The sequence below is a fragment of the Eretmochelys imbricata genome, chromosome 1, assembly GCF_965152235.1.
Source record: "Eretmochelys imbricata isolate rEreImb1 chromosome 1, rEreImb1.hap1, whole genome shotgun sequence".
Taxonomy (NCBI): Eukaryota; Metazoa; Chordata; order Testudines; family Cheloniidae; genus Eretmochelys; species Eretmochelys imbricata.
The window spans coordinates 268,989,458-269,060,502 of record NC_135572.1 but is presented as its reverse complement, the minus strand read 5'-3'; the positions used below and the strand labels follow the sequence as shown (position 1 = coordinate 269,060,502).

Here is a 71,045-nt window from a genome sequence, read left to right as displayed (position 1 = left end):
GATCGCAATATTAGAACAAAAAGACTTCAGAAACAGACTCCAACGAGAGACTGCTGAATTGGAATTAATTTACAAACTGGATACAATTAACTTAGGCTTGAATAGAGACTGGGAGTGGATGTGTCATTACACAAAGTAAATCTATTTCCCCATGTTTATTTCCCCCACCCCCCACAGCTCCTTGGACGTTCCTGTTACTGCTGGAAATGGCCCACCTTGATTATCACTACAAAAGATTTTCTCCCCCCCCCGCCCCCCCTAGTGCTCTCCTGCTGGTAATAACTCATCTTAAGTGATCACTCTCCTTACAACGTGTATGTCACACCCATTTTTTCATGTTCTGTGTGTATATAAATCTCCTCACTGTATTTTCCACTGAATGCATCCGATGAAGTGAGCTGTAGCTCACGAAAGCTTATGTTCAAATAAATTGGTTAGTCTCTAAGGTGCCACTAGTACTCCTTTTCGTTTTGCTAAAACAGACTAACACGGCTGCTACTCTGAAACCTGTAAGAATCATTGGGGCTGCAGAACAAAGGATTCCCCACCCGGAGCCCTTCACTGCCCCCGGCGGGCTCTTGCTCTCCTACAACACGGCAGGGGCAGCCAGTGTCACCCCATGTGCCATAGACACCTCTACCTGGTGTGCCACAGAGCTGGGGGCTCATCACACTCACTGGTTATGCTTCCTGGGAATCATATTTCCTCTGCAAAGAGGGTTTTTTTTTTTTCAAAATCCTCAGGAAGTCAAGGGTTCAATCAGGATAATCTCTGGCCCCATGCAGCTCCTCTGTCTTCTGCCTCTGGTCCTTCTCCCCCATCGTGACTGGCATTGCGCAGCCCCTAGTTGGCACTGCCAGCAGAGAGGCCAAACACTGACTGGTCCATGGAGACTAAACACACCTCTCATCCCGGGCCCCTATTAGAACATCTACACCTTCCTCATCACCGCACGGAGGAGAGACGAGGCCGTACTGACCCCCAAACCGTTCCTAGCCCCTCCTACCATTCTGGAGTGAGCGCAACCCCTCCCTGCGCTGTCAGCTGCCTTCTAACCTCTTTCACCCTTCAACAGGGCCTGGGAAATGTCACACTGGAGCAGACCAATGGTCCCCTAACCTAGTATCCAAAGTCTCCCAGTAACTAAGGACAGACCAGTGAAAAGAGTGCAGGAACCCCATGCTGTGCTCCAGTTTATCAGATTTTGTTGTACAGTACCCTAGCGGTGAGATTTCTTTTTGAGCCCACCAGGGGATCAGCTTCTCTCCTGTAGTGGGAGGACTGCCCATCCTTTCCATTGTTCTCCTAAAAGCAGATGCTGTTTGTATTCCTAGAAGCGCATGGTTCTTTTTAGACTCTCCAGCAGCAGTGAGTTCCATGGCTTGATTATCTGCTGAGTACAACAGGATTTCCTGGTATCTGTGTTGTGGTGGGTTTTGTTTCCCTCCTGGGCGCTCGGTCCCCATGCTCTGCCATGTGAAAGAGGAAAAGGGAGGGGCCGACTGGCCTTTTCTTCAAAATTCATGATTTTAGGAACCTCTGTTGTTTTACCTCTAATTCCTTCCCCTTCCAAACTCAGCAATTATCCCAGTTTTTAATCGCTCACTGCTCTGAGGGCCTTCAATTGCTTAGCTATTCACAGAGAGCAGCCTTTGTCTGCTTCACCCTTCTAAACTTCACCAGGAGAGGGAAACAGGCAGAGAGATGAGTGGGGGGGAAGGCTGGGTGCCTGTGGGGGAAGGCAGTGAACAGAAAATGGTGGGGGGGGGGCCAGCATCCCCGTATGCCTGCTGGGACAGCCAGACTCCTGGAATGAATAGCCTGTGAGAAGAGATGCCGCCACCTCATTGTCATGGCCCAGCTGAGTCACAGCCTTAAGAACCGGGGGAAAGGGAGGTTTGGGTTTGTCAGTCACAGACCAGGCCCCCATGAGTCACGGTCCCTGCCCCAAAGAGCTTACAATCTACATGTAAGACAAGAGACAACAGCTGGATACAGACAGACTGGGGAGCACAAGCAAACAATGCGCCAACACTGGTCAGCGTGACAGGCTGTGGTCTCAGCAAACACGCAGATCTTTCTATTTATCCCACACTCATTGCGGATACCCGAGTGCCTTATTGAGCTCCTAAGCACACATGGTTGCAAACATACTCACGCTCTGGCTCCAAATGAGCTTGGCACAGCCTCTCTTCCTGAAGAGAGGCTCTGCCTCCTGCTGCCGGTCTGCCACAGCGAAGGCACGCCACACACTGTTCCGGCCCATATGCTCTCATCCGAGCGACTCTGCCCCAGCCAGACACAAGCACTCAGAAAATCATCACCCAGCAAATGCAAAATGTCTCTCCACTGCAGCTGTTTCCCCAGTCCCCAAGCCTGGCAAATCTCAGCATGGGGACCAGTCGTTTCTGTACCAGCGGGAACGCTGCTGGTTAACTGTCGTGACTCTAATGCACGTGAACAGGGTGTGATGTAGAGTCAGAAAAGAGTGCTCTTCTTGTGGCAGTTCACCCCCCTCTGCCCGGGGGCTACTTGTCAGGATCAGGTGAGCATAGCCCACATTGGCAATTCCCAGTGAGTGCAGGGGACATCAGACATTTGTGGGGCTCCGACCTTCCTGTCTTTGTATCTAATGACTTTCCTGACTGGTTTTATACTTATTTTTTATAGTCCCACTACTGCTGAGTGCCCTAAGATCAGGGCCCTGTTGTGTGAAGCACTGTAGAAACCTAGAGTAAGAGTTTCTGCCCCAAGAAAGCTTGCAGTCTAAATAGACAAGACAAAGGATGGGAGGGAAATCAAAGACCTTGCCTATAGCCGCAGCCAGGATCAGAACCCAGTGTCTGAAGTGCCTGGCCGGCACCCGCTCTGGGAACAAAGCCCTGCTATGCACTCTGGGGCAAATTCCTCTCTGTGCAAGCTGTTTCCTTCACTGGGTCTGTGTGCACTCAGTCAGGACGAAACGCAGAGTTAGCTTTTGCCTTCTGGGTGTCCTTCAGCAGCCCCAGCTCACCTTGTTTTCATCCCACCAGCATCAGCTGTAGACTCTGGGGGAGAATGAGGCAGTCGGTTGTCACGAGGATTGCTATGCGCCCCCCTCCCCCCCTTGGTCTGAGGCCCCTGTACTAGAACACTTCAATCAGATCCAGCAGCTGTCTCTATGCTGGGCCCCTTGTGTCACTGCCAGCTCCCTCTCCATTACATCCAGCTATGTAGCTGCAGCATCTTGCAGTACCACATGGCAGCCTTGGAGGTGGCCTGGCATCGGGTCCAGCACAGAGGCAGCTGCTGGGCCAGAGGGCAGCTCAAAAGAGGATGAGTAGAGGGGATATCCATCAGCTGGTTCTAGAGAAACTGGAGCAAATCCCTGTCTTCATGAGAACCAGCCAGACCATGGAGACTGTCCTGTTCTAAAAACAAAAACATACAGGCCGGTTCCACTAACCTGGTTCAACTCGTCTGGATATCCTGACACCACAGTGCTGTACTGAGGGGGTATACAAAGCACAGCCACCCCCATTCTGCACCACCAGCCCCACACAGTTCTCTGAGGGAAGGAGAGTGAAGAGTAACTTCTCCAAGTGAAAAGGCCTGGGGAATTGCATGTCTGCAGAACGTAGTGAAACGAGTGCTATTAATCCTCCCGCTTCAGGGCATAAACTAATCACCAGCTGGAGGCAGGAGGAAATGTCCCCCTGTGGTACCGTAGTGCACAATGAGGTGCAGAAGGAAGGGTTTTTGCCTCCCATCAAAGCTTCAGGAACGGACCGCTGAGAGATACAGAATACCAGAATAAATGGACCATTGGTCTCTTCTGCTGTTGCAGTCTCTGTTTCAATTACCTAACTGGAATTGGCCAGGACTCAAGGCACAGCAGTTGCATCCCTACACTGGCAGAACACACCCCGGGGTCTTTAATGGCCACAAGTGGTCAAGACCTTGGTTATAGGGCTCCTCTGAAAGATGTCCCTTCCAGCAGCACAGCGCTGGGGGACTGACTCACTATTGATGCAGAGAGGAGAACATCCCTACCAGATCATCCTGCACTGCCCCGGAGGTCCTTGGGCCTAGCGTGGCCTGCTTCACCTGAGAGACACACTGAGTGGCCACAGAGCCAGGGTCGGAAGGCAGGGAAATGGAAGGACTGCAGGAAACACAGGAGGCCTCCTTGGCTCTGTCTGGGAGTTTTCCCACCTGGGCAAGTACCAGATTCCACCATCCTGACTAGGCGTTGCACAGGTGCCCTGAGGGAGAGGCGAGGCTGGCCTGGCCTCTGCCTGACCCTCTCCAGTGTACCTGCAGCAGCCTTCCCCCAGTCCCCTGAGACTCGAGGTGGAGCACTGTTGTTCTCTTCCTCCTTGTGCTCTCTCCTTTTGGAGGTCTCTTGCCCTGAATTATTCAGCATTTCTTAACTGCTCCAGCTGCCGACATTCACAGGAGTGTTTTAGCACTTTGGTCTTTTTCAGGAGCTCCGGTGCTTGGAGCTAGGATTTTTGTGTTGGGAGGGGAATGGGGAACAGACTCCTCCCCCCCACCCCATCCCCAGCAAAGGTATCTTATTGGCAGAGCTCCAGCAACTGGCTTCCCACTGCTCAACAGCTCACGTGCCGCTGACAGATGAGGCCCGCAGTGGTGGGGGGACAGCAGCCCCTTGCACACCCAAATGCACGTGAGTCTTGCAGTGTCATTCTTGGGGCCCCAGGCTGTGGGTCAGGTGGGCAGCTGAGCAATGTCAACTCCTCTGCAGAAATGAGGGGGCCAACGGTTTGACCGCCTGAGGTGTTCCGCCTGCACTAGGAATGAGGACGCAATCCTATGAGGGGCTGAGTGGTCTCAGGTCCCATTGAAGGCCACAGTTCTGCTCCCATTGACTTCAGTCCAGCCCTTCACCCCTGATGCTCAGCACCTCACCGGCTCAGTAAGAACCTCAGCATTTGGCCCTTTTACACTCCTGGGGGATGTGAGAACATTGCACCACTCAGGAATGGGCCCAAAGTCTGTGGTGCATTGCTGTACAGGGCATCAGATGATGCAGGGACTAGCTGGGGACCTGGGTTCAGTGCCCTTCTCTGACACAGGCTTCCTGTGTGACCTCACCTTGGGCAAGTCATGCTGTACAGTGAGGTTTCTAGCACCCCATACCTCACAGGGGTGTTGTGAGGGGCTCGTATACCCCAATCAGTGCCTTCGATTAAGGCGGGTTGGATATTTGTGCAGGCAGTGTTGGGACATTACAGCAGCTGGAGGTGAGGTGATGGTCAGTCTAAGCCCCCTCCTGTCTCCACATTTTCTGAAAGCTAGTTCCATTGCATGGGGACTGCAAAACCACTTGGCAATGTGCCCAGTGTGACATTTCCAGACCCTTTGACGTTAGGTGCTATCTCCTGACCAAAGGAATCACGTAAACGGGGCTAAACCCTGCTGTCAGCTACGCTGCTGTCTACTCCAGTCACTCCCCTGGCTTCTGTCAGGTCACTTGGGATCTACCTGTGTGACTGAGAGCACAGTTAGCCCAGCAGTGCCTGGGTGAGCTTCACAGGCGTGGCTTTGTGCTGCTATTGCACCATGGAGCCCACAATGGTGCTGCGGAAATAACTCCATATATTCCTGCCACACAAGTAGCCACACACACTCCCACCTCTCCCTGCTAGGTGCTCATATAGCACAGAACAAAAGGGGGCTTTTGTTGCTGTTTGTCGTTATAATTTGATCCAGAGTCTTCTTGGACTCTTCAACATAAGGGGATAAGTTTGGGACGCTGTTTCCTCCAGAAAAAGAATGATACCATCAAGACCTTCCCAGGACCTCTGCGGGGCACGGACTCCCTCAGCCAGGAGCACTCATAAGGAATGCATGAGACCAGGAACCTGTCTGCTTGTGTCTGAGCACTGGGATACTTGCATGGTAAATGTGGGGGAGCAGCATAACTTAGCCATGCTGCGAGTCACCCCGAGGCGCTGTTATGCCACCGTCTGAGCATAAAGGTCAGTACCCAAGATCATGCACCTATTTGCATTTATCTCACTCCCATGTTCCAACTAGGCCACCCCTGCTTTCCCTCTAGTGACCAGAGGTGCGTCTGCCACACTTGCATTACCAGTGGCTTGTGACTGCATGCGAGGTATGCTCTCCCGGCACTCTCACCTGGCACGCTTAACATATGCTAGTGTAATCCTGGACACCACCAATGAAAATGGACCCTTTGGAATATTTGGGATTATAAATAATACTGTGAAATGTAAACTTAATATGCCACAAGCCCAATTGTGCCTCTGGTGATCTCACACAGCTCCGAATGACTTCAGCAGGAGCTGCACAGATGTATCTGCGGGCAAGACTGGGTTCCTGCATTTGCAGTGTGGATTTAAGGTTACTGGGCTAGATTCTGATCTCAGATCCAGCAGTGTAAACCAGAATAACTCCACTGGTTTGAGGGGATTTCTGTGGCTGTAACTAAGAGATCAGAATCTGGCCTCCTCTGGGAACCTTAAATCTTGCATTTCCTGACTTTGGGGTATTTAAAATTGTAATCTGACTGTTAAATGAACCTCAGTTTCTGTATTTCATCTCATTAATGTCTGGGTTTATAAATCCTACATCAGGGCACCTCGACAGCCAGAACACCAAACCCGGCCAGAGGAATAATGGCCTTGCAGGTAAGGCAATGGAGTGAGCCTTGGGAGACCTAGGCTTGATTCCTGCTTCTGCTGCAGACTTCCTGTGCGACCTTGGACAAGTCATCTAACTTCTCTGGGCTGCAGCTGTCCAGTGGGACTGCTAATACTTCCTTCCTTTGTCTTGTTGACCTAGTTCATAAGTTCTTTACGACAAGGGCTCTCTCTTACTGCATGTTTGTACAGCACCTAGCACAGGGTGGCCAACCTGTGGCTCTGGAGCCACATGCGGCTCTTCAGAAGTTAATATGCGGCTCCTTATATAGGCACTGACTCCAGGGCTGTAGCGCCAACTTTCCAATGTGCTGGGGGGAGAAGGGGAGGGTGTACTCACTGCTCAACCCTTGGCTCTGCCACAGACCTTGCCCCTGGGCACTCCACCCCTTCCCAGCCCCTCCCCTCAGCCTGCAGTGCCCTTGCTCCCCCGCCCGAGCCTCCTGCATGCTACAAAACAGCTGATCGGGAGGTGCTGATCGGTGGGGCTACTGGTAGGTGGGAGACGCTGGGAGCAGGGTGGGAGAGCTGATGGGGGGGCTGCTGACGTATTACTGTGGCTCTTTGGCAATGTACATTGGTAAATTCTGGCTCCTTCTCATGCTCAGTTTGGCCACCCCTGACCTAGCATACCGGGGCCCCTGATCTTGGCCTCAATGCACCACTGTGATACAAATAACAAGAATGGATCCTGGGTAACTAGGAAAAAGCTACATTTTTAAGTCTGACTTGGAAAATCATCACTAGTACAAAAGTCATTCCTCTGGTATGGAGCCAAAAGAGGAAACACCTCTCCTTCTTTACACCAGTCTTACTCTGGTGCAACTCTGACTTGCACTTACATCACTGTAAGGAACATCAGGCATTCTGTGTGTATACAGAAACAGCACATGGCACAGATGTTCTCTTTGGCATGACCAGGAACGTAGACGTGGAGCACAAATTGGAGAGGAAAAAAAATCCCAGTGCATCAGTTTCTAAAAAGAAGAGAGGGATGGGGGCAGCCTGCTTTTATGGACACCCAGCCATCCAGTTAGCTATAAATTCCTCTCAGTAGCTGTTCTCTACTTGCTTTACCTGTAAAGGGTTAAAAAGTATCACACTGATGCATAGGTAAAAGGAAGTGAGTGGGCACCTGGCCAAAAGAGCCAATGGGAAGGCTAGAACTCTTTAAAACTGAAACAAGACTCCCCTTTTGTCTGTCTGTATTGCTCTCCCAGAGAGCAGAGACAGGGCTGGAACTATGCTGTAAGAGCTAGCACCAGGTATGAAAAATCATCAAATCATACCTAGAAACTACTCATTTGAAACCCCAGATACGTAAGTAGATCAGGAAATGTCTAGGAAGACGCATTTAGGTTTATCCCTTTTATTTCTTTATGGCTTGTGGACTCCTCTGTGCCAACCCCAGGTGCTTTTGTTTTGCTTGTAACCTTTAAGCTGGACCTCGAGAGTGATCTTGATGCTTAATCCTTGTAATTGTTTGGGGGTTTTTTATATAGAAAAAAGCCTAAGTTCCAGATGTATTTTTTCTTTTTGTTTTTAATAAAATTTACCTTTTTTTAAGAACCGAATTGGATTTTTGTGTCCTAAGAGGCTTGTGCATATGTTGTTTAATTAGCTGGTGGCAACAGCTGATTTCCTTTGTTTTCTTTCTCAGCTCTTCCCCGGGGGGGGGGGCGGGGTGAGTGAAAGGGCTTGAGGGTATCCCACAGGAAGGAATTCCCAACTGCGCCTTCCTGGGTTCTCAAAGGGTTTTTGCACTTGCGTGGTGGCAGCATCTACCCATCCAAGGTCAGAGAGAAGCTGTAACTTTGGAAGTTTAATAAAAGCCTGGAGTGATCAGTATTAATTTTTAGAATCCTTGCGGGTCCCCACCTTCTGCGCTCAAAGTGCCAGAGTGGGGAATCAGCCTTGACACTGTGCCATCATTAAATTGATCTTGTAAGACTGTAATAGTACCGTCTGATCACTCCTAATGCTACACACCCTTTTGAGAGAAGAAAAAGAAAATTTATCAAGTTTGCTATTATCATAGACTTCACCTTTGCTGAACATCACTTTTTAATATTTAAAAAAACATTGTACCCAAGTATAACTTCAGAACACTATTTGACTTCAAATTGTAATATTCAGAGGTTAACTCTGTTCCAAATGTTGATAGAGTTGGATGCTATACGACCATCACAGGTAAAATGATTGTCCAAACCTCAGGCACGGTCAGAGGTAGTGTGAAGTCGTCCTGGCGAACAAATCTGCCTTGTGGGCTGGACAGAGACCTTCTGGAATAAAAATTAGAGCCAACTGGGTTAAAGTTTAAATTCCTCCATTGTCTGTTGTTACCAGATGGGCTTGCTATTTGTATAACTTGGCTTTGACAGTGCCAGCTGCCACTGACTATCAGGGTTCTGCACGTCCACCCTCTCTCTCCTTCCTGGAGAAGAGGTTTGGCTCTGAAGTTCCTAGTGTCATATCTGTCCAGCAGGCTTCTCTAGCCTTCAACATTTCCTGAGCTTTACCTGGGCTGATGACTTCTTGTTGTCACTGACAAAGCAGATTAGGAATTTGGCAGAGGATCCCATGCCATGAGCCGGTGTGCTCCGCGACTCCAGCAGAGCAAAGCATTGGGCTCCTCGGCTCTGTTTTATCTGTCCCAGTAAGCAGTTTGCAGTCTGTGCTGTTTCTGTTTGCCCATTGGATTGTGACTAATGGGACCTTGCTATGATACTTATGTGATACTAATGGGGTAAGAGGGAAGATCCTTTCACTGATTGAGAACTGGTCAAAAGACAGGGAACAAAGGGTAGGAATAAATGGTAAATTTTCAGAATGGAGAGGGGTAACTAGTGGTGTTCTCCAAGGGTCAGTCCTAGGACCAATCCTATTCAACTTATTCATAAATGATCTGGAGAAAGGGGTAAACAGTGAGATGGCAAAGTCTGCAGATGATACTAAAATGCTCAAAATAGTTAAGACCAAAGCAGACTGTGAAGAACTTCAAAAAGATCTCACAAAACTAAGTGATTGGGCAACAAAATGGCAAATAAAATTTAATGCGGATAAATGTAAAGTAATGCACATTGGAAAAAATAACCCCAACTATACATACAATATGATGGGGGCTAATTTAGCTACAACTAATCAGGAGAAAGATCTTGGAGTCATCGTGGATAGTTCTCTGAAGACGTCCATGCAGTGTGCAGTCAAAAAAGCAAACAGGATGTTAGGAATCATTAAAAAAGGATAGAGGCTAAGACGGAGAATATCTTATTGCCCTTATATAAATCCATGGTACATCCACATCTTGAATACAGAGTACAGATGTGGTCCCCTCATCTCAAAAAAGATATACTGGCATTAGAAAAGGTTCAGAGAAGGGCAACTAAAATGATTAGGGATTTGGAACGGATCGCATATGAGGAGAGATTAAAGAGGCTAGGACTTTTCAGCTTGGAAAAGAGGAGACTCAGGGGGGATATGATAGAGGTACATAAAATCATGAGAAAGTGAATACGGAAAAGTGATTCACTTGTTCCCATAATATAAGAACTAGGGGCCACCAAATGAAATTAATGGGCAGCAGGTTTAAAACAAATAAAAAGAAGTAGTTCTTCATGCAGCGCACAGTCAACCTGTGGAACTCCTTGCCTGAGGAGGTTGTGAAGGCTAGGAATATAACAAGGTTTAAAAGAGAACTGGATAAATTCATGGAGGTTAAGTCCATTAATGGCTATTAGCCAGGATGGGTAAGGAATGGTGTCCCTAGCCTCTGTTTGTCAGAGGGTGGAGATGGATGGCAGGAGACAGATCACTTCATCATTACCTGTTAGGTTCACTCCCTCTGGGGCACCTGGCTTTGGCCACCATTGGTAGACAGGATACTGGGCTGGATGGACCTTTGGTCAGACCCAGTATGGCCTTTCTTATGTTGTTATGCTCTTATATTCTTTGACAAAAATCACAACTATGGGCAAGCTGTTGGAATTCTCATGAGTGGGGCAAGGCAGGGCTCATCTGATAGCAACTCCTCAGATATTCCTTGTCACACAAAGGGGCTTCTGTGCTTGGCAATCATTGGGGAGGGTTTTGTTTCTCGGTCGCTCTAGTTCAAAGTTAGAACTTCAATAGTTCATTACCACTACCTAGTTTTCACTATCCAGTGGGGAAAGGGATGCTGCCCCCTTTTGTCATGGTCAGGATGGTATGTCCTGGATTAGGAGCTCCTTCAATTTTGAAGTGTGATGCAGGAGGCAAACTGGCCAGCTTGAAAGCACTGTCTGATTTGTGCATTCATGCCACAATACATGTGGCTATGCACTTCTCCGCTCTCACGTGTCCCTATTGGATGGCCCAACTCCTGACACCACAAGTCTTTCACCTTTAGAGAGCCACTCATCCTCAACCATTAGCTTCCCATGCAATGTTTTAAATGCATTACCATTATTTGTAGTATCTTGCGGCCCCAACTGAGATCAGGGCCCCATTGTGCTAGGCGCTGTACAAAGACAGTCCACAGCCTGAAGAACTTCCAGTCGCAAAAGACAAGATAAACAGAAACAGACGAAAGGTGGTAGAAAGACAAACAGAAGGCAACAGACAAACAACAAATCAGTGAACTTGGCGGAAGAAGTTCAGAGCGAGTTAGGTGCAATTTCTCCTTGCTTTACTCGCTCCCTCCCCCTCCGCTGTAACGATGTCCCCACTTTCCCGTTTGCCCCGATGCCACAGCCGGTCTGACATGGCTCCCCACAGCACCGGCCTTTCTTCCAACCCAGCCCACAGGAACTGATGCAGCTTCAGTTGGGAAGAGCAGGGGAAGAAAGAAATGGAAATAAAAACCTCACAACCTGGCCCACAGTATCTGAAGGCTGCCTCCTACCAGTGTCTCCCTGCCAGGGGAGTGAGGAGGCGACACTGTGCTTATTCCTTGGAGAAGGGGGCGGATGGCCCCTGTGGCAGGTCCCTGCCCTCTCATGTGTCTGTTGACAGTGGTGGTTCCCAGCTGCTTTGCTTCATAATCTTATGCTGGTGCTGGCAACACACAGTTCTCTTTTGGCTGGTCAATGACAATTGTTTCCAGCAACGCAGATCACGGAGGCTCTTGCTTAGCTGCAGCCCTCAGTTCAGTTGATTTTTCTCGTCTGAGTCAGTTTAACCAGCTGTGACTAAAAGGACTAAGGCCTCGAATGATTCCTCCATATTGTCATGCCTGCCACAAAGGATCTGCTTACAATGTCAGCGATTGGTATATCTTCCTCTAGTCTGCATTTAACCACAGCATCGTATTTCCGCAGGTACAACATCACTCTTTTGTGGCCCTGGTGGTGCAGCCACATATTGAATACGTTGTTTAGCAAGTTAGTTGACTATACTTGTGGTTTGTTATGAAAAATATTCAAGACCAAATAACTAACGTTAGTCAACTTCTTGTCTAAGACAAACTAGCGCAATATAAAAAGGAGACCTATATACCCCTCCTTTTGGGCAGCAATTCTCATCTCCCAGCATGTTCACCTTACACAGTAGGTGTGCTTCGGAGATACGCCCCCAAAACCACGTGTATTTATAAGGCGATTGCTTATAGATGATGATGTATAAAGTGCTTTCTAAGATCCAACCCCTTAGTTTGGACCAGTTCCTTAACTTGTTCTGTACCATTCTTATTGTTTTCGATACTAGTGTTCTAGGTACTGGTCTCTGAAGGTACCTCCCCAGCTTGTACTGGGGCAGAATATTAATTTGATCTTTGACCGTTTTCCTATCCACTTATGCCAAATGCTGAGTTGTCCTGTTCCAAGGCATTGTGGGATATACTAGTGAACAAGAGTGAACATCATTGTGGGAAAAACAACACAATTCAGTTGGCAGAACTGCCCAATACCTACAATATTCACATCATATGCTTCACTTGTGATGCAAGTTATATGTATAATATATGCACTGGCTAACACACATGAGGAATTATTAGCATGCTGGCCTCTAAGGCTTATGGCCAGAGTCCACTGTAATGCCTCTCCTGTGCACCTATTCATGAAAGGACTCAAACAAGACAACTGCACACACTGCTTTTTCAGTCTGTGCACACTTTATTTCCATGCATGTGAGAGTCTTGAATGCATGAACCACAGGCTTTCCTTCATGCGGTAGCACAGCACCTCCAAGTTGGATGTATCAGCTAGAATGGACGCGTTTTGACTTATATCACAGTATGCCTGAACTGACAATTAGTTGCCTCATTCTGGTAAACACAGAACCTTGCTGGGCATCTCATTAGGGCACAGGCCAGATTCTGGTTGTGGTTCCCTGACTTTGGAGCTGGTTCTGTGCCGACATCAGCCTCAACCTACTTTAGAGTAGGGTTTCTAAACAGCGGCAATTCGGGAGCTTGTTGCAAGTGGGATGCCAAAAAAGTAAACATCTTTCAATCTCAAACAAGAAATTGTCGCATGCACTGTGGCAGGGCAGAAAATGCCCCAGAATCAAAATGCATTTTCCTGGTTGCTTTCAGCCATAACAGTGGCTAACACTCACCAACTCTACTGGCATAAAGTGGTGGGCCGTGCACTGTGGCTGTGCAGATGAGCACTGTACTCTTCTCCAGCTTTCTGCTAGGTCTACCTTCAGCTTGCCCCAAGCCGTGCAGTTTGGGCGACTGAGGCGAACATGTACAATTCTGTGTAATGCTCCCAGAGCCCCCCTCACCTGAAAAAAACACACTGGTGCACTGATAAAAACCTGCAGTGTTTAAAAAGGACGTTATAATCCAATGTTTTAGGGTTCCTCGGGCACTTACGTTGCTATAGAGTCCAGAAATACTTAAAATAAATGTACACAAGTAGAAGGTATTTTCATGTGGTATTTCAAACATCCATTTTTTTTTAAGAAGGTGGAATGTGAAGCAATAAGATTTAGCAACCACTGCTTCAGAGCATCCGTGTCAGTGACTGCACAGTCTCCAGATAGCAACATTCATTCTGTGACACGCTCTTCTATGTGTCTACTTGGACCTTGTATTTGTATAACGTGCCAACAATTGGGTTAGCTTAGGCGAGACATATGAATTAAATATAGTGTGCTGTGCTCACAGGTAATTTTTCTCCTCTTCAGACTTCAGAGGGCTCTTGAAGACAAGTGCTTCCTGCTGCGTGAACTTCATCCAGCCCTCAGGAAGGTCCTTTCTTTCCCAGTTCCTCATGGGCAACGAGACTCCAGTAAGCTCCCTAACTTTGGTCAATTCCTTTCTTAGGCTGCTTCTGCACTCACAGGCCTTCTGAGCCCTGGATGGTTTTCTCTGCATGCATGACAGTGAGCAGCATCTCTGCACCTAAGAGATTATTCCAGTTGGCACTCAGGTAGGGAACAAACTTTACTGGTGACTAACTTCTAGAAAGTATTGTATCACAACTGCCCACAAGCTTGTCTCCACGGTCTAACTGCCTCTACATTCAGTTAAACAGAACTTGTAAGGCTATACACAATAGCGCCATCTGGTAACTGCTAATAATATTACATGTTTCAGAGTAGCAGCCGTGTTAGTCTGAATTCGCAAAAAGAAAAGGAGGACTTGTGGCACCTTAGAGACTAACAAATTTATTTGAGCATAAGCTTTTGAAGTGAGCTGTAGCTCATGAAAGCTTAGGCTCAAATAAATTTGTTAGGCTCTAAGGTGCCACAAGTACTCCTGTTCTTTTTGATAATATTACATGTAATTTTTTTGTCATTTTGTGACGGCGGAGGGAGTAGAGTTAATTTGCAAAACAGATCTCAGGCAGGGCTTCAGAGTGAACTGGGTGATCTGACTGGTTAAAAGGTTTGACTGCTGCTGAGATTTGTAGTAACTTGGGCTGTAATCCTCTCAGTTCTAATAAGCAACGTTGGCCCTTGTCAGTACTTGGATGGGAGAACTAAGGGTGCTGCAGGAAGTGATGTGGGTGACTCAGTAAGGGGCACAATTCCTGCAGGGTCAGTCAGCCATGAACCAGTGCTCCTGTATAGCACTTGCAGGGGCTGCTAGAGGTGCCATCTTTTTCAGGAGTAAACAAAATTAGCCCCTGACCTCTTGTGATCTGGTTTCCCCCTCTCGCTAGACATTGCAGTGTCTTTCTCTAAAGCCCAATTGGACAGTAGGTAATCAGTTACAGGTGTGCTGGATCCTGCTCCCCCTTAAAGGGGCCACTCATCCTGTAACAAGGAGCCACCTTTAGGAGGGAGTTGAATCTCTATGACCCATTTAATCATTTGTTTCTCTGTTGTTGTTGGTTGTTGTTGTTGATATTATTATGTATATTACAGTAGTGCCTGGGGGCTCCATTGTGCTGGGCACCCTACAAACTTAGTAAGGACAATCCCTGCCCTGAGTAACTAATGCCATGTCTATACTACAAACTCTTGCCAATGCAAATTATGTCAGCATAAAGCCACCACAGTTAGTATTTCGCTTGTGAGCATGCATATTTGGCTCCTGGCATCAGTGCTGCGGGTACTCACCAGGAGTGCTTGTGTCAATGCATGGTGCACTGCATCATGGGTAGGGAGCCCAGTGTGCAACCCGCTACCGTCCAGCGCAGTGTCTTTTGGGAAGTTTTGGCAACGCATGGTGGGGCAGAAATGAGTTGTGCATGGGTGCCTGGGAGCAAGGGGTCAACTTTTCCAGGGTGCAACTGTCTCCATCCCATCGTGTCAGCTATATCCCATCATTTTTTCACCTTTTTAAAAAAAAAAATCCCATGAACCCATGTGGCCTTCCTCACTGCCCGCCATCTCTAACAGAAACATGGAGCCTTCGCAGCTCTGCACTATTTTAAGTGCTGCAGTCACAGGAGGCGCAATCCTCCAGTATCTGCAGAGCTGTGGGAAGACCAAGTCAGCAGGGAACGTGGTGGTTTCAGGGAGAACAGGTGGCTGTGGGACATAGTGAGAACCAGTTCACGGTTGTTGGTGGTGTTCACAGAGCAGCTGCAGAGGGTGGAGCGCCGCTTCTGGGCCTGAGAAATGAGCACTGACTGGTGGGATCACAGCATAATGCTGGCTTGGGATGATGAGCAGTGGTTACAGAACTTCTGAATGTGCAAGGCCACATTCCTGGATCTATGTTCTGAGCTCGCCCGAGCCCTCCAGTGCAGGGACACCAAGCTGAGAGCTGCACTGACAGTAGAGAAGCGAGTGTCGACTGCACTGTGGAAACTTGGGAAATCATTTTAGCGTGGGGAAAATCCACTGTGGGGATCATTGTCATGCAAGTGTCTAGGGCTATTAATTGTCTCCTGCTATGCAGGACTGCGACTCTCATCAATATGCAGGACACAGTGGCTGGATCTGAGGCAATGGAATTGCCAAACTGCGGTGGTACAACAGGCAGCATGCATATCCCTATTTTGGCACGAGACCACCTTGCCATAGGGTACGTCAACAGAAAGGTCTGCTTTTCTATGGTTATGCAAGCGTTGGTGGATCACCAGGGATGCTTCACTGACATCAGTGTTGGCTCATCAAGAAAGGTGCATAACACTCACATCTTTAAGAATGCAGGACTGTTCAGAATGCTACAAGCAGGGATCTTTCTCAACCAATGGATTACCATTGGCGATGTTGAAATGCCAGTAATGATCCTGAGGGACCCAGCCTACCCCTTGCTCCTTGGCTCATGAAGCCACCTCAACAGCACCAAACAAAGGTTCACCTATGAGCTCATCAGGTGTAGAATGACAGTTGAATGTGCTTTTGGTAGTCTAAAGGGATGCTGGCACTGTTTACTCACAAGATTGTATCTCAGTGGAAAAAAACATCCCAATGGCTATAGCTGCCTGCTGTGTCCTGCATCATATCTGTGAAGCAAAGTTGCCACCGGGGTGCAGATGGAGCGGCTGTCTGTTGTATTTGAACACAGGGCTATTAGAAGAGCTCAATGGCTCAAGGAGGCCTTGAAAGAGCACTTTAACAGTGGGCCACAGTGATGCATTGTGATGTACTGTGCTCTACTTGGCCCTGCTGTTTCAGGGCCTGTTAGAAATTGTGCAGTGCTTGGTGTACATTTCTGAATATAACACTGTCAATGCACCTACTAACTGTGCGGTGCTTGCTGTACGTTTATGATTATTACCCTGTTCGTCACTGATCCTACAAGTCATCGCACTATACAATAACAAGTAAGCGGGTGCTTTCAGAACCACTAGGCACTCTGCAGCATATGTTGTGAACTAATAAAGAGGAATTTATTTTCCAAATAATAGAATTTTATTGAGCAACAAAAACAGTGCAAATTAAAATCTGTGCAATTTAAAAGCAAATACACTAAAAACTTAGTGAAGGAAGGGAAAAGAACTTAACTAGGGGAAAGAACGTGCCTGTCCATTTTAGCTACACAGACAGCAACCGTGGCTTTCACAGGTCAGTGCACGTAAAGCTGTGGTTGTCCTTTAATGTCCCCCCCAGGGTGGAGTGGGAGGGCTAGGGATGCAGCCCCTGATGCCATGTGGAATGCTGAGGGGGGCTCAGGAGGTGCTGTAATTAGGGTTGCCAAAATTGTATTTCAAAAATACACAGAACTGTTTTCTTACCACCCCTACGGGGGAGGAGTACCCTGTACCCAGTGGGGCTCCCGATATCACAAGGGTGGGGAGCACTAATCATGGGGCTGTTGAGGAAACTTTCCATTCCCTGCAGCAGTCTTGGCTGCCGGGACCCAGCTCTGGACGTGAACAGGGCAGCACTGCAGGGCCAGGGTCGGGAGTGACTGGAAAGATGCACCCCTGAGTACTGGCCTCCTGCTGGACAGGGCCCCCTGCTGACTCCAGCTCTTGAGCAAGGCTCCATCTGCTTTCCCTGCACAGGCGCCATCTAGCAGGGCAAGTGGACGGGGCCGTGTGCCCTGGAACTGCACTGAAGGGCCAGGGCCAGGAAGGGGCTCTGTCTGGCATGGGGGTCAGCACTCCTGAGATATAGCCTTCCATTCCCTGCTCACAGAGTCTCTGCCAACATCCCTAGCAGAGGAGCATAACTGTTGGTTTAGTGGCTGCTGCAGCAGTGGGGAAGTGAGGTGGGAAGGGAGCCAGGTGCTGGCAGCCGAGCCTACCTGCACAGAGCCCTGTGCACTTTCCCTGCCCGCTTTCCCTGCTGGACAGAGTCCCCCCTCCTGACTCCAGCCTTTCAGCGTGGCCTCATCAGGTCTTCCTGCCCCCCTGATAACTGTATTGCGCCTCCCCCCTCGTGGGGCCGTGCCCCACAGTTTGGGAACCTTTTGCACTAGAGGTACATTGGTTCAGCAAATCATGGGACCAATTCTAAATTGTCTAATTTTACAAACTTTATTTAATTGGAAAGTGAGGTAATACTAAAACTGGCTTTGAATAATGAGAATATGTTTAACACGTTGAAATACGGGCTAAAAGGCATCCCATATAACGCAATTTTCTATTTAAATAAGCGTAAGCAGGGTTTGAGTGAGCTCTCCCGATATCTAGTGGAAGACTTCAGGAGCCAACCTTGTTTGCATGGACACGCCCACCCTGCCTAGGTGCTAAGCATGATGGGGCGGTTGGATCACAAGTCACTTTCTTATTGGGTGCAGGGGTAATAAAGGGTCATTATCCTTGTTGTGTGAATCAAGGGGTGGGCAGAACTGTGCTCAGCATGCCCTGACTGAGGGTTTCACCCTCAACTGAACTGCTCTCGCTAGTTAGGGGACAGGGGTACCACACGCCAGTGGAGTTGAGGAAGGGTGGGGATGAGTATGTGGATGATGGAGCAAGTAACCCTCACCCCTACCAGGGTGGGAGGTGTACTTGCACAGATGCACCTCTGAACTCTGGGTCTTCACTGACCAAGGACAACCACTTTAAGTGGGGCATGTGAAAGGAATTTTTGTTTGTTGGACTTAAGAACCTGAGGCAAAAGGACACTGTCCAACATGCTCTCCGGTGCAGGTTTTGTTCATGGTTTTATGCTTATGAATCCTGCAAGCAGCGTTTTCCCAAGTTAATATTGGGTTACTCTCCCCCTTTTTATTATGTGTCTTTTCTAAACTCAGACTCTGTGCTTGTGAGAGGGGAAGTGTTGCCTCTAGAGGCGCCCAAGGGGTGATGTGTGATTGTCCCAGGTTACGAGGTGGGGCTTCCAGACAGTTCTGTGTTGCACTGTTGAAAATGAATTCCTAGATATTGAGCCCAGTCCTTGTTGCTGCTGACTTCAACTGGTGGAAGGGTTACATAAGGGACACTCCTTGTAATATAGGACCGTTGGCAACCCTAGCTGTAATGGAGTTTTCCATCGACTGCAAAGGGAGGTGAGCCTATGCTGTTGAACCTGGAGGTCTACAAGAGTCTGCAGCATCTGCTGCTGAAGAAGCTCCATTACGTCCCGGTACATCTCCCTCTCCTCTTCCTGCTGGGACTCCTGGGCCTTTCTCCAGTGTGCTCTTTCTTTCTCCAAGCTGTCTTCAGTGTTCGCCCTCCAGGCCCTTTGCTCATGGCCTGACACAGCACTAGCTTGCAGGATCTCAGTGAACACGTCATCCTGAGTCCTCTTCTTTCTCCGCCTCTTCTTTCTCCGCCTCAGGCGTTCCATGGAGGGAGAACCCCTCAAGGCCGCAACAGTAGCAGTTGCAGATCCCACACCCAGAGGTACCGTTGTCAGGACTCACAATGGAAAGTGAAAGTTAAGATTGAGAACTCCCTTTCCTCAGCCCCCTGATGTTTTAAAGAAGACGTGCTTATTGTTGTTCTGCTTCTGAGTGCTTGTGCATGGTGCCACTCACAACACCAGCCGTGGTGAGTATGGCCTGTCAGGGGTGAGGAAAATGAGGGAACTGCTCCATTGCATGAAACTATATGAATATAGGGCCCTGGCACTGAATACGGGCACCATTTCCCGCAGGTGGTCATGGTTTTCGCTGATATCTCACTCCTGAGGGTGACAAAGGCACAGAGAGCACAGCTGCTGCAGGCGTCCCAAAGCCTCCCGGGCCTGTATGCTGCTAGTCTGTGCTCTGCAATGGTGCCTGCCGAAGTGATCACTGACTGGCGTGGGAACATGTCCCACCGCAGAGGAAGAAATAAGGCTGCCATCCCTAGAAACCTTCGGGAAGGACTGCAGAGTAGCTCCATGGAAGTTTCATCGAGATCTCTCAGGAGGGTTCAAGGGACACACCTGTGTGCATAAACAGCTCCGCATAGCCCCACCTCACTGTATAGGGGAATGAGCAGCAGCTAATGCCACCTCTCTCAGTTGTTCCGCTTCCTCTCCTAGTACGAGTAAAGGCCTGAAAAGGCGATAGCTGTGTCCTACTAAGTCGGGGGCACCATCAGAACATCACTGCAATGGAAAATACATTTACACACTTACACGGGGCTCCTTCTCCTGCATCGGGCTCATCTATGCTCAACTACCGGGACTGACTGGCCCGCAGTGCAGTCTTAAAGAGGGCCTGGCAAGCGACGTAGCTGGATCACCACCCGCCGGTTGCATGGCCCCCATTGTCCTCTTCCACCTCCTCCTCGTCTTTGCTGTTCATGCTGGGGTGTGTGACTTGGGCTCTTTGGAGGTATCCACGGTGGTGTGTGGGGTGGTTGTGGGGTGTCCACCAAGTCTGGCATGCAGCTCTTTGTAAAAGCAGCAGCTCTGCTGATACGCTTCCCTAGCCGTCTGGTGTGTCTGCCGCAGTTCCTTCACTCTCACGTGGCGCTGCTGCTGGTCCCTGTCAGACCCCTTCTCCCGCATGCCCCATGCAAGCTGCTCGGAGATGTCCCTGTTTCTACAGCTGCTCCAGCCTCTTCTCCCCAGTATCCAATATCCAATATCTCCTGCCTACTCCAAGCCGGAGCATGTCTGTGATGTGTTGCCAGCATGGTCACCTGGGCAGGGACACCCAGCAGTGGAGAGCGGCTAGCTGTGCACACCAAGCTGGACAATCAGGACAAGGCGTTTCAAAAATTCACAGGGCTTCAAAGCAGGTGGGAGGGAGGGGCTTCCAGTCTCTGTGAGCCCAGGCAGTGGAGTTCACAGTTGTGACCAGAGCGGTCACTGTCGGGCATTGTGGGACAGCTGCTGGAGGACTGTTAGGTTCAGCATAGGTAACGCAGCGTCTACACCAGGGGTGGGCAAACTTTTTGGTCCTAGGGCCACATCGGGTACGGAAATTGTATGAAGGGCCAGGTAGGGAAGGCTGGGGGAGGCTATGCCTCCCCAAACAGCGAGGCGAGGCGTGGCCTGGCCCCGGCCCCTATCCAGCCCCCCGGAACCTCCACCCCCATCCAACCCCCCCTGCTCCCCACCCCTGACTGCCCCCAAGACTCCCACATCCTATCCAAACACCCCTCCTCTCTGCTCCCTGACCATCCCCCCGGGACTCCCGCCCCCTATCCAACCCTCCCTGCTCTCCCCACCCCACGTTACCTGTGGGTTGGGGGAAAGGGGGCTCAGTCCTTTCCCTGTGCATTTCCCCTGCTCGTTTGTCAGCTCTCCCGGCAGTCGGGCAGGGCTCGTTCCCTGGCTGGGCTTGACTGCTGGGGACAGGGACCAAGCATACTGGGGTGGAGAGGGGCCCTGGCTTGCTCTGCCCCTGTCCCCGGCAGCAGGGCCCAGGCCCCTTGACTGCACCCCTGCAATCTTCCCTGCTCCTCGCCCCCCCCAGAACTCCCCCTACTACTTGACCGTGCAGCCATGGAGCACCAGGTCTGGCGGCGCTATAGCCGTGCCCCCCAGCCAGATCTGCAGCCACACTGCCCAGGCGCTGGGGGAACTGTGACTGCAAGGGAGGGAGGGGAGCAGAATGGGAGCGAGCCTCCGCCCCGCTCACCGTGCTGCCCCGCGGGGAGCTGGGCTGGCTCTTCAGCAAGCCTGTCCTGTCCCCGCTCCCCGGCAGGAGCTCGGCGGCCAGAGGGAAGGGTTCTGCGGGCCGGATGTGGCCATACTTTGCCCCCCCTCTGGTCTACACTCACGCTGCATTAACCTCAGTACATCAACCATGGCTCAACGCTGCTCAGGGAGGTGGTGTCATAGCATCGCTGTAATGGGGCGTTTACATCGGTGGGAGGCAAATCTAAGTGTAGACACATACACAGCTAGCTCGACGCAAGGGGGCCTATGTCACCCTAACCTTATAGCACAGACTGGGTCTCACTATGTAAACAGACAACACCCACGGGGGGAAAAGGAAGAGAGTGCTCACCTCACTTTGCAGATGGGGGATTTAGGCACAGAGAAGTGAAGTGATTTGCCATGGGAGGGCTGTCACAGAGCGAGGAGTCAAATCCAGCTTTCCTGAGATGCAGTCCAGGGTGCTAAGACAACCACTACAAAAAGGATTGGATGGGGATGGATTGGATGGGGATGCCCATGGATTGGATGGGGCACGTCTCCCAGGGCAATAATAAACAAAGGAGCAAAACTGCCCAGTCAGAAGAGAGAGAGGCGATGGCTACCCAGCTGACTCTCCATAATACATCACCATCGCCATGCTGATTTATTTGTGCATTTCACTGTGGCCCATGGGTGCTCTGGTCACGTGGATGCTGAGTCCCGCGCATTCTTGGGTATGCATGAAGCTATGCCGCTGCATTCTCAGCACTCTGTGGGGAGGAGAGGGGCACAAAGGCCTTTATTTTCTGGCTGGGAGAGGCTGCTCTGGGCTGAGACCTTTGCCATGTGTGGTGCAGATACCATGACTTGCCCATTGAGAACAGCACTCAGAGGCCTGGCCTTACCTTGGCGCACCCAGGGAACGGCACTGGGGGGAAGCCCATTTGTGCAGGACATTTCGCACTGGACCACACATCTCGCTCCCGCAGAAACCAAGAGCTGCCCCTTCCTTCTGCCGGAGGAGGTACACGTCCAGCCCTGGCCTTCGCTAGGAAAAGATTTGTCTGAGAAAACTGAGCCCCACCCATCATCTGTCCTTCTGGGGAGAGGCCTGTGGAGAATCCACATTGCGCCAGAGGCTAATATCTTTGCTTTATGTGTTGCTGGAAGGCATTGGGCCCAGAGCGGTGGGCACCGTATAAGAGCTGGCAGAGTGCCCAATAAAGGGCATTTGGTCACCAGCCTCCTGAGTCTGGACTGGACCCACTTAGAGGTGGATGGCTCCATGTCATGTGCTTAACTTCTGGAGCCAGCGCAGCCCCCTTGGCCCATTAACTAGAGCCAAGATTTTCAGAAACAAGGGCCTCTACTCCAGTGACTCAGTGCGGACATAGATTCCGAAAGAAGGGACCTGGCTTTTGAAAGTGTTAAATGCCCAGCAACTCCTGCTGAACTCAGCACTTCACTGGGTGCGCAGAACTCCTGGCAAGCAGCCCATTTATCTGGGTGCCTACATCTGGACTTGGGAGTCTAATGTCACACACCCCTGTTTGATGGCTGGGTGTATGGGCAAGGCTGGGGGGATGTGTTGATCCTGCAATCCTCCCTCTGGCAAAACTCCACACTGAAGTCAATAGGGAGCTTTGCCTGAATTGGAGCTGCAAAAGCTTGCGCCAGAGGGTTATGCTTATAAACGGTGACATGTATTAGCCTTCAAAGCTCCTCAGAGGAGTGCCCTCCCCCCACACCCGCCCGTCTGGGTGGAAGGTTTAACTTCAGGTGGGTGGGGATAAGGGTGATGGTGACAACACTGTATGGGCGCTTTCTGACCCTTAGGAAATGCACTCCAGTAATGGTCCCAGACATGATGGCCTGAAACCGGGGTACTGCCCGGCTGGGGCTCTAACTGCAGTGGGCCCTTAAGGGGTGGTAGAGCTTTGCCAGAGGAGGGAGTGTCTGTGTGTGTGTGTGTCTGTGTGTGTGTGTAGTGGGGGTAGCCCTGCAGTGTGTGTGGGGGGGGGGTAAGGGGAGTAGCCCTGCGGGGGGGGGGGGGGTGTGTGTGAATGTGTGTGTAGGGGGGGTAGCCCTGCAGAGGTCCAGGCTTTTTCAATCCCTCCCTTGACCGGTGTGTGTTTGTGGATGTCTCTCTCATTCAAGCCACTTGTGCACCAGTGCCTGTGGCTACAGTCAATAAGGAGCCGCTGGTGTCCTCTTGTGTCCCCTCTGGCCTGGTGACAGCCTGGCTCTGGCTGCCATCCAAGGCTCTGCACGGAGGACAGTGGATGTGCTAGAGGACTTGGCTAAGGTTCTTCCCTGGTTTCCTTTGGTAACTGTCAGACAATTGTGGCGCAGGAGCCCGCTCGGTTTAGGAAGGAATAAGGACTATTTCTCCCTCTTTCCCTTTCCTTGGTCTCCCTCCCGCTCTCTCAGTTGCTCCCTCCCTCGCTCCCTCCCTCTCTGGTGTGAAGGTTGTGTGTGTGTGTTGTTTTTTTTTTTTCAGAAAGCTCAGTGTCTCCGAGGAAGGGGGAGAGAGACAGAGCCGCGCTGGCTGCCTCCAGGATCCTCTCCCAGCCTTGAGCAGCCGAAATGGGAACAGCCCTCGCTGTTTCCAGGGCAGCCTTTCGACTGACACTACAAAGATCCAAAATTCACTCCTAAAGGACGAGGAGCAGAGGGCGATCTGCATCTCCTGCCTCCTTGCACTTGGGCTCTTGCTAGGAATTTCAGGGGTTGCCCTGATGCAAGGCTGACACCCCCCATATTGTTGTTTTTATCTTTAGGATTTTCCTCGTCTCCTTTTTTCCTTCCCCTGCCCCACAACCCACCCTGAGCCCTTGGCTGAGCGGGTGGCTTGTTCTAGTTGTGGGGTTTGCTCGGGGGGAGCTGTTTAGTGAGGAGGGGGTGACTCGTCTTTTCCCACGGGCAGACGGAGTGATATAGCTTGTGTCCTAGCATCTGGCTGGAAATTTTTGAACACCCTTCTTGCTGCGTCTCCAGAGGAGAGGGGCTTTTCTCCCCCGAGGAGGCGGGCGAGGAGCTAACCAGTCTCCGTCCCCATTGACGAGGAGAGCGTGATGGCAAGCGGGAGTGGCGCATGGATGGAGCGAGGTTACGTCTTCGGATTCTGTTGCCTGGTTCTGTTGGACCCAGGGCGGGTTTGGACCAGGGCTCCCAGCACCCAGGATCCTGAGCTGGAGGGGCAGGTGGAGAGCCATGGTAACACCAGCTGGGCTCCCACCTTGGAGGACACTGTGGTGGCCCCCACTGAGGCTGTGCCAGGCAGCGACCGGTGCCGTGGTTACTACGATGTCATGGGGCAATGGGACCCTCCATTCAATTGCAACTCAGGGATCTACCGGTACTGCTGTGGGACCTGTGGGTACCGCTTCTGCTGCCAGTTCAAGCACGGGCGGCTGGACCAAAGTGGATGCTCCAATTATGACACCCCCAACTGGGTCAACACAGGCCAGCCACCAGCCCGGGTGGATGAGACCCCCGAGGATCCTACCCGAGACAAGACCAACCTGATTGTATATATCATCTGTGGTGTGGTGGCCATCATGGTGCTGGTGGGCATCTTCACCAAGCTGGGCCTGGAGAAATCACGGAGCCCCCCGACGGAGATGACCATGTCCAGGTAAAAGGGACCTCACTTCTTCCCTTCCGCTCTATCTCTGTCCCCGCTCCCTCTGTCTCGCTCCACAACAGATAGACGATACTTCCAGACTTTCCCTCTCGGCTGCATTGTCATGTTCCCTTCCAGAGGGCAAGATCCAGTCCAACCCCAGATCCCCACAGTGACCTGCCACCCCTCAAACCCTCCTTAATTTTGGCTCTGGACCCTGATAAAACAATCTATGGGGGAGCTAGGTGTCTGAAACACTGAGGAGGGAGAGGAATGAGTCAAGGGGGTAGAAATCAGAGCTGTCGGGTTGAAGCTGAGCAACAGAAATTTAGGCTGGAGATCAGGAACCCTTTCCTACCAGTGAGGCCTGCTGGGCTATGGAATAGTCCCCAAAAGGGAGTGGGGGGATGGAAGCCGCATCACTTGGGTCATTTAACAATGGACTGGTCAGATCCTGAGAGGATATACCAAGGGGAACAGTCGTCAGGGAATGGACAAGGTGTGTCTTCTCTAACCGCTCTTCTCCAGCCCTGATTTCTGTGATTCTGAGTGTAAGGCTCATAGTTTTGCCATCTGTTTGGGGGCATTTCAGAGTTCGATTCTAAACGGGACAATTACTTACAATGAATGTCTTGGCTTTCCTGCAGCATCCTGCTTTGGGGAAGAGCTTGCTGAGCGGCTTCATTAGTTTCTGTCCTGTCAAAGTGTGTGTGTGTGGGTGTGTGTTTGCACGCATATGGATGTCTGTATGTTTACCACATGACCCTCACACCTCCTTGCCAGCAGGTTGCCAGAGGACGGCAGCTGGGCTATGAGCATTGTCCGGGCTGGTTTTGATTGTGCTCTGGGCAGAAAGTTCAGCCAGGGCACCTCCTCTCTCCGGCAGGGTGGCTTTCCGTGTGGGTGCCAAGAGGGAGTAGGCAGCCAGCTGAAGGGATGGGTGGGAGTGAGGGATCAGGATGGCAGGTGGGACTGCAGCTGCAGCACCCGGACACTGCTGGGACTCTTCTCAACCTCTGTGTCTCCTCTCTTTTGTCCAGCAAGTCCGAGGGGCTGAACTTCCCAGCAGTGAGAGAGTAACAGGGATGGGGAGGGGTACAGAATTCCCCCCCGCACCACCCTCTTTCTCCCCTTTCCTTCTCTCTCACTCTCCTCATCTCTGTATTGCTGTCTGTCCCTCCCTCCCTGTGTTCCGCCTTCTCTCTCTTTTCTTCTCTGGCGTGCGCTCTCTTAATATGTCAGTTCTTGACTTCAGATAAATGTTCTTCTTGTCGTGTTCCCAGAAGCAGACTAAGCAATTGCTCAGGGCCCCAAGCAGCTCTGGGGAGGGAGGGATTCACTTTTTATTATGTGTGTTGTGGGCTCCTCCAAATATTCCTGCTTAGGGCCCCCAGTGGGCTAGCATCACCTCTGCCTGTCCCCCCCACCCGTCCCCGCTACACACACACGCACACAGACACACACGCACACAGACACACACACACAGAGACACACACACACGTTCCCCCTCAGGGAACATCTCCCCCCCCCCAGGACTCTGGGCAGGTTCAGTCCCAGCTCGGGGCAGAGGTATGTCACCCCCAGCCACGCCATTCTGCTCCAGCGATGGCCCCCAGAGGCCCTACATCCTTTGATGCACGTTCAGTTGTTATCAGTTTTCTGTTGGGGTGGGGTGGGGGGTGATTCAGGGGCTTGTCCATGATGAAAGGCAGCGTGTGTGTGCGTAGGCAGGTGGTGAGGAGACGGGGGGAGGCAGTGGCACCTGAGATGCCAGCTCCTTAAAATGCCCATGCCTCCCCTTCCCGTTGCTTCCTTCTGTGGCAGGACAGGAGAACATGAGACCTCGCCTGACTCATGACACTAGTGGACCTGGGGGGGCGGGGGACAGTCAGCGAGGTGCCACGGTCCTTTGGTGGGGGACATATTTAAGGCGAGACTGTGTCGCTCACTGACAGACTCACTGGGGCTGCCAGAGAGTCCAGCTCGCATGGCCTGGGGGAACTCGCTCAGCCTTGTGCCTGCAACCAGCTGCTCCACTGACCCCTGTTGAGTGGCAGGCGGGGAGAGAGTCACTAACGAGCTGCAGCCAGGGAGAGCAACTCCAGAGCCAAACTCCTTAGGAAAGTCCTGACTTCCGTGCACCAGATCTCTTGGGCCGGCTGGCAGGTTGTGATGTCATAGACCAGGGCTATGCCAAGTGCCCAGAGCTGGCCACGGGGCGCCTGACACAAAGCGGGTGCATTGTGCCATCCGGAGCGATCCCCTGACGCTGCACTCTGAACGGTCCCGCGCTCAGATCATGGAATCAGTGCCGTCTCTCGGAGGAAAACTGCAAATGCTGCCTTGACTGCTCGTGGGGATCCTCCACTGGAGTCAATGTACACCATCCCGAGGGGCAGACATGCGGTCTTTAAAGGCCCCACTGCACTTTTTGCAAGAGTATGGGGGTTAAAACTGGCATCTCAGTCAAATCCACCCTAGGTAACTGCACTGCACCTCCCAAATTCCTTCTCAGATTTCAGTGGAGGGGATTATCCTAATTTACCCAGCCTATGGCATGGCTGGATCGTTCTGCTGGGTGAGCATGGCTGTGGCATTCCACCGCAGAGATGGTTGCATTTCCTGGCAGTGTGAGTGATCCCCCAACATTCATTCTGTACAGCACTTTGCTATGAAAAGGAAATCAGGAATGTAGCCTCTTGCTATTCATAAGTCTCGGCTCCGGGTTTGGTCACCAGTGTGGTGAGTTTGGTTGGGTTTTCATCCTAGGTCCTAGTAGACAACGCCCTATGTGGTGACATTGTCTCCTAGAGGCTGGCACACAGATGATGGGGACTGTCGCTTCAAGGGCAGCAGAGGATCCCCCAACTGGAACATCATGGGGTGGTGCAAGACAGAGCTGAGGCACACTGGCAAAGGGCCTGGAATAGCAGAGGTGCTGGGGGTCAGGATGGCGGGGCATTGGCAGTGCAGGGGGAGGGGAGGCTAGGACTGGAGTAGCCGGAGTGCCAGGGGTCAGGATGGCGGGGCATTGGCAGTGCTGTGGGTGGGGGAGGAAGGGCAGCAGCAGCAGCACAATTGACACCGGTTTGTCGGTTTTACTTTTTTGCAGCTTCTCTCTTCAGCTTGATTTTTTTTTTTATAGCGAGTTTTATGCTCTTCACAGCGAGGTGCTAATAAGAGCAGCTGGCGCCAGGCAGAGTGCAAGGTTCCCAGGCAGAGCTCTGCCGCTGCGTCTTAGTCCTGACCCAGAGCTGCCCCTCCTCAGCCAGTCATGGAGGCTCCACATGTGGCCCGGCCAGTGCCCGTGGCTCCTGATTGCCAGCACCTCCTGTTAGCCCGGCCTTCCCCTACCCAGACCCGCACCAGCCACAGCTCTGCCTGGGCATCTCCCTCCCGATCAGCAGCGCCACTTCTGGTGGAATGCGAGGTCGCTTGTTCGCCGAGAACAGCTGTTGTGCAGAAGTAAGGAAGTTGTGTGCTATGAAACGAAGGGGGAGCGGATGATAGGGGCCCGAGGGATGGGGAAAGGCATAGACAGAAGGGAGCGGGAGAGGAAAGGGGGCAAAGAGGGCGGAACATGGACATGGATCCATCAAGCAACTGGGTGAGTTTCTAATCATGTTCTACTTTGCAGATTGTCGGCCAGGGGGTTAGCTCTGGTGACGAATCCATTGTATGGGGCCGGGTTCGGGGATCTAGTAAAAAGGCAGTGCCCGAGGAGATGACTGACCAGGACAGACAATGATCAGGAGAGCATCTCAAAATATCTCCATCCCCTGAAATGTCGGGGGCCTTAACACCCGTCCCCCTTGCTTTGTTATACAATTTTGTAGCCGCTAAATGCCCTGCGTTCGGTCTCCAAACCAGTAGCAGCCTCTGCTCCCCCATCACTGTCAGCCACTGAGTCAGCACAGACAGAAGCCCCACCTCCTGCCAGTCACTGACATGAAAGCTCCACCCCCCCCAAGGGCTGACTCAGCCGAGCAGCTGGGCGTGATGGGTGTAGAGGAGAAGGCTGGGGTGGGTGGCAGGGTGATTACAGAATCCCTTGAAAGGCAGCTGCCGCTCAGGGCTGGGAGGAGGAATAAGAGTGCTGAGGAGGCGATGACAGGGACAGATGAAGGCAAGATTCAGCCCCATGCTCAGAGGGGACACACTCATCCTCGAGAGTAACAAACAGCGGTGCCATGCACCAGTGATCGCTAGTAGCCAGCTGCCTGCTGAGCTGGGGTCTGCCTGACTTTGGCCAAGTGTCCATCTGGGAGCATGCAGGATTAGGAGGCCCAACATTTTGGTGAATCCAGGTTCAATTAAGCCTCAGTCCATCTCTGAGATGAAGCCTCGTCCTCTCTGTCTCTTTTTGTCTGCCCTCATCCCAGCCACCTCCTCCCTGTTCCTCGTTTGCCTGACAAAATGCTGGCAGGTCTACCGAATTGATACAAACTCCCCCCGCCTCCCTCCGCTCCAACTACTCTGCCCTTTGCCCACTGCCACTAGCCTGCTCCTGGGAAGGCGCTCTCTGCATTCTTGGGGTGTGCACGTGTCTGAGAGCGCGTGTGCGTGTTTGCGTGTGCTCATTTTCCTGGCTGGGATAACTGGAGGAAGGACACTCCATCCCCAGGGATGCTGCGATGACTTCTGTCATAACACATCTCTCTCTGCTCCGCTGGGGCGTGCCGAGAAGGTCTGTTGCCTTTTCTGCGCTGGGAGGGTTTGGGGGGGCTGGGGTGGGGTATGAAGAATGTGTGCCTGAGCAAGGGGGGTATTCTAACCCTGCCCTCTCCAAGGGTAACCAAAGTGAGAAGAGGGGAGGGAAAGTACTGTCTGGTGGCCATTAGCTATAGTTGCGCTCTGGCCAGCCATGTGAACTCCCTCACAGCAGTGCCTACCTACACACTTGAACTAGGACTCAGTCGGTGCCCTACCAGCTTCATCAGCGCGATCCCCAGGAGCTGGCCGTTGCCAGATCCAGCTGCTGGAATCTCAGAGACATGTGCTTTTCCGTCGCCTGGCCCTGTCCATGCCTGGGGCTGCATTTAGTCATACGATGTCGGGGGGGGGGGAGGGGTAATTTCCCATTTCATGCGTGTGGCTAACAGAAAGAAAGAGACTTTCCATGAAACTGGTAGCACCTAGCAGTGATACGCAGATACACCAGTACCCTAAAAGCTTAGCCCACTGTTGGGAATCACATCTTCTTAGTCCAATAATGAGAACCATCAGATCTTTCTTCAGGACACGTGTGGTTGGGTTCCATTTATTCTCCTGCATTTCTTGCCATCAGGGGGTTAACGTGTGAGCTGTCCTCTTGGCAGATTGTGTTAACCAAAGGAAACCTGTTTTTTACTTGTAGTCTGGTTCCTGTGGTACCAGCGCTGAGCATTCGTTTTTTTTCCCTTCGCTAGCGGTCCCTGTTTGACTGAGCCGGTAATGTATTCTGATCCCCCTCAGGGTCTAGCTCCCCATAAACACACGTTCCAATCACATGGGATGGTACTTTGAAATATGTGGGTCATCACTGAACAGATCTCTTCCCCAGAAGCTGCGTATTTTTGGACAGGAGCATATGGAGTGGGAAAAGGCAGGTTTTTCTTGCATGCCTTTGCACTTCTTCCATGTGACAAAAGTAAGACCCCACACCAGCCCATCCTGCGTATGCAGTATGGGAGCTAGTCTCTGGCCACCTACCAGAGCACCATAATGGCTGTTGCTGCGCTGAACACCATGGTCTTTCTGAACTTCACAGCAAAGCAGACGTAGAACTCGCATCCTCTGGCTTCTACCACATGAGCTAAAAGAATATCTCTGTTAGCAGCATAGGCTCTATGACACACACTTGAGGAGTTCTGACTCCCTCCAGCAGAGGGCAGTAGCACAGGTACACTCTAGCCAGTTTATTATGAAATATATTGTCTATGACCCTGATAGTTCCCTTTGACACAAAATGTCATGGAAAGGGGAGAGCTGCACCTATACTGTGCTGATAGCAGGGAGTAGATGTTATGCGCTGGCATTCTCCACTGAAATGCACTGGAGACTTACGTGCAGAGGCAGGAGTGGGGCATGTCTCACAACATATGCAAGCACACAGAAGCAGTAATGCAACCGTGACGAATCCAGGTGGCCTGATGATGCAGGCCAGCAACCCCAGCAGCAAGAGGTGTTGAAGCTGGTAACCTGTCCCCGGACAGATGGCCTCTAACAAGACCGCACTGGAGGGAGAAGATAACAGCGGCTGGGTAATCTGCCTGGAGAGGATGCAGGAAGTAGCACAGGGTCTGCGCTGGTTTCAGAGATCCCTTGATGTGGAGGGAGCAGGCTTGCAATGGCCTCAGTGTCAGAGTCCTGACTCTGGTACAACGGGGTCTGCACCGCACAAGGAAAGCAGAGGACAGCCCCTGGGTCTGAAGAGATTCGAGAAGACACGGCGCCACTGACTGCGACAGCCATCACATGGCTCGTGCTTGGCAGAGGCTGTGGGTAGCCTCTTCTGGAGTGGATGTTGGCCACAGCCACTGTAAAAACAGGCAGCATGCAATCGGCAACGCACTCAGTATATCTGTGCACCGCGTTGTCTCCTGGCTCCCTCACCACAGCCCCTGCAGGCTATTGGTGGAGGCTCCCCATGGCTCCCTCTTTAACCCCACTCCATGGACACAGTGACCCTTTGCAGAAGGGAGCCCAATCTGCCTCCTACTCTTGTTTTACGGGGGTGCAACTTCAGTGGAGTTCCACGTGATCGACACTCAGGTGCAAGGAGAATCAGGCGCCTGGCTGAAGAGCTGCAGCAGAAGTCTTGAAATCCCACATGCCGAAGAGGGAGCAGGCAGCGCAGACAGGCTTCCTGTTGGCCCTGTCTCAATTTGCATGCAGCAGGCCCAGGTTACAGTGGGCTGGGTCCATTGCTCGTGCTCACCACAAACACACAGGGTCACGGAATATCACTGCCTTCTTTGTGTAGCTGGTGCAAAGGTGGCTGGTAGCACCTTGTAGCCTTTACTGTACATGCTGTCCGTGTACCATGGCAGCCAGTCAGGCTGTCTTCATATTGACACAATGGTTCCTGGAGCACTTCCAAGGTGGCCCTGTCACAATGGCAGAAATTCCACCTGTCATTAAGTGAATTGTGGCCTAGTCCCGATGTCTTAAGCTTCTAGAAGCTTTTTAGAACTGATGTTATAAAAGTCAGCCCCGCTCAGCGATCTGTGGGGCTGCTTTACGTCTGTCTGGGGCGGGTGTTTCTTTGGTGTGGATTCAACTGCGATTGCACTTGCGGCTGAAAGCATGGTCAGAGGGGTGACAAAGCCCCAGGAGGCAGAACCAAACTGCAGAGAGAGCTGGAGAGATTAGAGCAGGGCAGAGGAGGTTTCAGGCAAGGAAGAAAGGGTTGGTCCTAGGATATGTGAAGTCCTAGATCTGGGGGGAGAGAACAAACTGACAGATAAGTACGGGGCGGGGGGGAGATGTATTATTTCCTTATTTGCATTATGGTAGTGCCCAGGGACCCCACTCAAGATCAGGATGGGCTTGGTGCTGTACAGAAACAGATGGCCCGATTGTACTGCCTTTATTTGCCCTTGTACCTTCCTGAACTGTGGTGGCCTCCTGAAGCCAATGGAGCAAGATACTCGCTGGTGTGAGGAAGGGCATCACACCTGCCCTAGAAGTAAATACAGCCCTGGCCCCAAACAGCTTCCGATCTATATCCCCAAGCCTGCCACCCTGCCTCCTGTGGGCTAGTACCCTGTTCTGCTAGGAGCTATTAGCGGCGGTGGTGTTACTCACTGAGAGTAAGGACAGCAGCATTGTAGCCTCCCACAAGCGCAGAAACCTAAGCAGCAGCCGCCCCACCACATTAAAGGGAGTTCATTTTCATCTTGCCTTCTTAAAACCGTCCTAATGTAACCAAGCAGTAGACGAGAAGGGTGGAAGTTGTGGGGAAGGGAGCCTGAATGGGTATTGGAGGATGTACATGACGAGATTGGAGTGAAGTATCAGAGGGGCAGCCGTGTTAGTCTGGATCTGTAAAAGCAGCAGAGTCCTGTGACACCTTATAGACAAACAGACGTATTGGAGCATAAGCTTTCGTGGGTGAATACCCGCTTCGTCGGATGCATGAGATTGGAGTGGTCACACCACAGACTAAAGTGCTGTATTAGAAGATCCTGTCCCTCTTGCATGTACCAGGCTGATGCTGCTGTGAACTCCACTGACCTCAATGGAGGAGTTTACTCCTGGGGAAATTTATGTCCCCCGCAGATTTCTTTGCTTCCCTACAGAAAAATGACTTTCTGACGGGGAAGCAAAGGGAAGCCACAAGAACTGTCATGCAACCCTCCACAGCAATATGTTTTGGGGGCCCAGGGCAGCTGGAAGAGAGGTAAATCACTGTAAAGCAGGAGGTGGCGCTGGGGAAGACCCAGCTGGTGGCTTCTACCCTGTGCCAGGCTCCTCTGCTAGTCCCAGCTGGGCTGGGGAGGACGGGACTCCCTCTTACCTTGCACAGCATCTGGGGCCAGGTCAGACCCACCCCGAGATTTCTCCCCCAGCTGAAGGAAACTCTGCAAACTCCCCTCCCATCGCTCCTCAGCTGCAGAGGGAGGGATCCCTGTACAGGAAGCTGCTCCCCCATCCACCCAACCCCTGTGCATCCAGATCCCCTCATACCCAGACCTTCTTGCCGAGCCTCACCCCCGCTGCACTCACACCCCCCCCACCATGATCCCTACTCCCCCTGCACCTGGACCACCCCGATGAGCCACCCACACCCTGATCCCCACCCCACTGAGCCCCAACCAGCTGCAGCTGAACCCTCTGCTGAGCTCTATCTCCCCCACACCCAGAACCCCCTCACTGAGCCCCAAACCACCTTCACCTGGACCCCCCTGTAGAGTCCCATTACCATTACATCCAGAACCCCCCAACAAGCCCCTGTGCATCCAGATTCCTCCCCACGCCCGGATCCTCCACTGAGCTGCCCACATCCACGATGCCCCAGACAGAACCCTCTCAACCCACACCTGGATCCCCCCACACTAAGCCCCTCCACACTTGGATCCTGCCTTGCTGAGCCTGTCTGCCCACACCTGGTGCACCTGGCACAGAGGGGCAGGGCCCTGGAGTGTTTCTGGGGCAGGCCTGGTCCTTGTGCTGTGTCAGGTTTGGGCTCAGCCTCACCGTGTCCTTGAGGGGCTGAGGGAGCTGCACTATGATCTCCCACCTCTGTGAACCCAATGGCCTGTGCTCCCCAATGCCATGCTGGAGCTTCCACATTTATTTGACAAAATTTCCAGAATTCTAAAATATAGTACGCAGAATTTTTATATTTTTGGCACAGAATGCCCTCAGGAGTAGGAATTGTTCCTCACTGGCCCTGGTGTGAGAGCACGATCGGGCCCTTTCTCTTTATCTCTCTCCATCTCCCACTTCTGTCTATCCATCTCTTTCCATAAGTGTGGGTTGGGCATGCTAAATGCTGCCCCTTTGCTCCTTTACAAAGGCCAAAAGGGGCAGCCTGCTATTTCCAGGTGTGAATTTAGCCCCTGGCATTTGCAGTGATAACAGACCCATGGCAGCGGGGAGCTGGGTGAAGGGGTAGAATTCTGCTCATTTGTTTGATTTGCCAAGCAAGGTCCCGGTGAGGAGGGACAAAAGTGAGCGTTTGATCCTTTCTGGCTAAGTTGAACCCTGACCTGAATGAGCCGGTAGAGGAGTCAGGCCTCTGATACATTTTGACGCTGAGGCCGTGGCAACTTGCTGCCTCTGGATCAAGGGATCTCTGAAACCTGCCCAGAGTGTGAGGAGCCCCTACAGCCAGTGAAAAGAACAGAACTAGTGTTCTTTTGGGGCTAGTGCGTTCTGGTGTAACTGAAAGTCTTAGCAGGAATCCTAGTCACGCTGTTTCACAGCGGTTGCTGATCCATTGCCCCCATATGGGACAGCTTGAGAATGCTAGACAAGGTTATGGCTCTGTGGCATCCATCATGTCTCCTTAGATCTGCCCTAATAGCATGTTTCCTACCGTGCAGCAGTACCGTTGCCTCAGGGAAGGGACCTGTCTGATTGGCAGGGAGACGTTCACGTGAATTGGGAGGCAGTGAGTATGCGACTCAGGAGACCTGGGCCTGGCTCAGCCACTGATCAGGAATGTGGCCTGGGGTGAATCTGCTTCCCTTGCCAGTCCTTCAATTATAAACTCTTTGGAGCAGGGGCTGTCTCCGAGGGTACCTCCGCACTGCGGGCTGGAGGTGATATTTCCAGTCCGGTTAGACACGTGCACTAGCTTTGATCAAACTAGTACGCTGAAAATAGAAGTGTGGCCACAGGCGGCAGGACAGCACAGCTGCCTTAGGAAGTACCTAGGGTCCCAGGTGGGACTGTACTCGGGGCAGACAGCCCATGCCACTGCAGCTACATTTCTATTTTTAGCTTGCAAGCTCAATTGGACCTAGTGTGCTGTGTCTACACTGGGCTGGGCAAACTACGGCCCACGGCCCGCCAGCTGATTTAATCTGGTCCTTGAGCTCCCGCTGGGTAGTGGGGTCTGGGACTTGTCCCACTCCCACGCTCCATCCAGGGAGCAGGGTCAGCAGCCGCTCCACACGCACGTGCCACAGCTCCGCGCAGCTCCCGGAAGCAGCGCCATGTCCCCCCATCCAGCTCCTATGTTTAGGGGCAGCCAGGGGGCTCCGCGTGCTACCCTCACCCCAAGCGCCACCCCCACAGCTCCCATTGGCCGGGAACTGCAGCCAATGGGAGCTGCAGGGGCAGGGCCTGTGGATGGGGCAGTGTGGAGAACCGCCTGGCAGCGCCTCCACATAGGAGCTGGAGAGGGGGACATGGCCACTGCTTCCGGGAGCTGCCTGAGGTAAGCACTGCCCACAGCCTGCACCCCTGAGCCCCTCCTGTGCTCCAGCCCCCTGCCCCAGCCCTGATCTCCCTCCACGCTCCGAACCCCTCAGTCCTAGCCTGGAGCACCCTCCTGCACCCCCAACCCCTCATCCCTAGCACCACCCCAGAGCCCACACCTCCAACCGGAGCCCTCACACACTCCCACGCTCCAACCCCCTGCCCCAGCCTGGAGCCCCCTCCTGCACCCTTAACTCCTCATTTCTGGCCCCAACCCAGATCCCCTACCCCTAGCCAGAGCCCTCAACCCCCCCTCATGCCCCAACTCCCTGCCCCAGCCCTGATCCCCTTCCCGCCCTCCAAACCCCTTGGTCCCAGCCTGGAGCACCCCCCTGCACCCCAAATCCCTCATTCCCAGCCCCACCCCAGAGCCCACACCTCCATCAAGAGCCCTCACCTCCCCGCACCCCAACCCCCTGCCCCAGCCCAGAGCCCCCTCCTGCACCCTGAACTCCTCATTTCTGTCCCCACCCCAGAACCTGCACCACCAGACAGAGCCTTCACTCCCTCCTGGACCCCAACCCCCAATTTTGTGAGCATTCATGGCCCACCGTACAATTTCCATACGCAGATGTGGCTCTCAGTCCAAAAAATTTGCCCACCCCTGCTCTACACAATGGGGCCCTGATCAATCAGGACAAAAGCAGTGAAAGCACCTGAGATGTAAAGCATTAAGTGATGCTTTCATTTTAACAGCATCCCTTGTTCCCTTTCTCTTCAGCTAGAGCAAGTTTTTAGAAGGAAACCCCCTCTCTTGTTTGACACTCTCTGAGGTGGTGTCAAAGACGGTAATAACTGTCCTTTTGGAGGAAAGAGAAGAAGTTAGCCGAGATGGGCTGGACCTGTCATTGTTGCTGTTGTCCGATCCCTTTTTATCCAGGTGGCATCTGGGATTCAGCTGGAGCAAGTAGAGGTGGTGATTGTCATCTGGGCCCCTCTCACTGGCCTGCTCTGGTCAGGACCATCTCTCAGGGTTCGGACGAAGAGGATCAAGGGTCTCACAGGACGATGGGGGTGGCAGCCATCATGGGGGCACTCACTCCAGTAGCCTCAGTCTGTTTCTTTTTCTGTGTTTCCTGGCACAAAATCTTTCTTTAAGGACCCAAAAAGGGAGTGATGGGTGGAATAGCCTATCCCCCTCTTACTTTGTTCACCATTTAGGCTGAATGTTTTACCCACCAGTTTTGGTTAACTGATTTCTGGACCCACACTTTCTTGCTTGCCAAGCATGATCATAACACAGTCCTCGAGTTATATCAGTAGGGCTTTTTGGTTGGACTAATTCCATAGCACTATTGTGTCTGTGTACACCCATCATTCTGTCTGCATTTCATCCCTTCCCCCCATCAGCATGTGTGGGGACAGGTTACTGTGACAACTTAGGGACTTGCACACATTTTTACCGTTGAGCTTACAATTAGGGTAAATTTGTAGGCCCAATTATCACAATAGGCCTCTATTTGCTGCCAGAATACAAATAATAGTGTAGTGGCAACAACGCATTCATAACGCTCCAATGTCATGATCCTGACCTACCCCATCCCCTGTTCCAGTCCAAGGGCCCCATCCCATCCCCCGCTGCCCCACTGCTTTGCCAGGTCTCCTCAATCCTGACCATCAGCACCCCCTGCTATTCCAGGCCCAGTCTAGCCAATCCTTGATCTTGACCTAAAACCTCTCCTGCCACTCCAGTAGTGGGCCTCTCTTCAGTGGTTGATTGCCATTCTTGATTAATTTTGTGGTCCATATGTGGTGGTTGCTGCTTTATTATTTGTATTGGGACAGTGCCTAGGAGTCCCAGTTATGGACCACAATCCCAGTGTGCCAGGCCTTGTACAAACAGAGTAAGACAGTCCCTGCCCCAAAGAGCTTACAATCTAAGTAATGCTGACACAGTTCCACTGGAGACTAAGCTGAGACTCCCAAGCTTATCTCACGTGTTGCTTTAGCTAATGATTTGAACTTCAGTGGGGGAGGCCAGTGCAGTGACCCAACTCGGCTGTAAGGTAGGTACCCTGCAGCACCCCCACTGAGCTGCCACATTTCTACTCACTCAATGATTCACTGGTTTCCCTCCCACACCTTCCTTCCCAGTCACCAGCCTGCGACCTTCAGCTTCTCTCTGAGTGTGGAGGTGAAGAATTCATCCTGGCTTTGGGCAATGTCACCCATGACTGTCACTAATTTGCTGCTCCGCTCCTTGGATAGCCACACTGTCTCCTTTGCCCTCCTCTGGCTCCTCTTGCTGATGGGTTGGAAAAGAATTGCCAACGGTTCCTTCCAGAGATGGGCCTCAACTGCAGTCGGGGGTTGGATTCAAAGTATCCAAAAGCTGGGGGTTAGTCAGACCTGAGGGCTTGGTTTGGATCTTCAGGCTCTGGCTCCCCAGCTTGACATCTCCAGCTTTACTAACATGTTTCCGTCATTGCACATGCATGGCGATCATCTTAGGTTTGCTCAAGAACACTGGACAGTGTACGTTTTGTTGTCAGAGGGCTGGTTCTGAGTAATAGGCTGTGACACTTTTGTTACTGTAGGGTTTTTTTCTGAGCACTAGTTTGTGCATATGGGTTTCTGATGGCTGGCTTGCTAACAACCGCTGGGATACTCCCACCAGTCTGTCATTGGAGGGATTCTCATGAATGTTTGCATACGCTCATTGGTTGGTTGTTTGGTCTGTTCACAATGGCCTATTGTAGGGGTTTCTGCTAGTGTAAGACATGCCCACTCAGTGGTGGTTAGGCCACATAAAGGTTGATAGCCCCCCCCCATAGCAAGCTTAACAGCCCTGGGTCTTAGCTCAAGCAGTAGAGGCTTGTGCATTAAGCTCCAGAGGTTCCAAACTCAAGCCCTGCTGCTAATGACCGCCTCAGTGTTACACTAGCCATGCGTGGCTGTCATAAATATAAAGGGAAGGGTAAACACCTTTAAATCCCTCCTGGCCAGAGGAAAAACCCTTTCACCTGTAAAGGGTTAAGAAGCTAATATAACCTCGCTGGCACCTGACCAAAATGACCACTGAGGAGACAAGATACTTTCAAAGCTGGGGGGGGGAGAAACAAAGGGTCCGCTCTGTCTGTGTAATGCTTTTGCCGGGGCCAGAGCAGGAATGCAGGTCAGAACTCCTGTAAAGAGTTAGCCCTGGTCTACTAGGACTTTAGGTCGAATTTAGCAGCGTTAAATCGATGTAAACCTGCACCAATCCACACGATGAAGCCCTTTATTTCGACTTAAAGGGCTCTTAAAATCGATTTCCTTACTCCACCCCTGACAAGTGGATTAGCGCTTAAATCGGCCTTGCCAGGTCAAATTTGGGGTACTGTGGACACAATTCGACGGTATTGGCCTCCGGGAGCTATCCCAGAGTGCTCCATTGTGACCGCTCTGGACAGCACTCTTAACTCAAATGCACTGGCCAGGTAGACAGGAAAAGAACTGCGAACTTTTGAATCTCATGTCCTGTTTGGCCAGCGTGGCAAGCTGCAGGTGACCATGCAGAGCTCATCAGCAGAGGTGACCATGATGGAGTCCCAGAATCGCAAAAGAGCTCCAGCATGGACTGAACGGGAGGTACGGGATCTGATCGCTGTATGGGGAGAGGAATCCGTGCTATTAGAACTCCGTTCCAGTTTTCGAAATGCCAAAACCTTTGTCAAAATCTTCCAGGGCATGAAGGACAGAGGCCCCTAACAGGGTCCCGAAGCAGTGCCGCGTGAAACTTAAGGAGCTGAGGCAAGCCTACCAGAAAACCAGAAAGGCGAATGGCCGCTCCGGGTCAGAGCCCCAAACATGCCGCTTCTATGATGAGCTGCATGCCATTTTAGGGGGTTCAGCCACCACTCCCCCAGCCATGTTGTTTGACTCCTTCAATGGAGATGGAGGCAACACGGAAGCAGGTTTTGGGGACGAAGAAGATGAGGAGGAGGAGGAGGAGGATGATGAGGTTGTAGATAGCTCACAGCAAGCAAGCGGAGAAACCGCTTTTCCCGACAGCCAGGAACTGTTTCTCACCCTGGACCTGGAGCCAGTACCCCCCAAACCCACCCAAGGCTGCCTCCTGGACCTGGCAGGCGGAGAAGGGACCTCCGGTGAGTGTACCTTTTAAAATACTATACATGGTTTAAAAGCAAGCATGTGAAAGGATTAATTTGCCCTGGCATTCACGGCTCTCCTGGATGTACTCCCAAAGCCTTTGCAAAAGGTTTCTGGGGAGGGCAGCCTTATTGCATCCTTCATGGTAGGACACTTTACCACTCCAGGCCAGTAACGCGTACTCGGTAATCATTGTACAACAAAGCATTGCAGTGTATGTTTGCTGGTGTTCAAACAACATCCGTTCTTTATCTCTCTGTGTTATCCTCAGGAGAGTGAGATATCATTCATGGTCACCTGGTTGAAATAGGGTGCTTTTCTTCAGGGGACACTCAGAGGAGCTTGTTCCTGCTGGGCTGTTTGCCTGTGGCTGAACAGAAATGTTCCCCGCTGTTAGCCACGGGGAGGGAGGAGGGTTGAGGGGGTAGCCACACGGTGGGGGGAGGCAAAATGCGCCCTTGTAATGAAAGCACATGTGCTATGTATGTAATGTTAACAGCAAGGTTTACCCTGAAAGAGTGTAGCCACTGTTTTATAAAATGTGTATTTTAAATACCGCTGTCCCTTTTTTTTTCTCCACCAGCTGCATGTGTTTCAATGATCACAGGATCTTCTCCTTCCCAGAGGCTAGTGAAGATCAGAAAGAAAAAAAAATGCACTCATGATGAAATGTTCTCTGAGCTCATGCTATCCTCCCACACTGACAGAGCACAGACGAATGTGTGGAGGCAAATAATGTCAGAGTGCAGGAAAGCACAAAATGACTGGGAGGAGAGGTGGCAGGCTGAAGAAAGTAAGTGGCGGGCTGAAGAGAGTAAGTGGCGGGCTGAAGACAGGGCTGAAGCTCAAATGTGGTGGCAGCGTGATGAGAGGAGGCAGGATTCAATACTGAGGCTGCTGGAGGATCAAACCAGTATGCTCCAGTGTATGGTTGAGCTGCAGCAAAGGCAGCTGGAGCACAGACTGCCACTACAGCCCCTGTGTAACCAACCACCCTCCTCCCCAAGTTCCATAGCCTCCACACCCAGATGCCCAAGAACGCGGTGGGGGGGGCCACCGGCCAAGCAGCCACTCCGCCACAGAGGATTGCCCAAAAACCAGAAGGCTGGCATTCAATAAATTTTAAAGTTGTAAACTTTTGAAGTGCTGTGTGGCATTTTCCTTCCCTCCTCCACCACCCCTCCTGGGCTACCTTGGTAGTCATCCCCCTATTTGTGTGATGAATGAATAAAGAATGCATGAATGTGAAGCAACAATGACTTTATTGCCTCTGCAAGTGGTGATCGAAGGGAAGAGGGGAGGGTGGTTAGCTTACAGGGAAGTAGAGTGAACCAAGGGGCGGGGGGTTTCATCAAGGAGAAACAAAGAGAACTTTCACACCGTAGCCTGGCCAGCCATGAAACTGGTTTTCAAAGCTTCTCTGATGCGTACCGCGCCCTCCTGTGCTCTTCTAACCGCCCTGGTGTCTGGCTGTGCGTAACCAGCAGCCAGGCAATTTGCCTCAACCTCTCACCCCGCCATAAATGTCTCCCCCTTACTCTCACAGATATTGTGGAGCACACAGCAAGCAGTAATAACAGTGGGAATATTGGTTTTGCTGAGGTCTAAGTGAGTCAGTAAACTGCGCCAGCGCGCCTTTAAACGTCCAAATGCACATTCTACCACAATTCTGCACTTGCTCAGCCTGTAGTTGAACAGCTCCTGACTACTGTCCAGGCTGCCTGTGTACGGCTTCATGAGCCATGGCATTAAGGGGTAGGCTGGGTCCCCAAGGATAACTATAGGCATTTCAACATCCCCAACAGTTATTTTCTGGTCTGGGAATAAAGTCCCTTCCTGCAGCTTTTGAAAGAGACCAGAGTTCCTGAAGATGCGAGCGTCATGTACCTTTCCCGGCCATCCCACGTTGATGTTGGTGAAACGTCCCTTGTGATCCACCAGAGCTTGCAGCACTATTGAAAAGTACCCCTTGCGGTTTATGTACTCGCAGGCTTGGTGCTCTGGTGCCAAGATAGGGATATGGGTTCCGTCTATGGCCCCACCACAGTTAGGGAATCCCATTGCAGCAAAGCCATCCACTATGACCTGCACATTTCCCAGGGTCACTACCCTTGATATCAGCAGATCTTTGATTGCGTGGGCTACTTGCATCACAGCAGCCCCCACAGTAGATTTGCCCACTCCAAATTGATTCCCAACTGATCAGTAGCTGTCTGGCGTTGCAAGCTTCCTCAGGGCTATCACCACTCGCTTCTCAACTGTGAGGGCTGCTCTCATCTTGGTATTCATGTGCTTCAGGGCAGGGGAAAACAAGTCACAAAGTTCCATGAAAGTGCCCTTACGCATGCGAAAGTTTCGCAGCCATTGGGAATCGTCCCAGACCTGCAACACTATGCAGTCCCACCAGTCTGTGCTTGTTTCCCGAGCCCAGAATCGGCGTTCCACAGCATGAACCTGCCCCATTAGCACCATGATGCATGCATTGCCAGGGCCCATGCTTTCAGAGAAATCTGTGTCCATGTCCTGATCACTCATGCGACCGTGCTGACATCGCCTACTCGCCCGGTATCGCTCTGCCAGGTTCTGGTGCTGCATATACTGCTGGATAATGCGTGTGGTGTTTAATGTGCTCCTAATTGCCAAAGTGAGCTGAGCGGCCTCCATGCTTGCCTTGGTATGGCGTCCGCACAGAAAAAAGGCGTGGAACAATTGTCTGCCATTGCTCTGACGGAGGGAGGGGCGACTGACGACACGGCTTACAGGGTTGGCTTCAGGGAGCTAAAATCAACAAAGGGGGTGGCTTTACATCAAGGAGTATTTCAGGCAGGACTTCACGGAGGGTTCCAATAAGAAATGGTGCACCTAAGTTATTGTTCTTATTGGAACAAGGAGGTTAGTCTGGCCTCTGATTGATACATGGCTAGATTTACCTCGCTGCACCTTCTCTTTGAGTGACTGCAGTGTGACCTAGAGGAATGAGTCCCCTAGACGGGGGAGGGGGGGAAGGAAATGAGTACAAAACAAATCTGGTCTATTTCTTGTTTTGATCAACTCCATCTATCTTTTACATCTTTGGCTGGCAGCAGACGGTGCAGAAGGACTGCATGCCATCCACATCTCATGGCTGCCCAGCAGAAGATAATGCAATAGGACTGCTAGCAATCTGTATCGCCTGCCTGCTCACCATAAGATGGTTCAATAGGACTGACTGCAGGACTAAAGAGAATGACCTGGTCAAGTCACTCCAAATTTAGTCCCTGCGCCTATGTCTGCCCAGGCGCTCCTGGCCGACGTGGCCAGGAGCACCTCGGACATGACGATGACGGCTACCAGTCATATTGTACCGTCTGCTGCCACAAGGCAGTGGGTTGCTGCTACTGTGTAGCAATGCAGTACCATGTCTGCCAGCACCCAGGAGACATACGGTGACGGTTACCTGAGTGGACTCCATGCTTGCCGTGGTATGGCGTCTGCACAGGTAACTCAGGAAAAAAGGCGCGAAACGATTGTCTGCTTTCACGGAGGGAGGGAGGGAACGGGGGCCTGACGATATGTACCCAGAACCACCCGCGACAATGTTTTAGCCCCATCAGGCATTGGGATCTCAACCCAGAATTCCAATGGGCAGCGGAGACTGCGGGAACTGTGGGTTAGCTACCCTCAGTGCAACGCTCCAGAAGTCGACGCTTGCCTCGGTACTGTGGAAGCGCTCCGCCGAGTTAATGCACTTAGAGCATTTTCTGTGGGGACACACACACTCGAATATATAAAACCGATTTCTAAAAAACCGACTTCTATAAATTCAACCTAATTTCGTCGTGTAGACATACCCTTAGAAAGCAATCTAGTTAGATATGCGTTAGATTCTGTTTTGTTTAAATGGCTGATAAAATAAGTCGTGCTGAATGGAATGTATATTCCTGTTTTTGTGTCTTTTTGTAACTCAAGGTTTTGCCTAGAGGGATTCTCTATGTTTTGAATCTGATTACCCTGTAAGGTATTTACCATCCTGATTTTACAGAGGTGATTCTTTTACTTTTTCTTTAATTAAAAATCTCTTTTAAGAACCTGATTGCTTTTTCATTGTTCTTAAGATCCAAGGGTTTGGGTCTGCGTTCACCAATGCAAATTGGTAAGGATTTTTATCAAGCCTTCCCCAGGAAAGGGGGTGTAGTGCTTGGGGGGATATTTTTTTGAGGAGGAGACGTTTCCAAGTGGGCACTTCCCCTGTTCTTTGTATAACACTTTGGTGGTAGCAGCTTTTAAACTAAGCTGATAAGAATAAGCTTAGGGGGGTCTTTCATGCAGGTCCCTATATCTGTACCCTAGAGTTCAGAGTGGGGAAGGAACCTGGACAGTGGCACACATAGGTTTGTTGTGGGGTTGCTCTAGTGCAGTGCTTCTCAACCTTTCCAGTCTACTGTGCCCCTTGCAGGAGTCTGATTTGTCTTGTGTACCCCAAGTTTCACCTCACTTAAAAACTACTTGCTTGCAAAATCAGATATAAGAATACAAAAGTCACAGCCACACTGTTACTGACAAATTGTTGACTTTCTCATTTTTACCATATAACTATAAAGTAAATCGACTGGAATATAAATATTGTACTTCCATTTCCATGTATAGTATATAGAGCAGTATAAACAAGTCATTGTCTGTATGAAATTTTAGTTTGTACTGACTTGGCTAGTGTTTCTTATGTAGCCTGTTGTAAAACTAGGCAAATATCTAGATAAGTTGAGGTACCTCCTGGAAGACCTCTGCGTACCCCCAGGGGTACATGTGCCCCTGGTTGAGAACCATTGCTCTAGACAGTGACAGTGGAGGTTGGTGAAATCTAATATTTTTGGATACTTTAACGTGCTTGTGACACCCTCCCTATTTAAGAACACTCTTGGCTATTGTAGCAGTTCCTGGTATATTATTTGTGTCGGTTGGGAGTGGGGGAGGAGTTTGCTTGAGGCTGTGAGCTTTGTTTGTTGTTGTAGGGTTGCTTATGCGCATAGAGCTTTGCAAACTGTTTCATTGTGTTTAGAGGGTTGCTGCTTACTGTTGGGCTTCGCACTCTCTTTTTATTATAGCATAGACTCTTATTGACAGCTGTCTACACTGTTTTGATATTGTAAGGTTGCTTTGGGTTGCTGGGATTGATGTTCTTTTTATTTCAAGAGGAAAAGTCACAAAAAAGAATGACCATAAAGAAGCCCAAGAAAATGTAGGTCAAATAACATTGAACTTGCTGATGCAACAGGCCCATTTGAGTGCTGATAAAAGAAGAACAAGCCAGTTGCCTCAGGTAGCATGGTCTTCAGTGACAGAGATGTCCTACCACTGCCAGAGACAAAAGATAAAAGCCTAGCCCACCAGTTTCCAGCCTGCTGGAACTGACTCATAGCTATGGTTATAAAAAGGTGGAAAAAATAGTATTTTTACTGGGGGACACAGAGTGGGGAGGAATGTGAATCAATTGCTATAAAAGAAAACCCAGTTCAAATCCTCACCCCAAAATACAAATCAAACCAAATCTCTGTGCCTTCAACATCCCTCTTGGGTTGGGTGGGGGGGGAGGGTGAGTGGGGAGACCCAATGGCTAAAGCTACTTCCTTTTGGGATTGCCTCAGCACCTGAGCTGTACTAATGTGTCCTGTCCTAGATCTTCGAGGATCTGGATGGGGTGGAAGTAATTACTGGTGATGGTCTGCTGATTTGGAACAAAAACAATCCACACCTCAATGACAGACTGCAGACTGCTCAGCAGCATGCCAGAGATCAAACAGGCACAAATGCCAGGTCAGGCTGAGTGAGGGCAGGTATGTAGGACACGGACTCAGTGACAAAGACTGGACCCAAGAAAAGTGGAGTCAATTGTGCAAATGGAAAGGCCCAAAATCAAGGAGCACCTATGGAGATTCGTGGCCATGTTACTCTACCTAAGCAAATTGTCCCTCATTTGTCACAGGCAGAGTGCTCTTGGAGACTAATACAGAATGATACAGCAATGGCTGGCAAAAGAAAAATGTTGGGGAATTAAACAAAGGTTGCCATCGAAAGACCAGCACTGAAATATTCTGAGATTAACAAAAAGCCCAAGATCTCAGTTGGTGCAAATTCTCAGAGACTGATGCAAGATGATCACCCAACGGCATGTGCTTTCTAAGCACTGTCTCCACTGGCTACTGTTAGAGTTAGCTTATGATGTTCACCAATCGCTGACAGGAGCTGGAGTGAAGCATAACAGTCCTGGGAACAGCCCTTCCCCATTCCAGACTGGGATCTGGAACAACTGGCAAAGGGACTGGCCTCAGAGAATCCATCTCTAGTTTTACATTCAGCACTGGGAATGCTAGTCCAGGACTTTAGAAGTTTGGTGAAAGCTGTGGCAATTCCCTTGTAGTGGGGGAAAAACTAGTGTAAAGTTCATGGTTATGTACTTCAGTACTGAGTCTCAGTTCTTTGTCCAGATGCCAAGACACAGTTAAATGTGATACAGGAATGACCCATTTATAGAAGCTGTGACAAAGTAGGCTATGTCTGTATCAAAGTGCAAACTCCGTTTTGGATGGTAACCTTCATTTTGGATTAGGATATCCTTTTGTTTAGGAGCTGAACCCAGGACTCACCTTGTCCAGGGCCAGGTTAGTATGCTGCATCCCACATGCTGCCCTTCCCAGGAGCGGTGCGGAGGGCCTTGCTGAAAGACTGAATGAGAAGCCATCACAAAACAAACTAGAGTCATCAGCTCTGTCTCTCAACTATTGGCCATCCAATAGGAACACAAGCTCTCTACACAGAAGGGGAAGGGGCTGGCTTTTCTTAGCCTGGGCACACGGGCACAAGGGGTCAGAGACCGTATTTAAGGGGGATGATCTCTGTGAGGGGGGGCTGGCCACTGCTACATGCCAGGAGACCAGGCTGGAGAGAGAGAGAAGGCAGAAGGCACTCACAGAAAGGGTGAGAACAGACTTTGGAGGGGGATGTCTCAGAACTCTTATTTTGCAAAGCTCTGTAATGCTTTAGTGCTTTGCTTGCTTGCCTGCCTGCCGTGTTGTCCCTGAAAGGGTTGATCAAGAAGCTCAGAGCACTCACAGCAAGGTGGAATGTTGGAAGAGTGTCTCTGAGCAATTGGGACTCAGGAGGGTGGGGCCACTGGTTCTGGGGTCTAAGATGGCTGGGCTGCAGAGTCCACTTCACAAGGTAGGGTAGCAGTGTGACGCTGTGTGGAATTTGGGGGCGGGCACTTTAGGGTATTATAAATCCCAATATCGTAAAATGGCACTGAGTTGTGCCAGATATGCCGAGTGAGGTATCTGTGAAAATGTTGTAATTTGCCAAGTATGATCGTCTTGTTTATATGTTTGTCTCATCTTTGTATTATGAGGTATAGATATGTAGGGGGTATATATATTTCCAAACTTGTGCTCTGCATCTGGATGACATCCCCAGACAGATTGGCATCAACACTGCCTAACCTGCTTGATGGCCCATCAAGGGACATCAACTGTACAATGAACCCATTGAAAGGATCAGGGATCCACCTTATGATTCAACAAGGCATGCAGGGACATGCCTATGGACAGAACTGTAATGCTTCCAGGCCATGTGCTGGGCAGCTTGCATTTGGAACAAAGGAAATACAAGCTGCATGGCAAAAGACTATAAAAGGCAGCTGCAGCTTCTCCATTTTGTCTTCATTCCTGCTTCTTACCTCTAGAATAACCTTCCTACAAACGAAGCTCTGAACAAAGGACTGAATGACCCATCCAAGCTGTGGATGCGTTCCAGAGGGACTTTCAAGCCAGCAAACTCACCAATACTGCTAAGCATAGGCACCGACTTCCCCTCTTTCCCCTGGATGCTCGACCCCACCTCTGTCCCCGGCCCCGCCCCCACTCCACCCCTTCCATGAGGCCCCTCCCCAACCAGTCTCTTCCCACCCCTTCCCCGCCCCCATTCCAGCCCCTTCCCCAAAGTCCCCACCCCAACTCCGCCCCCTCCCTGCCCCTATTTGAACCCCTTCCCCAAATCCCTGCCCCAGCCCCTCCTCTTCCCCGCCTCCCGCCCCGAGCACGTGGCTCCCCGCTCCTCTCCCTCCCTCCTGGAGCATGCAAACAGCTGTTTGGCGGTGGCCAGGCGGGAAACACTGGGAGGTAGGCAGAAGAGCGGGCACTCGGGGTGGGGGAGGAAAAGGAGGGGGAGAGGGGAGCTTGGCTGCCAGTGGGTGCAGAGCACCCACTAATTTTCCCCGTGGAAGCTCCAGCCCCAGAGCACCCACGGAGTCAGTACCTATGCTGCTAAGAACCTGATATATGGACTTTGAAGTTTTTGTATGTATGTGACTGTTTTATCTCTTCTTGTTCTTTCTTTTTTCTTTATAATAAACTTTTAGTTTTAGATGCTTAAGGATTGGCTGGCAGCGTGGTATTTTGTGTAAGATCCAAACTCATATTGACCTGGTAACGTGACTGACCCTTTGGGGTCAGAAGAACATTTTGTATATGTGAGCCAAGTTTAAAATAACTGCTCACTGTACTGGACCTAGGTGCTGACTGGGAGCCAGAGAACTGGAATGAACTAAAAGGGGACTGTGTGGTTTCCTTTTATGCTTCTTGATAACCAGTGTGGGGGATCAGGAGCACAGTTTGTGACTGTTTGGGGAGCTTAACTTCAGTGTTACCCACCAGTCTTGGGAGTATCTCTCTCCCTTTTACAGCCTGCCCTGACCTTGGCATTTCCAGGGAAGGCTGCCCTAGGCACACAGGGTCACAAACAGATACCTGGGAGGAAGTCTGAGAAAGCCAGAGCTAGAACCAATGACCAGGCTCTGCCCAGACCTGACTGACTTAGGAGCATGTGGGATCCAGTGGTTGAGTCCACTCACAACAGACTGGTGTCTGTCCAGAGGCGGGGACAGGGACAGGCTGTGACAGAAGCATCTGCAGTGGAATATGCGAGAAATACAGAGTAAAAGCAGCGAATCTGTGTTCAGAAGGAAAGTGGAGGCGAATGATCATACAGCTTGGAGGCAGAAAAAATCTATCTAGACACCCCTTGCGTGGTCTTTCCTTGCAGAACAGGCTTGTTTTTTATGCTAATTTTCATGCAAATAGCACCGTGGGGATCTGATCCTGGAACTTGCTGTCCATGGCTGTTCTGGTTTCTGAGTGTATATGTTGCTCTGGGAGCTTCCATGCACCATGGAATTTCTGGGATGTCTTCACACATGAATGTTAAACAAATTACGCTTATGTAATGTTCTTTAATGTCATTATTCAGAAAGGGATGATTAAAAATGGATAGAATAGCCAAGAAAGGTCACATCTGGCTCATCCACATCCCTGCTGATGCCGGATCTTTCCCTACAGTCTCTTCTCCAGGGCTTTCTCCACTTCAGTTTGAAATGACTCAAGCGCTGGGGTTTCCATCGCTTCCCTTAGCAAACAATTCCACATTCTGGTAGTTCTGTCCCTTGGGAAACCTCCCCTGTTATTCAGCCTGAGTTTTCCTCCTCTGTTTCATCCCATTACTCCTAGTTATACATCTTTGGTGCACTCGGAACAATTCCTCTCCCTCGCTGTTTTTACACCCTTCAGGTATTGTGTCCCCAAGCCCTTAACCTTTGCCAAGCCTCGTGTCTTTCTTTATTTTAATCTAGTCATGCAAATGGGTCTCTCCAGCTTCTGGGTGTGCAGGAAGGGGAAAAGGGCAGTGTGATGAACACAAAGGTTTCACTCTTTAATTCCCCTGCCCCCCACCCTACCCCTTTAACATTAGCAACAACTGACCATTTAGTAGGTGGCAAGGGCCTCCCTTGTAACATTGACAAAGTGCCCCACAGTGGTCGTGCTTTTCAAGAGGAAGTGGATCATGCTACAAGGCTGAGCGTGCTGGGAGGGTGTGGCTACGTGGGGCTTGGCCTTTCCTTCTATCCTTGGCTAGCACAGAGTTCAGATCCCACCTTGGTTGGCAGGTGAGTTTGGTGGTTGGCCACCATGACGTTTGGTTTGTTGGGCCATCGCTGCACAGGGCTGGAAAGCGGCTGTGTGAGAGGCACTGGGAGACCCATGTAGTGGCCCCGCACTGGAATAGCTGTGGGTTCTACAGGCCGGAGTGGAGGTGCATTGGCAGTGCTGTATTGAGCCCTAGGCTGGAATAACCAGGGTTTCTGTGGGGAGGTCTACACTACAGAATTACTTCAATATAACTATGTCCCTCGGGGATGTGACTCATCCACCCCCTGGGCGACGTAGTTACACCGACCTAAGTGCTGATGCAGACAGTGCTATCATGGCAGGAGAGCTTCTCCCGCCAACACCGCTCCTGCCTCTCAGGGAGGAGGATTCACTACGCTGCGGGGAGAGCATCTTCACTAAAGCACTGCAGCAGTGCCGCATACGAAGCGTAGGCCTGCCCTGTGGGTCTGAACTGAGGTGCGTTGGCCGAGTGGTCTTATGTCTGCACCAAGTGTCTGTCTCGCACGCCCGTGAGGCGGAGAGCGTGGAGACTCCCCTCACGTGACGCTGGTTTGCTACTTTCCTTTCCGCCTTCTCCAGAACGCTCACAGACTTGCTGAAGCAGCCGGGCCACGGCCCCTCTGACCACATGACTGACGGCCACTTGGGCAGCATCCAGGTCCAGATGGGTGACGGGCTTGCCCGGAGCTCCCCCAGAAATGGCACAGGTAAGAGCATCACCTCCCGCCCTCCCCACGGTCCCATCTGTGCTGGGCAGGGACCGGTTTGTGGGCAGCAGAGGGCCTCCCGGTCTCCTTCCATTTCTGTGAATTGGGCTCGAGGGGGGCAGGAGGGAAGCTGGGGGGGGGCGTGGAGCAAACCAAGCAGGGCAGTTTGCACAGAGGCAGTAGAAGAACATGCATGGGAGGAAGTCTGTTCCCTTGTTTCTGTTGTTTTCTATTTAAAGAAGAGCTTTAAAGGCAGCCCTCCCACAGTGGACTTCAGGGTGAGAGAGCGGCCCCCGACCAAAATGCTGGTCATGGGGAGGATTGCAGGCATTGAGCTCCTCTCCTAATGTCAACCCAGCGTAAGGGGGCGCTGGTCATGGGGAGTTCTGGGGGCACCATGCTGGCATCAGGGGTTCCCAGGGAGGAGGGGATACAGCCCCTGGAAATTCTTTCACCAGAACCCTACTCTCAAACGAGGAATTCCTTCCTCTTCAAGGGGCCTCTTTCTTCCCACTTGGGGCCCCGTCACTGCTCTTTGTCGACACTCCCCTGGGAAGCTGGGAGTGCCTCTCTCCACCCTCCCAGTATTTGCTGCTCTCATGGATGTTGCAGAGGCTGTGGGTGAGAGATATGTTGAGGCTCAGGAAGTTTGGGCTCCCTGTTGGTTCTGCTCCTGGTTCTGGGACAGTCATCACCAAGAACAGCTGGCACAGGTGAAACACAACACTGATTTGGATGCGTGGCGGCTCTGTCTGCCCCTGCTGTAGGGGGGCAGCTTTCGAGGCTTGCATAAGTTGCATTTGTGCCTTCTGCCCCTTCTCCAGTGCGCTCCCTGCTGCCTACCCATTCAGCCTCTGGGAGGAGGCTCCCCCTCCAGGCTGACAGTCCCCTGCTTGCTTCTCTGAAAGATTGGAAGTGACATTTGCCCTGGCAGCAGCCAGTGTGTGTTTGCAGCTCACAGGTCAAAGCGCAGTGCAGTCATCCGGCTAGGACAAGCTGCAGGAGCCCCCAAGGCTGGCGGGTTACTAGCTGCACCCGGAGTAGCAGGTGGGAGCATGGAGGAGGGAGGAAAACTGTCCTAGCCGTGAGATGTGTTATTTGGTGGAGCAGTCCCGTGGTGGGGCAGTGCTGGGGAAAGTCCCATCGCTTGGGTTCTTTAAAGCTAGGCTGAGCAAAGCACGCCAGAATACGCTTCAGGGCAGCATCTGGCACTGGCCGGAGTGTACCTGGGGTGGGTGGGATCCATGCTGTATATCATCCTTCTAGAGCACAGGTGGCTGGGATTTCCCCCTCAGAGCTGGAGCTAGTCCCAGTGCTGGTGAATGGTAACCGGTGAGGTCATCCAGCATGTGGCCGGGGGATGTCCCCGCAGGGGATCTGCTTTCGAGGTGGGTTGGGGGGAAATGTTTCTCCTCTGCTGAAGGATGGGCTGATCGCTATCCCATGCTGTCCCCTTGGGACTCCCCTGGGTGGTGACAATGGGAGGATTGGTGGAGCCAGGAGTCACTGGTACCACCATGGTCCCCAGCTGTGCAACACGGGGAAATCAGCTGCTAATCCAGTGGCCTCTTAGTTTAGTTCAACTCTGCTCAGGGAAGATGGGGAAGGCTCTGTTTTCTCTTTCATTTGCCAGTGATGCTTGTCCCAGGTTAAAGGGGGCAAGGGGAATTTGCATTGAAATGCTTTGATCTGAAGTTACCGCTGGTGAATGTCACCCGACTGAGAGCCCTGGAGCCTGAAGTCTGACCAGGTACACGGGCAGCCACTCTCCTAGCTTTGCACCCACATGGCCCACACCAAGCCTGGCACCAAGGGACTGCTGCTAGGAGTGACAGGAGGTCAGGTCCTTTGGCCCATTCAGCGTTGGTCTCTCTGCAGAGGAGGCCAGTTAGTGCTGACGGGAATGGCGGTGTTAGGGCTGGGGGTGTCCCATTGGAATGGGAATGCGCCCTTCATGCCAGTCACCAAACAGCTGTTGGTCACAAAGGGCTTTTGGCCTCTTCTGCTCTGGGGACAGACTATCACCAGAGCCACAGCCATAGAAGGTTCCCTGATCAGTCCTCCAAGGTGTCCAGTCCCACTAGGCAGGTGGTGATGTTTGCTCTCAGCAAAGATGTCTGACTGCTCAGGGCAAAGCCAGGGGAGACTGTGGGGACGCATGGGGGAAGGGAGTATCCAAACCTGAGGCCAGGGTGGGGGAAGGGTGAGCTTGTTAACATTAAAATGCATTTTTATGCAGCTAAATACAAATATATATAATTAGGACCAAGGAAGGCAGGCCAGACACTCTAGCCTGGAAATCAGTGACTCGGAAAAAGAGCGAGGAGCCCTAGGGGACCAGCAACTCCACCTGAGCTCCCGGTGCGGTGCCGTGGCAAAAAGGGCTGTTAACTCTCCTTGAGTGTATAAACGGGAGGGTGGGGGGTGATTTTACCTCTGTGTATGTCCCTGGTGAGACTGACCCTGGCATACGCATCCAGTTCTGGGGTTGGCAGTTTTAAAAGAATGTTTAAAAATTGGAGAAGGTGCAGAAAAGAGCAACAAACAAGGATTGACAGGCGGGAGGAGATGCCTTGCAGGGAGCCACTTAACACGCGCCATCTGCGTAGCCTCTCAAAAAGAAGATGGAGAGGTAACTTGATTAATGCACAAGCACCTTCATGGAGAGAACACACGGGCTCTTTAATGTGGTGGCAAGAGGTGTAACAAGAACCAATGGCTGGACGCTGAAGCCAGATTAAAATTAAGGCACAGATTTTTACCAGTGCGGGGGGTGAAACCATTGGGACAAACTACCAAGGGAAGTGGTCGATTTTCAGGCTCTTGCTGCCGTCAGATCAAGGCTGGAGGCCTCTCTGGAAGATGTGCTGTAGCCACGCACAAATTCCTGGGCTCAGTACTGGGGTAAGCAGCCGAAATGGAATGACCTGTGGTGGATAGGGGGACAGGCTAGATGATCTAATGGTTCTTTCTGGCCTTAAATTCTGACTCTCTGACCCCTTAAACCTTCCCTCCCAGAATCTTTCTTTGCATTTCCAGACAATATGCACTTGAATAACGCTGTGGTCAGCCCCCCTATCGCCCCCCAGATGGGGCTGCCACATGCCCACAGCAACCGGCTGCAGATGACGAGCACCATGCCCCACCAAGCTCCGGACTACGCCAAGTACGCCACGCTCAAGGCCGTAGGTATGTGCTACCGCAGCCCAGGGACTGGACAGGGCTGAGTCACCAGCCTGTGCTTCCTCTGGCTTTGCTTCAGCTCTTCTCTCCCAGCATCCCGTGGTAGCAGTGACTGTGATTTCCCCAAGGCCAGAGGGAAGGAAACGGGACACCCTTGGTGCTGTCAGGGAGAGCAGTGCAGCCCCCAGCTCTAGCGGTTCCGCAGGCCTGGAGAGAGAGGCAGGGGCTGCAAGTGTCATGTGTGCTGAGTTCGAGCAAAGTTTAGCTCAGGGGTGGGAGTTCAGCACAGGCATCAGTGAAGTAAAGGGGCCTGGGACAAGGCTGCGCAAGGGAAGCTGCTGCATTCATGGAGCGGGGGCCAGAGAGTGAGATGGCCAAGGTTCTGTCCCTCGCAGCAGAATTGAAGCCCAGGTCCGGGGGAGGCGGGGACAGGCATGGAGGAGAGCCATCCTGGCAGGCAGAGAGGTGAAAGGCTCTTGTGCAGCCCAGGAAGGCGGGTGTGTTCCCTGGCTGTCTGACTTCCTGCCCTTTGCTTTGTTTTCCCCTGCAGAGAGTGCGCCCGAAGAATTCTACAAGCGGTTTCCCATGGTGGACATGCCTCCGCCTGGTCCTCTGTCCTTCCCACCCATGGGGCTGCATCAGAAAGACATGCCTTCCCTGCACGACAGCTGTGCCTTGGTTGGCTTGGCTACACCTGGGCAGAAGGCCAAAGTGGTGAAAACCAACGCCCACCCACTGGTGGCCAGTCCGGCCTTCAAGGGAGGCTGGGACCCCAGCCATCACCACCCCCCTGATGTCCGCCGACAGATCTATGCCAACAAGCGCCAGTTCAGCGTCGAGAAGCTGCCGGAGGTCTTCAGCCAGACGCCCACCCACTATGTCCAGCCCCCGCGGCCCTTCTCCACTAATAGCAAGACTGAGGTCACTGTCTAAAAAGAACCTTCATCTTTTCGTTTTATGTCCCAGCAGCCTCTGGGGCTAACGGTCTTGTCAGCCCAGACCACCTGCTAGCGAAGTACCAGAGGTGCTTCCCCATTATAGCTGGTGGCACTAGGCTGGGTGTCAGGAGGGGCGAGGAAGGTGGGGGAATCCCCACCAGAACAGGTGCCCACACCTCCTGAGAGTACGCGGATAACGTGCATGGTGAAACAGGCATGCATGTGCCCTGTGATTGATGCACGGCTGTTGTTTCCAGTTCACCTGTCCATCACATCACACTTGTACCAGAACGGTCAATGTTGACGGGAGCCGGGGGACTCCACTGCTCTGGCCAGGGGAGTCACGTCCAAGCCCAGCTGGCAAGGGGGAAGGCACCACCCCCCACCCCCTCGAGGGGAAGGACAACTGGTGGGAGATGTGAGACAAGCAATTGCAATAGCCATTAAAGCCCATTGGGTTAGCACGTGCAGCCTGTCCCCTCCCTCTGCCCCTCCACGTGGGTTGTAAACAAGGGCACACAATCACCAGTATAAACGAACTGTACAAAAGGGCAGCTGGTAAGGGCTCACAAGGAGTTTTACTTTTCCCTTCTCTGCCAGCTCAGCTCGCTCCCTTTCACACGCTAGGCACCAGTGCCGAGTAGGGTTGGGGATTTGTCTTACACCGTTTTTGAATGTTTCGAATGATGGCCTAGCTGACCCTGCAGTTCTTGTTGCATTTAGCGCCCGCGGGCCAGGACTGTGGGTCAGTAGGTGAACACAGGGCTGCCCCTTGCTGGCTGCAGAGTAGCAAAACATAGGTCCTACGTAAACAGTGACTGCTGGCTGAGGTTGGGGGCTGGTCATTATTTTTAGTTTCTGTGGGACATTTCTGCCAGCCGGGGCAAGGCTGAGCGCTGGCTTTGGCAGCTCAGGTGGGGGCTGATGGGGGCATGGTGGTTTAAAGGGGATGCAAAGCTGTCTCAGTGGGTAGGCTCTATGGCCTGGCTTCACCATGGAGCCTTTCTGGCTGCAGCTACTGCCCAGCAGCCGGCCCTGACGGTCGCTCCTGCCAGGTTACCGCCCAGCAGGGCGTGTGGGGCTTGGGGTGGCTCCAGAGCAGGGCCTGAGCGCTCCCAGCGCGCTGGGTGTGTTGGCCATACGTGTCGTGCGCGTCACTGCTTCCCCCTCAACCTTGTGTTGTTCTCTCACACACACCCCTGCCCCAGGCCCAGCCACGTTCCCCTCTCCACTCGTACAGGTTCCAGAGCAGGCAGCAGTGCCAAGCTGGCCGCTGGGCTTGCTGCTAGTGCTGGGCCTGCAGGGCGTCAGTCACTCCCCTACCACCGGTTATTGCACGCACCGGCTACCTATGGCACAGCCCCGCCCAGCAGCTGCGGCCCCACGGAACTGTAGCCACAGGCTCTCAGGCTGGGTCAGCCTGCGTCTCCCTGACCATGTTCAGCCACTCACCGTGGTCCACCATGGAGGTGGTCAAGCTCCTTTGTGTCCAAGCTGTTTCGACCCCTCGGCATGAGTTTGAAAAGCCACTGCTACTGTCAGCCTGGGGAAACGGCTCTCTTCCCTTCGTAGGGGCCGGGCTTTGCTAGTCACGTGCGTGTTTCACTCAGTTGCGGCCCTTGTCAATTTTTTGTTTCCTTAATTCTGCTTCAGTCCTTTTCAAAAGGGCTTTGTACCGCTGGCGCGTGTGTCTGTGGGTGGCTAATGGCTGCCAGGCGGAGTGCTAGCCCTGTAAGGGTGCCACGCCCCTGAGCAGTCCCTCTCTAGAGCTGTATTTCTACTGCGAGGGCAAGAAGCACATGCTTAGCCACTGGAAGGGCCAAGCCACAGATACAGCTTGCAGGGTTGGTACAGGTGATGCTGCTGAGGTCAGATTTGAACTGGGGACCTTCAGTCCCAGAATAATAAGCCATTAATGCTTGAGCTAGAGGACAGCTCCTCTAATGAGCAGCAACAGCCGCATAAACCTCTTAGCTGGACCAGCTACTAAAGGTAATCATGCCACACTGCGTTACCTTTTAATCCCCATCACTCCCCCACCCCCCCCATTCATCTGTCCGCAGGGCAACAGTGAGCAGCAGAGAGACGCGCGGGGAGAAAAGTGGAACAAAAATGCTCCTTTAGGCCCTGCTTGCTTTTCCCCCCCTGCTGATTTGAAGTTCACACACAAACTTTAGGGCTCTGCAGGAGCTGACAAACAGCTGCCAGTTTTCCTTCCTACTATGCTCTGGTTGCTGCATGGTGGCAAAGGTGTCGGTGGGGAGGACTCAGTGCTTGCCCTTTGCATAATGCACTGAACAGCAGGCATGGACCTCTGCTCAATAGTGAGGGCAGGTTGGCACCATGGGATGCCTCCTCTGGCACAAGCCCATGCGGCGTGTCCGTCTTGTCCGCTCCTGGCTGAGGTGTGCACCCCCAGTGACAGCCAGTGCAGACCACCACCAAGGGCTCCCTACCCACTTCATGCTGAGGCCAGGCAGGGTGCCTACCTTCCTCCCCTTGTTGAACTAGGGCTTCCATCTGGTTTCTGATGCCTGGATATTAAGTGACTTTAGGCCTTGTGCCAGCCCAAGCCCTGCAGTGGGAGAGGCTGGGCTTAGCCCTGCAGGGCAGGCTACCACACCACACGCCCCCCCCGCCAGCCCAAACGGGCCTTTTTTGTAAACCAAGGGGCTTTGACTCATCAAGGCCCATTTGGCTCTTGGCCTCTGCTGAGGCTGCGAACAAGGAGGCCAATCAGTGCCAATTGCCAGGTGTGTGAGACAGAGAGCGCTGGCCACCTGGCCCCTCCGGCGGATGCTGGAATAAAGCCATTAACGTGTTTCACATGGGCCACCAAGCAGCAATCAGCTGGCAAAGCCTCCCAGTGGGGGATGGGGGTTGGACTGGTGACCCAAAGGGGAAAGGTTCCTCTCCCTCCATTCACGTCATTCCAGCCCCTGGTCCTTTGAGCCGCTGCACCTCTTAGCAATAAATATCACCCCCACCCCCACCCCCAGGAGCCTGAGTGGTGCAACTGGCTGTGACGGGGGAACGTGAGCGGGCTGGGCACTAAAGCCTGGCCCATGGACAGACAAAGCAGAACCAGGGCTCAACCCTTGTGTCCTGCCGGCCTTGGGTCATTTTTATTTGTAAGTCCCCCCCGTCTCCTACAGAAATAAAAGTACCCCTGTTGCCAGACTGAGTGTGTGTCCAGTGGCTGTTGTGCATGTGCAGACCCGGGCTCCCAGCTTGCCGGGGGGGAGTTCGCAGCATTTCGGAGGGTCCCTCTTTCAGAAATACACATCCAGCAGCCCCTTTGCTTCTGGCAGCTTTAGGCCCAAGGGTGTGGCCTTAGGCCCAGGAAGAGTTGCACTGGCATTGAAGCCTTGTGGTCTTTAGTAAGGGGCAGAGCAGGACTTCTCTGCCCCACAAGGGCTTGTGCCACAGGGCCACACGGCCTCCCCTCGCCCCTACTGGCTCTGGGGGGAAGCACATAAATTACAGCAGCCGTTCAGCCCAGCTGCGCTTCATTCAGTGCCCCTCAGCACGAGGCACCAGCCCCGTCCCAGCTACACATGAGCAGCCTGGGGCTGAGGCGTATTGGAGCTGAGGCAGTGCGTGGGGTTGGGACACTTCCCAGGTGCTGACTGCTGTGGGCCCCTCCCCGTGACTAAGGGTAGAGCTGTCCCTGTTAAGAGCCTGTGGCCCCCCCCCGGGTCCCTCCCCATTCTGTACAGGGGGGGTGATGCATGCCCAGCCTATTAGAAAGGTCACAGCACGGGTCAAGGCGGAAACTTGCCCTCTGGTCTCTCCTGGGACCGCCACAGGGCAAGGGAGGTGTAGGCCTTTCCCAACAGCAGAAAGGTTGAAGAAGAAAGGGCTCATTTGGCCTTGATCTCAGTCCTGGGAAGGAAGAAGGCAAGCGGGCCAGCAAGCCCCCATCCCCAAGAGCCGCGGCAATCAACGCCTGACTTCCCCAGCGCCGGCTGCTTAACACGCCCCAAAACTCTGCTCCCCCCGTGCAGCGCATGCTTGGCTGAGAGAGCTCCCACCCACTTGGGGCACCCAGGATTAATCATGTCCCCCAGGGGGTGGGTCTGTTCTTTCTCTGCTGGTGACAAATGGAGCAACACCCGCAGGGAAAGCATTCTGAATTTTAAACACATTCCTGCCAGCACCAACAGGCCTTGAACAGATGCCTTCAAAGTCCCCACCCCCACACCAGAGCCAGCCACAGCCCCATCGTCCCTCTTCGGAAGGAGCTCTGGCCATGGGCAGGAGCCAGCGCTTGGTCAAGCTGCAGCGGCTTTAAGCTCCAGACATAGAGAAGGGCAAATACAGGCTTGCTGCTAATGGAAAAAGACGGATCAGGGCAGAGTTTGTATGTCCTGGTCTAGCCTTGGTGGTCAACATGGGTGCAACTACACCGATCACATAGCCCCACTTCACCCACTCGCGGAACTAGTCCGCCACGGCCCTGGGCCATGCCTGGCCCCTGGAGACTGTCAATCTGAGCAAGGGCTTTCCAGCTGATCATCTGGGGTCAGGTTCCACCTACGAGGACCGGGCAGCAAGCAGGGGTCAGCTGGCTGCAAATAGTGTGATCAGCTACTCCGGTGCTGTATAAAACCCCGAGCGCTTTTCCTTGTCCATCTTCCGCTCCCAGTGGGGACGGCTGGCGGGAGCAGAGCGAGGTGGAGCGAGAGCAGCAACAGATTGGCTGGACTCAGGAGCCATCCGTAGCTCTGTGGTAGGATGCAGCCTCTGCTCGGGGCCATATGTAAAGCTACATGGGAACAGCAACACGTGGGGCAGGTGGGAATGTTTATGTCAGGCCCAGCTCGCCCCCTCAGCCAGCACCAGCTTGGGGCCCAACCCCTGGCCATAATACCAGCTCCCACCCTGCCCCATTGCTGGCCCAGCACCTGCTCGTGCCCTGCCCTGCCACCATGCGGGCCCCTTATCTGGGCCCCTTTAGATCACAGGCATTTAAGTCCCAGCTCCTGCCTCTGCCAGGGCCAGCCTGAGCCCAACAGTGCTCCACCCTCAGCTCGCAGACCAAGCCTGGGTTAGGCCAGTGTCACCCCAGCCTGGTCCCATTATAGCTGGGGTACCTCACTCCTCACCCTCAGGTATCACCTGCCCCCGCCTTTATTAACACACTGGTTCTCCAGGGAGGAGACAGCCACAGGGGCCCTTTGCATCACCACAGCTTCCTCATAAACCACTGCAGGTACAAAGCGCCAGAAGGGGGGAGGGGGGGCGCCTGGGAGCTCTTCACCACCCTAGCTGAGGCCTTCGCTGTGCTCTGCCCGTGACAGTCAGGCCCACGCCACGGAGGAGGAAATTGTGGCAGGCAAGAAGCGACGTGCTAGGGTCACGCCGTGAATCACTCCTAGGCCAGGAATCGAATCCCTGCTCCTCCCACGAGGCTGGGGAGCCTTTGATGGAGAAAAAGGCGGGGGGGGGGGGATTCTTCAACCCCCCCACCCCCACGGTTTGTGAAAGGGGGCAGTATTGCACTACGCCATACAAAGCATGTCCCAGGAGCAAGGAGACATGGGGAAGGCACGTCGTGCTCTAATCAGCCATTTCTCCCTCCTGCCCCATCCCCCTCCTATCTGTCCCCTGCCAATTAGTGGTGGCAGAAATCAAAGGCTGGCATTGCCACCGAGCCAGCACAGTCTTCAGGCCTCCCAGGAGCGGCTCAGTGCCCCTCACCCACACGCACCAGCTGCCAGGCAGCTGCTGCCGGCCCTGAGGGTGACAGCAGGACCCTGTCCTATCATCTCTATCAGGGCAGCTGCACCTTGCTGGTGGTTTCCTGCACAGCTGGGACTACAATGAATCACCCCCCACCCACCCCCCGCCAAAAAAAAATCCCAGCAAGAGAACCGAAGTCAGAGCGCTGCAAGGGCCCAGAGCAGCCTGTCCTCATTCTACCATCTTACGCCAGGGAAGCCCCCAGGAGTAGTAATCTTTAATAGCAGAACAGGTGCAGACCCTACGCATCAAGAGCGACACTCCGCCAACCTGCTTTCGCTTTCTGAGCGGGCGGGAGGGGAGACTCTGGGTGGAATCCCACACAAAGGCTCCCGGCACTTTTAATGAGAACGGCTTACAGTTCAAAGGTGCTTTTCGTCCCACCGTGCAGAGTAGGCTGGTGTCCCGAGACGCAGCCACCTCTGGGGGAAGCAGGCTGCGGCCCTGCCCCGTGCTTGGACGCTGCACAGAGGTTTGGAGCAGGGAGCGAGGGCTCCAAGAGAGGCTAGCTGAGGGGCTTTAGGCAGACAATGGAATGCCCAGAGCGGGATGCCGGTGGCCAGTTCTGCAGGGCTAACACGCCAGCCTGGTGAAAGTGCCACAAAATCTTTAATGGCAAGCCAAGGTCAGAGGCTGGGTCCCCTGACACAGCACTGCTGGTAGCAGTGCCCCTGAACGAGCAAGCTCCTGCCTCAGGGCACCTGGCCATGGATTGCCACCACCTCTTAGGAAGCACTTGGTTTGCAGCACAGCTCTCCCAGCCAAGATCTAACCAGGCACCACCCTGCTTAACTTGACAGTCCACAATCAGAGCCCAGAGGGTAGGCCCTGGGCAGTCACTACTGTTAGAATAAACAGCTTCACACAGAAATCTGGTGACTGGGGCTCTCCTACCCTAATGATGAGCCCAACATCAAACTCAACCTGCACAGCTGAAGAGTTATTCTGCACCCAACAACAGAAGCCCCAGCTACAGCAGCCTCTTTGGAGACCACCTCCACTCCGTCCCAGGCCTTTGCTAGCGTCCTGATCGTTACTGCTACGAAAGCCCAAGGGAGACTGGACTTCCGGGCTGGGGCAGCTCCAACCCCAGCTGCGTGGATCATCACTGATCCATTGCAAATAAGTTGGCCACTGCTGCAGGGCATTCAGACATGCCTGTTACATCATACAGTGCTGCAGTAATCAGAAACAGTGAGATGGGCAGGGGCAAAAGCTCAGATTCTCTCAACTCATCAGCACACCAATACCCAGGCAAAACTGCATTCTTATGTCCCTCAAAACCATCCCCAGAAAAACACATCAGATGTGGCACAAGCTCTTCCTTTCATGGTAGGAGCATTGGAAGTCTTTAGTGGACCTGGGTAGGAAGCTTTTCCCATTCCATCAAAAGCTGGGATTTTTTTGGGGGGGTGGGGGGGGACTTTCCCACACTGAACCAGGACTAAAAAGTCAAGAGCTCAAACATTTTCCTGAACCAAAAAATAAAAATTGGTTTGGGTCAAAGTGTTTCGGTTTGATCTAATCACTTTTGTTTAGTGGTACTATAATTAGCTTAAATAGATACACAAAGAGGGGCATGCATAGGGGGTGTGCCCACGCCCACCCTAACGTCGCCAAAAAAAAAGTGGCTTTGCGCTTTAATTTAATGGCAGGATACGCTCTCTTAGTTTTAAAGTATGGATTGTTGGCTTATGCAATAAGCGCTGAATTGTGTAATATGGATGTTGTGAAATGTATAGAAAGCCCGCGTTCGCTCGCAGCATGCGTCTCCCCTACTGCAGCGCCGCATTACCATTGGTCCTCCCTTCCCCGCCGACTACTATTCTAGAAAATTCTTTGACCTATATAAGCGGCCGGGTCAGGCATGCCCAGCACAGGGTCTACAGTGTTTGTAATCTTTGGCGCGTGTACTCTACTCAAATAGCATAACAAGCCCGTGGCTTTATGTTTTAATTCAATCGTATGATACCCCCTTTTAATTTTAAAATATGGATCGGTTCGTTGTTGATATAAGAAAAGGACCAGACAAACTGAATTATAATGAATGTGCTGATGGTAGTGCAAATACCTCGGACTCCTCGGTTAAGAACTTACATGAAGATAATACCGCCACCAGTTCCAATGTGTGCAATAAACTGAGTAATGACCAACAGAAACAGACTTTGTCTCTTAGTTCAGGTCAGTGTAGTTCCTATTCAAAGCCATCAAATGTTCCATCTGATGACCTGGTCTGTGATATTCCAAAAAATAGATTAGAACGCCAATCTCGATTATCTAGAGGTCCTTATCAGCCTAGATTGAGTATGTTTCCTAGAAGTAAAATAGGGAACAAACAAAAGTTTTCAGTCCGATTGGCATGAAGAGTATAGGTGCTTAGAATATAGCCCATCAAAGGACGCAGTATTTTGCTTTTACGGCTGTTTCGTCTCCTTTAATGATGCAGCAAACAAAGGTCACACTGATCCAACATTTACTGATAAGGGATTCAGAAACTGGAAGAGGGCTAACGAATGTTTTAAAAACCACCAACTGTCAAAATCTCATGTGTCAAGCTGTTCTTCATGGTCAAGTTTTAATGAAGGGAAACCTATTGATGTATTGGTGGATGAGGGCAAGCAGGCTTATCTGTCTAAACAAGAAGAAGAACAGTGCCATATCCGAAGTGTAATGGAGCGACTGATTGACATTGTTCTGTGTTTGGCGAAAGGTGAGAGACCATTCAGGGGTCACCATGAAAAAGCTGACCGTTTTGAGAAAGGCTTATTTCTAAATCTTGTCAATATGCTCCAAAAATATGATCCTGTAACCGCAAAGCACGTGCAACAATCTCCTCAAAACGCTACCTACCTGACAGGTTTCAGAGCAGCAGCCGTGTTAGTCTGTATTCGCAAAAAGAAAAGGAGGATTTGTGGCACCTTAGAGACTAACACATTTATTTGAGCATAAGCTTTGCTTCCGATGACGTGAGCTGTAGCTTACGAAAGTTTCGCTCAAATAAATGTGTTAGTCTCTAAGGTGCCACAAGTCCCCCTGTTCTTTTTACCTATCTGAGTAATCGCATCCAAAATGATTTAATTGTGGCCTTGCACAACGTCGTGCAACAAAAGATTGTGTCTTCACTAAATGGAAAAATGGTCTCAATAATTGCCAACGACGCTACTGACTGTGGACACCATGAACAGATGTCCGTGGTGGTGCGGTATTTTGACAATGAAAAGCATATTCCAGCTGAACATTTTGTGTCTGTTCAGAGACTATTAACACTTGATATTCAGTCTATTTTTGACCTGTTAAATGATGTCCTTGGCATTCTTAAAATTGACTGGTCATCAGTGATGTCTGTCTGTCTTTTGATGGCGCATCTACTCAGGGGCGACAGGTTTGTAGAAATTTTGGTGGTGCCCAGAACACTCAGAAACTCCCCCCACACGCCTGCCTAAGGTTTGGGAGGGAGTTTGGGTTGGGGAGGGGTTCTGGGGTTCAAGCGATTGGGGTGCACAAGGGGGTGGGGATGCAGGCTCTGGGTGGGAGTTTGGGTGCAGAAGGGGTAAGAGGTCAGGCTCTGGGCAGGAGTTTGGGTGCAGAGGATGTGAGGGGTCGGGCTCTGGGCTAGAGTTTGGCTGTAGGCTCTGGGCTGGGGCAGGGGTGCAGGCTCTGGAAGGGAATTTGAGTACAGAAGGGGTGAGAGTTTGGACTCTGGGAGGGAATTTGGGTGGGGGAGGGGGTCTGGAGTGCAGGCTCTGGGAACGAGTTTGGTGCTGGGTGCAGGCTGTGGGCAGGGGGTGCAGGAGGGGATGGGTGTGTAGGCTCTGGGATGGAGTTTGGGGACAAAAGTAGGTGCAGGGGAGGGGTGGGAGTGCAAGAGGGAGTTAGGGGGTGGGGGTGCGGGCTTCAGGCTCTGGGAGGGAGTTTGGGGGCGAGAGGGGGTGCAGGAGGAAATTTGGAGGCTGAAGGGTGTGTTTGCAGAGAGGGTATGGGTGCAGGTTCTGGAAGTGGATGGTGGGGGTTCGATGCTTACCTGGGGCACGCACTCCAGCAGCGGCTCCTAGGCGAGGCAGGTTTGGGGAGGGGGGGGGTCCTCCTCACGCTGCTGTCTCCAGGCACCGCCCCTGCAGCTTCCCATTGGCCACAAGGGCGTTTGGGGCGGGGGCAACGTGCAGCAGAACAACCCCCTCACACGGGCTGCAAGGACCTGCTGGCAGCCACGTGGAACGAGCGCGCAGGAAGCCGCTCAGCCCTGCTGCGCTGCCGGGTGGCGGCAGGAGCCCCTGGGCTGTTTTAAATCACCCAGGGGCGGCAGGTGGGGCCAGGGGAAGTGGGAAACTTTGCTGGAGCCGGGCCCCTGGGACAGGAATATTCCTGGTGCCCGGGCCCCACAGGCCCATAGAACTCGCCGCCCCTACATCTACTATGTCTGGATGTCCTGCGGGAGTTCAAATGAACTGTAAAGAAAGAAACAGTGAAATACTCTATGTACACTGCTATGCGCATTGTTTGAACCTCGTCCTAGAAGATGCATGCACTGCAAGTAAACAAAACAGAACTGTCTGAATAACACCAAAAAAAAATCAGACTCTTTATGCCTTCATGGAGGGGAGTCCTGTGCGACATGCAGTAATGGAGAAGATTTCACAAGAAGTCGGATCCCAGTTGAAGACTTTGAAGTCCCTGTCAAACACAAGATGGGCATGCAGAGGAGAAGCTGTGGCTGCTGTAAAACAAAACTACTCCATCATTTTACAAGCTTTACAAGAGATTATCGAAACAACTCGCCTTGCTGACACTAAAATAAAAGCCAAGGGTCTTATCCATGAACTAAATTCATTCGAGTTCATCTTTGCCCTTCACATGATGCACCCTATTCTCCAGATGGTGGTAAAAGTGAGTAAGGCTCTTCAAGCTCCAGATCTCAACTCACTTACTGCAATGACGGGGGTGAAAAACTTGCGTAACTCTTTGGCTGCGATGAGAAGTGGCCCAGAATATTTTCCAATCTATTTTCAATGACAGTGTGAAAATGTGTGTAGAGAATGATATATCGATTCCTCCAGTTAAGAAGAGAAAAATGTCCACTAGTATTGATGATGCATTTGAGTCCCAGCATCACTTTGATACAAAAGAGGAGCAGGAGAGAATAACTTCATTTTACCCACTCCTAGACTCAGTGATTACCGGCATTGACCAGCGATTTGAACAGGAGACTTGTAAAATTGTGACTGCAATGAGAAAACTGCAGAGCTTAGACATTGGCAGGGACAACAGGAGAATCATTGCCAACAAATTTATGCATCCGATGAAGTGAGCTGTAGCTCACGGAAGCTCCTGCTCAAATAAATTAGTTAGTCTCTAAGGTGCCACTAGTCTTCCTTTTCTTTTTGCGGATACAGACTAACACGGCTGTTACTCTGAAACCTGCTCCTAAAGGTAGCACTACGAACACCACCAGAGTGGCTTGATTGGCTAAAGGAATCGGATCGGTCTTCCATGTTCCAGGCCTTTTACAAATCTATTCAATGCTTTGCAGTCTTACCTGCTACAAGCTGTTCATGTGAAAGAGTCTTTTCGAAACTAGCACATGTAAAAAACAAACTAAGAAGTACAATGTCCCAACAGCGCCTTGACTCACTCATGATTTTGTACATTGAACAAGAGTTGGCTTCATCAGTTAATTACAATGATGTGATTGAGGAATTTAAGTCCATAACACCCTGGTGAGCGACGTCTTATTCTCTAGGACAGGAAGATGAAGAAACCTTAATCTGTTTTGGTCAATTTGGGTTCATTCATTATCTGATTAAAGACAAAGATCATGAAAATTTACTGTATCTTTGTATATGCCTGGTTATCACTACAGCAAAAATTTGCCATTTTGTGTCTCATTTTTTAAGTTTGTATTTTTTTAAGTAAAGTTTAGTTGTTAATTTAAAAAAAATTAAGTTCAGTTCCAGTTTCTTTAGTTTGTTTGATGAATAAAACTAATGTCCTTTATGATTGAGTATTCAATGAATGTTCGCCTTTAAAAAAAATAAATAAAATTCCCTGGGTGCACACCCTCAGGAAATGCACACAAAAAGTAGTTTTTAAAATAGAAAACTGGAACTTTTCATTTCAAAAGAGGTCAAAACTAAACAGGCAGTTCCAAAATGTTTTCCAGTGGAGAAATTAATCAAAACCAGCCCGGTCTAAGAAAGTCGCGATTTCAACAAATCAGGGTCACCTGACCAAAAAAAAAAAAAAATTGTTGAAAAAAATCCCCTGCTAGCTGAGTTCCTTCCTTTGCAGCGTTCACACGCTATTTCTTTCCTAGATCTCTACTGCCCTCTGGTGGATGCATCCAATGAAGTGAGCTGTACCTCCCAAAAGCTTATGCTCAAATAAATTTGCTAGTCTCTAAGGTGCCACAAGTCCTCCTTTTCTTTTTATAATTAACTTTGATACTTCCCCCTTGCTGCGTTGGTCTTGTAAGGCGAGCGAGGCTCTTTCAGAGTGGCCCCTTTATCAGGACTCTGTGTTAGGGATGGTCTCTGCTGAACTAATGCCTGGTGGATTATATACTACAGCAGAGAGAAGTACTCTGTGTTGACCAGTATATGCAGGGAGATTACTAATGGACCCAGGGAGCTGAGTAGCAAATACCATCATCTCAGCCGCCCTGGAAGCTGCACGGCAGGGCCCATGAAAAGCTTCTTCTGACGAGAGAGAGAGGCAACCGCATGTGAGGAGGGACAGGGCTTTTCCCAGGGCTGTTGCTGCAGCCAAAGGCTTTAGGAAGAAGAGAGCAAGGGGTGTCCTTGCCTGGTGGAGGCCATGGTGCGGTGTAAGCTGGCTGTAACTGCTCTGTAAGAGACCTGTGCAGCACAAAACCCCACTCTATCCCTTGTTAGTATAGTGGTGAGTATCCCTGCCTACCATGCAAGAGACAGGGGTTCAATTCCCGACAGGGAGGATGTCACCTTTTGAATGGTTTCAGAGTGGTAGCCGCGTTAGTCTGTAACAGCAAAAACAATGAGGAGTCCTTGCGGCACCTTTGAGGCTAAAAAATTTATTTGGGCATAAGTTTTTGTGGGCTAAAACCCACTTCATCAGATGCATGGAGTGGAAAATACAGTAGGAAGAGATATAGCAGTATATGAAAAGATAGGAGTTGCCTTACCCAGTGTAGGGGTCGAGACAAATCAATTAAAGGCTACCTGCACATCTACCAATGTGATACATGCCATCATGTGCCAGCAATGCTCCTCTGCCATGTACATTGGCCAAACCGGACAGCCTCTATGCAAAAGAATAAATGGACACAAATCAGACGTCAAGAATTGTAACATTCAAAAGTGTTCAGAGAACACTTCAACCTCCCTGGACACTCACTAACATATTTTAAAATGGCAATTCCTCAACAAAAAAACTTCAAAAACAGACTTTAATGAGAAACTGAAGAACTGGAATTAATTTGCAAACTGGACACTGTCAAGTTAGGCCTGAATAAAGACTGCAAGTGGATGAGCCATTACAAGAACTAAAAACCTAATTTCCCCATGCTAATTTGCCCCTACTGTTACTCACACCTTCTTAACTGTTTGAAATGAGCCACCCTGATTACAACTACAAAAGTGATATTTCATCCTGTTGATTATAGCCCACTTTAACTGATTTGTCTCCACCCCCCACTGGGTAAGGCAACTCCCATCTTTTCATATATCACCCTACTATATTTTCCACTCCATGCATCTGATGAAATGGGTTTTAGCCCATGAAAGCTTATGCCCAAATAAATTTGTTAGTCTATAAGGTGCCACAAGTACGCCTTGTTTTTACCTTTTGAATGGGGAGAATGAAATACCTGGCCAGGCCAACACATTCCTCACCACCTAGTTCTATGGCAACTTCTGTTCACACCTTCCAGTGTTGATTGTCACCTTGGGAGAGACAATTAGCCCACAAGGCCACCGCTGCCTCCTTGTCCTAGCAAAGGCCTCTATAGCGAAAGCCTCTACATTGCCTTCTGCCACTAGGCCCAGCTTCAAGACCTGCACATTGGGGCACGCTTCAGAGCCGCAAAGGGAAGTACTCTGGCCAAGGGCATGAGGACAATCACCCAGCCTAAGGTGGTGGCAGCTGGTCAAGGGGCGAGGAAGAGAGAAAAGCGGACAGGCAGCAGGCTGGCCTCCTGTCTTTTTTCCTTTTGTTACAATTTTAACTGTGACAGTAATGGGGAGACTTGAGAAATAGCTGTGGTCATAGGAGAGGTCGGCAGCCACCCTGAGAGCAGAGAAAGGAGCAGTTCCCCCTCAGCTGCTGTGTCACCTGGCAGCTGCCCAAGATCGTGTAGCGGTCAGTAGTCTGCATTGTGGCCACAGCAACTTGCCTTTGAATGCAAGTTGCAACTTTGCTTTTTGGTGGGGGATCTCCTGACGCACTCCCAGTGGCTCAGCCTGATTGCGTCCATTTGCAAAGAGAGCCAGCAGCTGGTGCCTAGTTTCCGCTTGGTAGAGGAACGTCACTGAGGTAAGTCCATCAGAAAAAGAGTAACGGGGATGAGTAACAGGAAGTTTCGCTGGGTGCCAACAACCGGAAGCAGCGTATTCCATCCTGGAAAGGGCTGAGTTTGGAAAGTCCAGCAACTGTGTGTTGAAGGGAAGATTGTTTGGGCCTGAGAAGCTGCGGCCCTCAAGAGGGGCTTCTAAAGCCAAAGGGGACTTGGGTAAGTTTGTGAGGGTGTGAATATGAGGAGCATCTGAAGTGTGGAACAGGGAGGGTAGAAAGAAAGGGTTGTCAGAGGAGAAGGTGCTGAGCAGCCTGTGGGTGAGAGAGAGGTCCCAGGCAGGTGTGGTGAGAGGAGCTGCCTAGCCCCCACTGGCAGCCTACTGAGAGGCTTTTCCCTGCAGTGGCTTGGGGTCTGGGGAGGGGAGGCACAGCAAGGCCGCTGCTGGCCCAGGACTCCTCTGGCCCTCGGGGGGGCGGAGGGGGGGAACACGACTCAGGCCTCCGGCCAGCGCTGACCTCCTCTGACCAAGGAGGGAAGTCGCTCAGGACTCGTGGCCCCAGCTGCAGGAGAGGGGCAGGGGTCTTGGGGCTGCAGCTGCAGGGGTGGGCAGAAGCGGAAGAGCCAGCTGCTAGCCTCCCCTAAGGGAAGTTCCACCTGCTCCCACATGGCCTTCCTTCCTGTAGCATACCATTATTTACTTTTAGCAAGAAACCTGACTTAGATTGATTATTTGGTCTCTTGAATATATTTCATAGCAAACCAAAGCAAAGTCTGGCAACTAACTATACAATTTATCAGCATCCGTGTAGGTGAGGGAAGGCTTTGCCTGGGGCTTAAGTTACTAGCAAACGCTTTTGGGATGATTACTCATAGCTAAGTGTAAGTAGCAAAATATTTGTTAAAGCAATCCAGATTACTGGTGTTAGGAAAGAGATGAGCAGCCCTGGTCCTGCCTTGCAGCTGAGAGATTTCAGAGAGGAAGTCCTGAGTTACAAAGCAAGGCCTAGGCTGGAGATCATGTCACCAGAGAAGAGCCTGTGGAGAGCAAACGCTAATTGTTTCTGGGCCTGGCTGCAGTTCAGAAACACACCTTTAGTGTGGAGCTTGTCCCACCACCCACACAGCACCAGGGCAACTGACGTCAGGCCCAACTCAGGTAAACTCCTGACTGAGCTAGAGCTGGTTTCTGAAGGACAGAGGCACATGGACAGGCTGCACCTGAGGTATGTACACATCGAATCAGTCACCAGCTGCTGTAAAGCTGCAGAGCTAGCAAAGGACTCTAAAGATCCAACCCAAGCTTTCATCCAAAACCGAGATGAGCACCTTCTTTGATGTTTGAACAACAAAGTGTGAGCTACTGTCCTAACGGCCCTCCCTCACCGACCCCCCACCGCCTCATTTTCCATTTGCACAGATCCTGAGAGGCCCCACCGCTTGGTGAAATAAGGTTCACGAGGGAGAGGAAACGCTGTAGTATCTGCATGTACCAGGGTACAACTATACTATGAGGGTTATGCCACTACCTACTCAGGGAAAGGGCAGCAGGTGCACCATGTTAAGATTGATTGACAAGGGAACTCAGTCAAACATCACATAATGGGCAACTCCAGTCAGCTGCTCATAACTGGTCAAATCTCCCAGCCAGACAAGGGTTAGAGAAGCAATTTCCCAGCAGGTTCTGGAACAGCTAGTTTAAAGCACCCAAGAGCAGAGGTTACTCTTGAGTGAATTGGTTTACACACAATAGCAGACCCACGGAGGAATAGTGACCACAAAGGCCCACACCCTCAAAAACATTCAGGCTCCTGGCTTTCATTGATTTCACTGGAAGTTAGGAAACTAAATTCCTTTGTGAATCTGGGCCTATTTAATTAAGTGCAACACTCTTAGGGAAGGAATTAGACAAACCATAGCACAGATACAG

The 71,045-nt window shown here is 51.6% G+C and overlaps 1 protein-coding gene across 1 annotated transcript; it reads left to right on the top strand.

Moving 5' to 3' along the window:
- Positions 1-24,535: 24,535 nt before the first annotated feature.
- SHISA8 (shisa family member 8) lies at positions 24,536-54,883 on the top strand. The gene is made up of 4 exons (XM_077807597.1): positions 24,536-25,098; positions 50,640-50,767; positions 53,786-53,956; positions 54,501-54,883. Exons 1-4 carry the CDS (start codon positions 24,536-24,538, stop codon positions 54,881-54,883), a joined length of 1,245 nt encoding a protein of 414 aa, XP_077663723.1.
- Positions 54,884-71,045: the final 16,162 nt, after the last annotated feature.

Coding starts and splice junctions, on each gene's coding strand:
- SHISA8 (XM_077807597.1), top strand. CDS start 24,536: ATGGCAAGCGGGAGTGGCGCATGGATGGAGCGAGGTTACGTCTTCGGA. Junction 50,768..53,785: donor CTCCCCCAGAAATGGCACAG/GTAAGAGCATCA, acceptor CTTCCCTCCCAG/AATCTTTCTTTGCATTTCCA. Junction 53,957..54,500: donor CGCCACGCTCAAGGCCGTAG/GTATGTGCTACC, acceptor TTTCCCCTGCAG/AGAGTGCGCCCGAAGAATTC.